Source organism: Vigna umbellata, chromosome 1 (assembly GCF_029865625.1).
Source record: "Vigna umbellata cultivar VRB3 chromosome 1, Vumbellata_1.0, whole genome shotgun sequence".
Lineage (NCBI taxonomy): Eukaryota > Viridiplantae > Streptophyta > Magnoliopsida > Fabales > Fabaceae > Vigna > Vigna umbellata.
This window is the reverse complement of record NC_142165.1, coordinates 20,049,988-20,110,935: the sequence shown is the minus strand read 5'-3', so window position 1 is coordinate 20,110,935 and position 60,948 is coordinate 20,049,988. Positions and strand designations below refer to the sequence as shown.

General features: G+C 32.7%; 4 protein-coding genes, 1 long non-coding RNA gene and 3 pseudogenes across 7 annotated transcripts in view; 6 read left to right on the top strand and 2 right to left on the bottom strand.

Moving 5' to 3' along the window:
* The first annotated feature begins 331 nt into the window (after positions 1–331).
* On the top strand, positions 332–7,110 carry ER (enhancer of rudimentary protein). 2 transcript variants are annotated; one of them, XM_047318309.2, is made up of 4 exons: positions 332–478; positions 629–722; positions 5,983–6,103; positions 6,682–7,110. In XM_047318309.2, the coding sequence occupies exons 1-4, from the start codon at positions 476–478 to the stop codon at positions 6,770–6,772; spliced, it is 309 nt and encodes a 102-aa protein (XP_047174265.1). In that variant the 5' UTR covers positions 332–475; the 3' UTR covers positions 6,773–7,110. The 2 variants fall into 2 exon arrangements, with proteins under 2 accessions (XP_047174265.1, XP_087955854.1); XM_088099728.1 differs by having other exon boundaries at positions 629–734.
* Positions 7,111–8,185: 1,075 nt separating this feature from the next.
* On the bottom strand, positions 8,186–10,274 carry LOC124841899 (L-type lectin-domain containing receptor kinase IX.1 pseudogene; annotated as a pseudogene).
* Positions 10,275–13,938: 3,664 nt separating this feature from the next.
* LOC124841908 (L-type lectin-domain containing receptor kinase IX.1-like) lies at positions 13,939–16,421 on the top strand. Its single transcript, XM_088099716.1, has 2 exons — positions 13,939–15,401; positions 15,495–16,421. The coding sequence occupies exons 1-2, from the start codon at positions 13,987–13,989 to the stop codon at positions 16,147–16,149; spliced, it is 2,070 nt and encodes a 689-aa protein (XP_087955842.1). The 5' UTR covers positions 13,939–13,986; the 3' UTR covers positions 16,150–16,421.
* A 7,539-nt stretch (positions 16,422–23,960) lies between these two features.
* Positions 23,961–26,021, bottom strand: LOC124841915 (L-type lectin-domain containing receptor kinase IX.1 pseudogene; annotated as a pseudogene).
* Positions 26,022–29,171: 3,150 nt separating this feature from the next.
* Positions 29,172–31,852, top strand: LOC148204871 (uncharacterized). The gene is made up of 2 exons (XR_015782366.1): positions 29,172–29,460; positions 31,611–31,852. It is a non-coding gene; the product is annotated as an uncharacterized LOC148204871 (long non-coding RNA).
* Positions 31,853–42,282: 10,430 nt separating this feature from the next.
* LOC124841937 (L-type lectin-domain containing receptor kinase IX.1-like) lies at positions 42,283–44,840 on the top strand. The gene is made up of 2 exons (XM_047318319.2): positions 42,283–43,715; positions 44,009–44,840. The coding sequence occupies exons 1-2, from the start codon at positions 42,370–42,372 to the stop codon at positions 44,658–44,660; spliced, it is 1,998 nt and encodes a 665-aa protein (XP_047174275.1). The 5' UTR covers positions 42,283–42,369; the 3' UTR covers positions 44,661–44,840.
* Positions 44,841–49,105: 4,265 nt separating this feature from the next.
* On the top strand, positions 49,106–51,811 carry LOC124841946 (L-type lectin-domain containing receptor kinase IX.1 pseudogene; annotated as a pseudogene).
* A 7,044-nt stretch (positions 51,812–58,855) lies between these two features.
* Positions 58,856–60,948, top strand: part of LOC124841955 (protein PLASTID MOVEMENT IMPAIRED 1-RELATED 2) — a 4,081-nt gene continuing 1,988 nt past the window's right edge. The window contains exons 1-2 of one of the 2 annotated variants that reach the window (XM_047318343.2): positions 58,856–58,980; positions 59,272–60,948. The exon at positions 59,272–60,948 is cut by the window's right edge and continues 581 nt beyond it. In XM_047318343.2, the coding sequence (XP_047174299.2) occupies positions 59,341–60,948 (1,608 nt within the window). In that variant the 5' untranslated portion in view covers positions 58,856–58,980; positions 59,272–59,340. Of the gene's footprint in view, positions 58,981–59,006 lie in introns of those variants that run through there. The other variant, XM_088099691.1, reaches the window with a different exon arrangement.

Genomic DNA, 60,948 nt, shown 5'->3' with positions numbered 1-60,948 from the left:
TTTTAATAATTATCCATGCCTAGCAATAAATTTATCTAATTAAAAAAAGACTTAATACAAATTACACAAGTGTATATATAAAATAAAAACAAATTATCCTTTATAAATCATGTCATCAATCAGTGGAACATCTTAGGAATATTTTAATTTTACTATTCAATAAATTTCACAAAATATAAAATCATAGATAAAAATATTTAAATAGAAAAATAAAACTCATAACAGTTAAAAAAAATTGCATTATCTTTTATCATGTTCCTCATTGAAATTTCACTTTTCAATAAAGGAGGCTAACACGGATACCCGTGAAATGTCGAAATTGCCCAAAGCGTGGGAGTTGAAGTTGACTGACTCAGCATATTCTGGAAGGAAGTGCAAATTTGAGTTTTCCAATAGCACTGCGTGGTCACAAAACGCAAACTCTCTCATAAAAGAGTGAGAGAATTGTTTCCAGTTTCAATCTCTTCTTCTTCCTATGGTAAGGTTTTCCTTAACCCTACCTATTCCCTTTTCTCAAACTATTAGGGCAATTCCTCTTTGCGCTAACCGATTATGTGATGTTCACGCGATTTTCTGTTTCACTCGATTTATTCACTCACAGGTGCTTTTGTTTTCGTGAATTTTGCAGGCTAATCGGCACACCATTATTCTAATGCAGACATCGCAGAATAGAGCAACAAGGACGTTCATGGATTATGAATCCATCACTCAGGCTATGGATGGTATTGATTTAAGTAATACTTGCATGCACTGTAGCTGTGTACTTTTACTGTCGATTTTTCATTTTTCCGCCTTTTTGTTTCTTGATTTTGTATTTGGTTAACTTAACTTTAGATAGATGTTTGTGTTGTGCCTTGTTTATATGAATTTGTGTGGGAATGTAATTTCCTCAATTGAAAATAAAAGAGTGTAATTCGGTGTTAGGTTTTATTCTTAAGTTGTTTTGTTAAATTAAATTCAGTTTATGTTGGTGTCCAATGTTTTTTGTAGTCTGTCTGGAGTCCATGTCTGGTAGACTTCTTACTCGCCCCTGCTAAGGTCCTCTTATGCACGTGGAAAGTAGAAGAAAATAGAAAGATAAAATGAATTGATATTCTTCTGGTAGCTGAAATAAATTTATATATAGTGTGATTGTTCTTGTTATTCATTTTTTATTCTGTCTTCTGTTACTTCAAAATTTCTGGGTTTAGTTTTCTGTTGTTTAAAATTTCAGATTCACATTCTTTTTCACTTATAGTACAATGTCAAATACCCAAAATCAAATTCCTTTTTAGGTTTTTTGATGTTTTCTTAGATTTTAGTGTATGATTCTGTCATTTGTAAATTATTTTTGATGTTTTAATTTCTAGTTTTCAAAAAGAGTAGATTAGATGGAGTGTATCTGTGTTGTTGGAAGGATGGGGATGTAGAGAAAAACTATTAGAAAAACCAGAAATAAAGATTTAGAGGTTAACAGTTTGTCTACAGCAATGATTAACCATAAGATTATCGTGATGGTTGGTTTGTGTAACATTTCTCCCTGTTTTTTTTTTCCTTGGGTTATTATATTCTGGATGGGATATGTATGCAAGGCACACTTGTTTTGGAAAAAAAACTCTACAAGATGAATTTATCTTTGTATTTTTGTTTACTTTCAATTTTGAATTTGATGTATTCTTCCACAAATTTGTTTAATCTTTTAGGATTGTTTGATATCATTTTACGTGAAATTAGTTGTATTCAAAATATTTATTTTCTTTGGGAAGACAAGGGTCTGACTGTTGTTGGGTTCCAATTTGTTTTCTGTGGATTAGATGCCTTATATTCTTATTTGTTGTTTTACGAAGTATTTCTAAATTTTTGAAGACCTCCGAAATCCTATTGTAATACTGATGATCATAGACAAAGAACAGTAACTCCTTGGGTATGATGTCTAGGTTACTCCTTTTAACCTGTCTTAGTTTTATACTCTTATGAAATTTTTTTACCTTTACAAACAGTAATTTGTACTCATCCCTTTAAAATTCTAACTTGAGTTTGATTTAGAACCCATCGAATGCAAGCATTGTTCTTAGCACCCAGACAAGAACCAAAATTCTAACCCTTTAACCCTTTTCTATCTTTTGTACTTGGAAATACTCCTTCCCATAACTACATAAATTATCCTCAGTCAGCTGCTTTAAATTAAACCTAATGCTGACCCATTATTAAAATCCTAGCCCATTTGTTTCTTAAATGAATGGTGTTTGACTGGTAACATGAAAACAAAATGTCATACTTGTATAATTAAGTCATTGACAGTATTTCCTTTCCTTTTTCCTTTTTCCTTTTAATATTTTTCAGGAGGTGAGAAGAATTTAATATATTGGGATTAAATATTGTTTGTTCTTATAGAATAAATAAATTTAGATCCTTGGTTTTCTCAGTGTTAAAAGTATCTGATGTTTTGTTGGACTATTTGGTGAAGTCTCATCTAGCCTTGGAAATCCATAATTTTTGGGTGCCTTTTGTTGAGCATGGACTGTGGCCCAATCAATAATTGCCTTCCAAAGGCCATGAAGTTGAAACTGTTTAGGCCTCTCCCCAATTTGTTTAAGGCTAGAATCTCTATCAAGTATACTACTTGAACTATGTAAGAAAATAGATAATTCTTTTATTTATAACAGTTATACTAATTACATTCTCATCAACTTTTTTTGTAATGATCAAATTCTTTAAAATAAGGAAAGAAAAATATGTTGAAATGAGTACGAAGATTCTAAATATATTTTTTCTAATCACTATGGAGATATTAAGGATATTTTTATCCTTAATAATAAGTTATTCAATGAACTTTCCTTCAAGTTGGTAAATAAATATCAATCATTCCTAATTTGCTTACAAGATTTTGGAATCTGTTATGAGGAAGTTATTTAGTGAAAATGTTTTGAATCCAAAGTCCTGCATGGGCATGAGTTGTGATCACACGTCCTTTGTCAAGATTATCTTTGATGTAACTATTAATATGTTTTTGGTCATATCATGTTGATTGGATTATGGGCAATGCTCATGACTGACTTGTTATCATAGTCCAACTGCATGGGGATGTCAACCTTTATTTTAAGGTCCTTGAGTATGATTTTCATCCAAAGTCCTTCACATACCTTTGAGCAAGGATTCAGATTTGACTTCTACACTAGAATGAGATACTCTATTCTTTTTTCTTTTGGTTTTCTTAGTTACCAGACTTTTTCAAAGAAATACATGGTACCCAAAGGTAGATTTTCTTTTAATAGAAGAGCCTTATAGTCTAGATCAATATATAATTTCAAGGTCAAAGTGTCTTTTACCTTGAAAAACAACCCCTTTCCTGAGCTTTACTTCAAGTATTGAAGAATTTTGTCAATTGCTTGCATGTGTCTTCTTCTTTGTGATAGAGAAATAAGTTTTTCTTTAACCAATCTCTAAGACTGGATTTTTCTCTAGAGAACTTTCGACTTTTGATTATATTCAATAAGAACAAGGTTTACATCTCAACTTAGTTGTTTCTTTGAGGAGATCAAGTGCATATTTTCTTTGGGGAAATGAAAGTCTCCTTTTTTGGAATAAGGAACGTCTATTTCAACTAGATCTTTCATTTCAAATTAATGCACCAATTTTTCCTTAAAAAACAAATTTTTTATTCATCTCTCACTATAGTTATATCATCCACATATTCCAACAATATAGCGATTTTACCTATAAGAGAGTGTTTTATGAATAAAGTATGATCTCCTTGACTTTGTTTGTATCCAAAGGAAACCATTGCTTTTGTAAGTCTTCCAAACCATGCTTTTGGAGATTGTTTTAGACCATAGAAGATCAGACATACATTATTCCTTCCACTATGGTTTCAAGTCATTGAGGGATCTCCGTGTGCATTTCTTCCTCTAAAGCTTCATGAAGGAAGACATTATTCACGACCAAGTGCTAGAACTTCCAACCAAAATAAGCTGCTAAAGCAAGAACAACTTAAACTGTATTTGTCTTTGCTACTAGAGAAGATGTCCCACACAACCAATTCCATAAGCTTGAGTATATCCCTTTGCAACCAATTTGGCTTTATAGTTGTCTGTCGTTTGTATTTTATTGTAAATATCCATCTGCACTCTTTAACCGATTATCTCTTGGTTTGTCTACAATCTCCCATGTTGAGATTCTTTCTAATGCATTAATATCCTCTGTCATGACATGAGTTCAATGTTCACTATCATGGCTTATTGGACCCCATAACCCTTTTTGTCTCTTGGTTTATCAACAATCTCCCATGTTGAGTTTCTTTCTAACATATTCATCTTCTCTCATTCAATTTTCATGGCTTCTTGGACCCCACAACTATTTCGTCTCTTGGTTTGTCAACAATATCTCATGTTGATTTTCTTTTTAATTCACTCATCTCCTCTCTCATGGTATGAGTCCCTTGTTCATTTTTCATGGTTTGTTGGATTGAGGTGGGAGTTTTTGTAACATCAATAGCAACAATAAAACTTTGATTTTTATAAGATAGATTGTCAATGCATACATATTGAGAAATAGGATGTTTAATACATGATCCATTTCCCTTTCTCAATGTAATTGATAAATTCTAATAACACTTATCTTCTCATTGTTATCTAAAGGGATCTTCACCTTTTGAGTTAGACAACTCTTATTGACCTGGAGTCAAAGAGGACTGTTTCCTTCTTTGATATTCTTTGTCGAAAAAATTGTCTTCTTCTTCCTCATTATGGTTGGTTCAATCCAATTTTTTGTGGCTTCATCACTTATATCTTGAACATCTTGCAAAGATAGTTGTGGTAATGATAGGAAGGAGAGCTTCTTTGCTTCAAATGCTTTCTCCCTTGAATAACATGGTTGAAAAAAATGGATTCTGTTTTGATGAAAGTTGACATCCATGGAGGTAGAGACATGATGATTTAGTGTTGAAGATTCTACGCCAATTACAGATATGAATAAACTTTAGTATATAAATGATTGCGATCCTCACCTTACAAATTGTTTTTTGAAATTGAGTTAGGTTTAAATTTTACTTTCTGAAATGATATTAGAGTCTATCTTAGTGAGGTTATTCAAACCTATCATGTCATTTGCTATCAAACTATCTACAAATATGTAGTCTCATGTTTGAGATTTTTGTCATAAGAGATCCTACATCGACTGAAGATTTCACCAAAATATAGTACGCAAGTGGGTGTAAAATCACCTTACATGCCAATTTTTGAGGTTCAGTAGGACTAGAGTCAACAAAAGCAAAATATCCAAATACTCAACAAGGTAGACTTGAAACTAGTGTAGAAGAAGCAACAAAAGACAATAGAGACTCAATAGGTCCAATGTCATATAAGACATGGGTAACCTATTGATGAGTTATCTAGCAGTAAATGCAACTTATCCCAATATGATTATGATGCGACTGTTGGCATTGTGATTACTGACATGGGGCACATCTTTCTCACCCACCACTGGCCTTAACAATGGTGACAGATCTTTATGTGGCAGTGAGAAAAAGCTCCCTAGATGGGGAGTTTTGGTACCAACTTAAACTATGCATGAAAATAAAGAATTATTTTAGTGATAAGAATCACACCAATTAAATTCTCATCACCTCTTTTTTTATTAATCAAATTCTTTTAAATAAGAAAACAAGCTTGTGTTGAAATGAATATGAATATTCTAAAAATATTCTTTGATCTGAATTCCATTTCGTAGAAAAGGTGTCACATTCTTTTGGCTTTTTAAAGAAATGCCCATAACTTATCAAATGTAGATGAATACATGAAAAATAGTGGGAAGAGTCTTCACTAACATAGAAGTATAGCATGCTAGAAAGGTTATGGATAGGTAACTGATGCTTTCTATGAAAATAATTGCTTTTCTTTTTGGGTACAAGCTGGTATATTTTTTTTAGATACATTCTATTTTTATTTTTTATTTTCTGTATACTTTTTTAGCACTAAATACAGTTTTAATATTGTGCTTGTACAGGCATATGTGCATTGTATGAAAGGAAACTGAAGGAGTTAAATCCGGCCATCAGAAATCTCTCTTATGATATTGCTGATCTCTACAACTTCATAGATGGTCTTGCGGACATGAGCGCCCTAGTGTATGTTTCTCTTTCTCTCACTCAAAAGTCAAGTGCGTGCAAAGTTCATTAATTCAGTCAGATTTTATTAGAAAGGCATTCGGTGACGTAGTTTTACAGCTCCGATAATATTTCTGTATGTCGGTTTAACTGATGTAGAGAATTGACAAGTCAAATGAAAATTGAGATTATGGGGTGATAAATTGGTAGCACTTATGAGTCTTAATAGAGTAGCTTGTGCTCTTATAGATGAAATAAGCGGCCACAAATAAATTTTTAATATTTTTTTGGAGGTCTTATATCCTTGATAACATTGTTGGAGGAAACAATATGATTTGAACACTTCTTCTTCCCCTTCCACCTCCCATCAGCCTTGAGGGTTGGTAAGAACTTAATAAATCATGGAAATCGTTGTATCATATGTTTGCTCTTAACATGTTTTGACCCTCGGAAAAAAGTTACGAAAGATAAGTGGTCTCTTGTGACAGGATATTTCAATTGTCCTATGCATATAGTTGTTGTTTTTTAAATATTGGGTCTTCTCTGCATGTGGCTTGGCTTGGCATTAATTAATATGACGTTTTGATTCTGCTGCATAGGTATGATAGTTCCATTCATGCTTACTTGCCGCATGATCGACAGTGGATTAAGCAAAAAACCTTCCAGCATTTGAAGAAATTGGCACATTGATTAATCCCCTAACTTTTGGCAATTCAATGTAAAAAATCGCAAAGGGTTGAACCTGCTGTTGTGTGGCTATACCTCGCTGGCTATGTAATATGAATACCGAATACTGCAAATGCTGGCACGTAATTATAATTCGACAGATGCTACTGCTGAAGTTTTATAAACACAAATGATTGTAGTGGGCATGGTTGCTCTACCTTCAATTGTCTGAGGATTTGTCTTTTTAAAATACCTTCATCTTGTTGTATTGTCAACCAGTAAGTTGCACTGTTGAGTAACCTCTAAATACACTATAATTCACGATGTCGTATGAAATGCTAGTTTTGAGAGTTCATATTCCACATGGCTAATTTCTTCTGTTGTGGTAGATGCTATGCTCATAAATGGGAGGTAGCAACTGCAACTATTCAGTTATTTACTTTTGTAGAAGAGAATTTCTACTTGAATAAGATATGAATATTTTGAGTAGAATGGATTGGTTAAAAAAAAGAAAAAAAAAAAACGAGATGTGTAGAAATAGTAAGGTGTTTCACTGTTTTTTAAATAATTTATGCTGTATCACTTCCATTGATCTCCCAATATTGATTTCATCATCCTCTAAACCTGAAGGGAGAAGACTCTCTTCATTATTTCTTTCACTTTCTTACTCAAAATTGCCTATCCTGATAATTAGCCAGAATTAATGCTGCTGCCAACAATGTTCTTCTTGCACCTTTATAACTTTCTTCCTGCAATGTCATATTTTTTTCCCCATTTTATCGATTGTACAACAATTTAGAAGTTTTTATTTTTATTTTTTTGGATTGTGTAATCCAAGAGTTTAGGGATGTACAATCCAAAAGTAAAAAATAACTTTTAAATTATAAAATCTAAAAAGATGGCTGAATTATATAATTTAGAAGTCAAACAGTTTTCGACAATATGAAAGATTGAAAGACTTTGGATTATATAATTCAAAACTCAAAAAGGACTTGATTTTAACTTTTGGATTGCATAATTTGAAAATTTAAAAATCACCAGACTTGCAAATTGTATAGTCCGAGAGTTATTTTCGGTTTTGGATGGTATAATTCAAAAATAGTTATATAATTTAAAAATTATTTTTCATTTCCTAGAAATGGTAAAATTAAAAAAAAAAACTTTTTATGAGGGTGCAGGAAGAAAGCTATGGTATTGGTCCCAACAAGTTATGTAACCTAAAAGATGGACAAGATTGATTTGCCCATCACAAGATGGGCCAATAGGAGATTTTTCCCCCCAACTAGCTTAGGACTAGAATAGTTTACCTCAATATAATATAATTCACAAATATTTATATGGATAAGATGATTCATTGTTTATGGTCAGAATCCATTCTCTGAGAAGGAAATTTTGACTTTTGCTTTACCAAAACTAATGTGTCATTGCAGGAAAATTGGTAAGTAGTAGTTTTTCTTTTATTCTCTATAGTCTCTATTTGGTAAGATCATAAGTCTCTAATATATTTATATTCATTTCTATAAAAACACATACAAGCATATAAAATACAAATGACAGACACAAAGACAAAACTAGACCAAATCTTGGTACATCCTATCTTCTGATATACATTGGATGCTGTTGATGAGTGCAACTAAAACAAAATCAGATAGGCCACTGGTGTGTGAAGTTATAGTGAAAGCATTGGCAATGGCGTCTCTTGCTTTAGAGCATTAATAACCTGTTCTGCCTTTGGCCTTTGCCTGTGATCTGGGTGAGTACACCATATTCCAACAGTGAGCAAACATCTCATTTCTTCCACATCATAATCTCCCTTCAATCCCTCATCCACAGCATCCAAAATATCTCCATCCACATACTTTTTCCACACCCAATTTGTCAATGGCACATGGTTATACTCTCCATCCTGGTAAGTCCTCCTTCCACAACCTATCTCCAAAGCCACAACCCCAAAACCATACATGTCAGACTCCTTGCTAGCCCTTCCTTCATTCACATATTCAGGTGCAAGGTACCCATATGTCCCCACCACCCTTGTCTTCTGAGTCCTCAACCTTGGATCCACCAGCTTTGCTATCCCAAAGTCACTAACCTTAGTGTTGAAATCTGTGTCTAACAAAACATTACTTGACTTTATGTCTCTATGAAGAACACACTGCTCCACCTCTTCATGAAGATAACACAGTGCCCTAGCCACACCTAACGCTATATTGTATCTCACACTCCATGTCAAGGTTCTCCTGTTGCCAAATATATGAGTGTCAAGGCTTCCATTACTCATGTACTCAAAAACCAGTAACAACTCTCCTTCCTCATTGCACCACCCCATCAATTGCACCAGGTTTTTATGCACAAGACGACTTATAATCTTCACCTCGTTTGTGAATATTCTCTCCGAATCTTCAACATCAGAAAATATCCTTTTCACTGCAACCACACTCCCTAGATCACTCAGAAACCCTTTGTAAACTTGTCCAGTGCCTCCTTCTCCCAGCCTTCTATCATCTGCAAACCCGTTGGTGGCTGCAACTAACTCTTTATAACCAAACCTTCTGGGCATAGCTGCTCCATTGAAACCAAAACCATCTTCGCTTCTTCTCTTCTTGATGATGATAAAACAAGAAACTGCAGCAACCACGAGCATAAACAAAACAGAACAACTCACTGCAACAGCTACTACTTGGACTGAAAACTTGTATTTAACTATGATGTCATTATTGCCATCTTTTTCTTTATTGTTTAACGGTGTGGAATTCAGAGTTGACGTGAATTCCCAAGAATGAATAACATTCTCCTCATTAGACGCCCCGGTTGCACCCGAAAACCCAACAGTGACCCACTCCGGGAGAATTTCCCCCAGGTCAATCTGGTACGAAAGAGAAGTGTTAGGCATAAAACCAGAACTGGTTCCCTCAAAGAACCATGAAACAGCAAGGAGTTTGGCAGAAGAATTGTAAGTTATCAACGCATGCCCCATGTTCCCTATGTTGCTCTCAATATCAAAAAAGGAAGAATTGAGAGACACCATAGAATTATTGTTTATCCCCACATGCCTCATTTGTGGATCAACATTAGCATTTGGGAAAGTGTCAAATTCAACAGCAATGATGCTATCCTGGTTGGCACCGTAAAGGCCGAGGCCGCCGCCACCTGAATCCGACGGAATCGGGTAGGCAAGGGGTGCGACGTAGAAGGCAAAACCGTCACCGTAGTCGGTTTTGGAGGACACATCGATAGTGAATGAAAAACGAGTAGAAAAATCAGTGACATGTCGGTTAGAAGAGTTTTTGAAGCGTAGAGGGAGGCCATAGATGGCTCTTCCAATTCCATTGTCGATGAGAGAATTTAGCACTATGCTTCTGTTTTCACTCTTGGCCACACCAGCGTATCCAACAAGGCTTGCAGTTTGAGTATCGTTGAAGTTAGTTACGTTGAAGGAGAGTGGTTGAGCTACGGTTATTGGAAGAACGAGGAAGATGTAGAAAAGAAGACAAGTTTTGAAGTTGTGGAAACTTTTCATGGTAGGCAACACGACAGATTCTATGTCTGAGAAAGCTATATTTCGCAATTCTCTTGTCTTATATATTTGTTTGCATTCGATAGGATGATTTATGGACTGCTAACCAAACGTTTTGAAATGGTCTTGACTTGGAATGGTTCATAAGAATTTATTTTTGAACGTCGAGCACAATCCAAAAAGTTTACACCTACCCTAGGAGTTATATAATTAATTTAGAAAGCTAAATAAAAAAAAAATCAATACATATGGGTTTGGAGAATGAGTATACTCATGAAAAAAAAAATTCATAATAAATTATGAATATATAAATTGGCAAATTTTCATAATAAATTGACCAATAAAATCTACTTTTAATGTTGATATAATGTGTATTGGTTTAATTGACATTAACAATAATAATAATAATAATAAAAAAACGTACAATGTTCAAAAAAATATAAATGAAAGAATAGAAAAAGAAAATTATAATGGATAAAGGATGTGAGTGTAGATAAAAGAAACGAGAATAGACGAAGAAAATAAATATGAACGAAAATATTAATAAAGGAGATGAAAACTTATTTTAGTTAGTGTCTACTAAGTTGATTATAACTTATTTATTTTAGTCAGTGGTTTTAAACCTACGCTAACTTATTTATTTTACTAGTGGTCGTGAGTCGATGCTAACTTATATATTATTTATATTTATTTTAATTAGTGGCTGTTAAGCTAATGTTAGTTTTATTTTTTTTAAATATTTTATATTTTATTAACTACACCAATGTTAATATAATATTTATTTGATGAAAACAATTAAAAATTAATTTGAATTTTTTTAAATCTTTTTGTTTTAAAAAATTAAGTTTTGGTCAAATCAACTCCAACACTCATAGCTCTAACTTCATATTTTTAGACTGGGATGTCTGAATATTTATCATCTCCAAGTTGAATGAGGGGTGTGCCGGCAATACTCAATTAAGTCAAGTGTGCTTAGATGATAATAAATAAAATAATAAATAAATATAATTAATTTATTTTGTGTACTGTACTACTTATATTATAGTTATGAGTCCTTTTATCTAGATGGACCTAGTCATGTGGTTGCGTTTTAGTCTTTTTATTAATTTAAACATATTTTATGAAAGTTAATGGTGTGGATTGATATGATTTTGTTATGATAGAAAATGTTTAGGTTGAATATATCTTCATTTGAGGACCAAGATGTACTCATACATGGATAAATTTATTTCACCTTATTTAGAATAGGATAATGATACTTTGACAATATTTTTTTAACAACATTTTAATATCACTATATGTCATTATGTGATTGGTTTATATTGGTGTTTATGATTATTACTATTGATTGTGCAGTAATTTTGGACCAATCACATAATAACACGTAAATTATGTTAACAAGTTATAAAAAAAATGTTGTCAAAATATCATTATTCTTTAAAATATTCGAAAGAAAAATAGGAAATATTTTGCTTGGAAGTATATAATAACATGAACCATAATTCAATTAATTATCTTTAGAAAAATGTCTTAGTTGGAATTATTTTGCATATTGTCGAAAGCATAGTTCCTAAAACATTAAAAATTACAACTATGACTTACAAAACAAATAAATTTAAGCGAGATTAGTATATAGTAGGTTAGTGGAAACTTTCATAGCTTGAAAAAAGAAAACCCTAGCGTGGGCCCCAACTACTATCTCCATTTCTCGTCAAGCGAGTTTGGTTTACACTCCTAAATTAATTGCATCGATCGTTGGCTTATTCTATGCTAACTTCATTCAATTATAATCAAAACCAAATTATCTTACTTATCTATTGTGAAACTTCCTCTGCATTACGTTGCCTCATTTAATTCAGTCAATAACGTTTGAAACCAAAATACTTTATAGGTTGAGAAGAAGACATAAATTAGGTGCCGTGCTATACAAATTTCAATATATAGAATAATAATATTTTAACTTTACCATTATGTATCAATACATAAAATAAAATATGTCTCACTAAACACTAATAGAATTTCTAAATATAATATTTAACTTTATTTTATTTATGATTACATCAACATATTTTTTTATTAAATAATGATAGAATTGTGAAATAAATATTTATTACAAATATTAACAGAAGCTTAATAAAATAAATTTGCTTATTATTATAACTTAAAAATAATGATGATTTATTTGTTAATATCGTATAAAAAAATTAATCTTAGGTAATTTTTCTTTGAATTCAAATATAAGCAAATTCTGACCCTCTCAACCCAATTTATGTTCATTTGAACTTAAGCCTCATCTCAATAGATATATATAGTTCTAGTTATTTAATGAACTTAAGTGTCATAATTACTATTTTTCATTCTAAAGAAATTAACTTTTGATTTATATTTAAATTGGGTGGTTGCAGCTATCAGAATATTAGTTATTTTTAAATCGTGATAATAGATAATAAATAATATAATTATAAAAAACTATCTATAACATGTTAGAATGAAATGATAAAATAAAGATTCATTTAAATTTTAAGAAATTAATTTATTTTTCCAATAAGAAAAATATATTTATTATACACATTTTTTCCATGGGTGATGATATACAAACACCATATTTTCTAGTCTACACACCCATCTAACACTAATAAAAGAGTATTTTTTTTTCTTAAAATATAAAATAAATTAAGATAAATCAAATAGAAAAATAAAAATATTTGTTTTTTTAGTAGATATTGGGAAAGGTGTAGAAAAATTGAAAAGTGTATGTTTATAATTTTCACTTTAACTTCTGTAATTAAATAAATAAACAGTATGTTTTCCGAAAGAAAAAAAAAATCTGATATAAAAGTTGTCTGTAGTGCAAGGGAAAATAAATCAACAAAATGATATCGCATGTTGTTACATTGTACTTTTTTTACAATATATGACATAAAGAGATTGATACCTATATTTGAAACAAATACTTATCAATAAAATTCTATAATATTATAAATAAAATTGTAATTTTTTTCAGAGATTTGCATATATAAAAATATATTTGCTGATAAAAAGAAACCTATTTGTCAAACAAATCTCGCTAATCTAATTATTAAAAATTACAACTCTTCTTAGGATGAACACGTGTAATTATAAATGTTACTAATTAGATTATTTTGATTTGAATACTAAAATATTTTTTAACAACTTTTTTATAACATAATGATTTGTAATTAATTGGTTTCAAAAAAAATTTTAAAAATAAATTTAAACAAATCAATAAAATAACCAACATATCAGAGTGTCTAAATTAAATCACGCTGTCTCACTCCGAACTTTCCCCTTCTTTACGCTTGACTACCAAGTGAACACAAAAATTGAAAATTGAAAGAAGAGTGCAGTACACGACATTCGTAGTATCTGGGATGCAACCTAGGAAGACCAGTCACACACAAAAATGTTTAGACTCAGTCAGTAAAACGTTTTTATCTGATCTTCCTCTTTAGTTTAATCTCTAATAATAAGTACTTATTATTATTATTTTTATATTTTTGTTTTTAGAATTTTAGACTCTGACGATTTTTTCCTTAAAGAAAAAAGAAGTATTTAACCATTGTTAGACTTCCTTCTGACATTACTGTTGTTAAAAAGAAAAATTACTATGTTGAGTTAAACTTTATTTAAGCAGCAACCTGCGTGAACAAATTCAGAACACACTTACTCAACATATCCACTTCGGTTCTTTGGTTTCCAGATGAATTTCTTAGCTCTAGCAAAAGTTGAGACAAAAGAACTGCCATTGAGAATGAGATTTCTAAACATGGTCACCATTTTTGTTCTACTCTTAGCCTTTCCTTCTCCTTTTCTTAAAACTGTAGAATCACTAAATTTCAACATAACAAACTTCGACGACCCTGAGAGTGCAAAAAACATGGCGTACATGGGTGACGGCAGAACAAGGAACGGTTCCGTAGACCTTAACATAGTCTCATATTTTTTCCGTGTCGGGAGAGCCTTGTCTGCACAACCTTTGCACCTTTGGGATTCCTCTTCAAGAGTTGTAACAGACTTTACCACACGCTTCACCTTTTCTATTGAAAAAGGAAACGATCAAACAGGTTCCTACGCTGACGGTTTCGCCTTCTATATAGCCCCTCAAGGCTATCAGATTCCTCCAAACGGCGCAGGTGGCACTTTTGGCCTTTTCAATGGCACTTTCAATAGCTTACTTCCCCAAAATCGCATTCTCGCTGTTGAGTTTGACACATTTAACGGTTCGATTGACCCTCCCATGCAGCACGTTGGCATAGACGATAACTCTCTCAAATCTGCGACTTATGGAAAGTTTGACATCGACGAAAATCTCGGGAAGAAATGTAACGCTTTGGTAACCTACACTGCTTCTAACAAGACCCTTTTTGTGGCTTGGTCCTTCAACGAAACTGCAACGCGATTATCCAAACCTTCACTTTCTTACCCGATTGACCTCTTGGGAATTCTCCCCGAGTGGGTTGATGTTGGGTTCTCTGCTTCCACCGGCGAACTCACCGAACGAAACTTCATTCACTCGTGGGAGTTCAGTTCCACGCTGAATTCTTCCACCGCTTCGAAAGATAACCCCTCCGGTGGAAATGAGAAGAGCGGGAAAGCGTTGAGCATGGCTATGGTGGTTGTTGTGGTGGCGTGTTCAATGATTTTGGTGGCCGTGGCAGCAAATGTTGCAGCTTGGATAGTAATCATGAAGAAGAGAAGGGTTAAGGGGGATTGTGGTTATGATGATAGTGGTAAAGGTCGTTCGGCTAGGTTCGATTTGGACAGGGAAAGTATACCGAGAAGGTTTGATTACACAGAACTAGTTGAAGCCACCAAAGGGTTTGCGGATGAAACAAGGCTTGGAAGAGGAGGGTCGGGACAGGTTTACAAAGGGGTTCTGAGCTATTTAGGAAGGGTTGTTGCTGTGAAAAGAATTTTCACTAACTTTGAAAATTCAGAGAGGGTTTTCATCAACGAGGTTAAGATCATAAGCCGTCTTATACACAGAAACTTGGTGCAGTTCGTAGGGTGGTGCCACGAGCAAGGTGAGTTTCTGTTGGTTTTTGAGTACATGCCTAATGGAAGCCTCGACACTCATCTCTTTGGCGACAAGAAAACTTTGACCTGGGATATTAGGTATAAACTCTTTACCTTCTTCTATGTATTTGATCATGAACAAAACATGGATCTTCAATTACGCACTTCTTGTATTCTCAAATTTTGTAACAGGTACAAGGTAGCGTTGGGCGTGGCTTTGGCCCTTCGTTATCTCCATGAGGATGCGGAGCAGAGTGTTCTTCACAGGGATATTAAGTCGGCGAATGTGTTGTTGGACACGGATTTTAGCACGAAACTTGGAGATTTTGGGATGGCAAAGTTGATGGATCCAAGGTTAAAAACTCAGAGGACAGGGGTGGTGGGGACTTACGGGTACCTTGCCCCAGAATACCTGAACGGAGGTAGGGCTAGCAAGGAATCAGACATGTATAGTTTTGGGGTTGTGGCTCTTGAGCTTGCATGTGGAAGGAGGACTTACCCTGATGGAGAGTTTCATGTGCCTCTGATGAACTGGGTGTGGCAACAGTATGTGGAAGGGAATGTGATGGAGGTTGTTGACGAGAGATTGGAGAAGGAGTTTGATGTGGATAAAATGAGAAGCTTGATCATTGTGGGATTGTGGTGTACTAACCCTAACGACAAGGAAAGGCCAAAGGCTGCACAAGTGATAAAAGTTCTTGAGCTAGAAGCGCCATTGCCAGAGCTTCCACTTGATATGCATGATCGTCCTCCTCTCTCTCTAAGTACTTACACGCATGCACAACCCAATTGTAATTCCTTACAATCTCTACCCTTCACTAACAGCTTTGTCAGTACTGGACGTTAATTTGCTAAGTTGATGATAAGTTATGAATAGTTTATTTTGTTGTAATATTTTATTTTGATCCTGCTTTTGTTACAAAGTATTTGGTGAGCAGGTAGTGGTTGGATGATGATCTGCTTTCTGGTTTGAAAAGTCATCGATGAACATTTAAATAGTAGATGTCACTCACTAAGAAGAGAATGATGTATTGTGGGTGATGTATGATGTACTAGATTGACTATTTTCTGTAATAAAGGCGACATGTAACGCACGTCTTATATTCCATGAAAGAAAAACGTCTTATTCCATAAAGAAAGAAAAAAAAAATAACGAATAAGTCAAGTCAAAACTCATAAAATAAAATTATATAAATCAATATTTTGACAAAAAGTTTCTATTATTATTATATATATAGTTAAATATGTTTTTGTCATTAAACTATAGTTATATTTTTCTTCAAAACTTTGATTTATTTTTATCTTTTTTCTTTCAAAAAGTTATAGATGTAGTCCTTCACAATTAACTAAATTAATCTTTTTCTGACGTGACTAATAGTGTATCACAGAACCTGCTGTATATAATAACATGTAGTCGCCACATCATCTTCTTTCTCACCAAAAACCCTAACACCATGAAACACCGTCAGCCACCACCTATTGACATGAGCGATTACTTTGCAAACCACTGCGAATCCTTAACCATGGCGAATCACAACCACAACCCACTAACACCGACAATGCACTAGATCTTCGCACAAACCTCGCCTCCTCCATTGTTCAACAATCTCCATCGCGAGCAACTAGAACGCGAGCATCCACTTGAGTCTCGCCAGAGCAGCAACAAATGAAAACCCTAAATCACGATAACAACTACAACCATTGAACCCTAAAGGAAAAACAAACACCTCCTGTAGACTACTTCGCGATAGCTTCGTGCCATCACTATAACCATCAATCCAGCATCAATCACAACGTCCACCATAGAATCGCACCACTGTCCACCCACCTACAAAAACCCAACACAGAATATAGACCTGTTCATCCATCACAATGCCATCTTAGACAACTCCCAAATCGAAACCCTAATCGCGAACAATTGTTTCGTGCCTCCATCATCTTCAACATCGCACCATTTACAGACCACCCAAATCGTAAATCATGCAATCCAAGCCAACCTGCAAATCAAATCAGAACCCACACAAAGACGAAAACTCCAAATCACGTCTCCTCAAATCTAAATCAGAATCACAAAACACCACCAACCACTGTTGCTGACGTCAGACCACCCTTAACCACTTTCCTATGCAAGCATGGAAACCCTAACTTGGGTGAATGAGGAAAACTGCAACGTGGTAGTCCTTGGTTGGGCAATCCCTCCTCATCAAAATTTAACCCTATTTAATGTCTAAATATCAAATGAAAAGAAATTCACTTTGTCTTTAAATAATAACATTCTCTTTTACAAATAAAAAATCAATTACTAAAAGAATTTTAAAGAAGAATTCTTTTTTTCCTTTTTAAGTATTAAAGTAGTATAAAGAAATCAAGTGATTTTAGAGTGTCTTAATAAGAAAATACTAAAGTAAATTTTATATGACGTGCGACTTTCTTTTACTAGAAGATTATGGTTAAATTAATAAAGTTTTTATTTTTTTATCCATTTTCATTCATTTTACTTATTTATTCAATCGATATCACACTATTATCAAATCATGTAAACTTATAAAAGTTGTAATAGATAACTATGTGTTTTGTCTTAAATTGAAATATAAGGTTTCTCCTTACACTAGTGATACAATAAACATGTTTGAGTTCCTTGAACTTTAAATTCAGATAGATTCCTTTAGTAACTGTTTTGTACTCAATTTCTATAGCAGACAGATGGACAATATTAATTTGGATAACCATCATATCACTTCTTCTATAAGTATAAATAAACAATTAATAGTAAATCTCATTTTTTTAAGATTACTTACAAAACTTGAATCATCATAATCTCTGACAACTATCCTCCAAAAATAATGTAATACATAATATTATTTTGATGTCTTCAAGAATCCTTTTAATAACATTCAAATGCTTCTAGGATTTGCCATGAATATACTAATTATGATTCCAACTAGTTGTGTAATGTTTGGTCTTGTACAAAACATGACATATAAGGTTTCTTACCACTTATGCATACAATACTTCAAACATTTCCATCATATATACTTCATTTATAGGACTCACACTTGAATATAACTTACAATTGATAAGAATACAGACGATAACGAATCAAGTCAAGTATGAGTAGTGCTTACCTATGAATCTGTTAGGAATGAAAAAATGGGTTGAACCTTAACCTAATAGAAAAGATGTAGGTCAGATTAGATATTTGAACCCACCAATCAGAAGAAGTCTGACCAAAGTATAAAAACATAAACAAATAATGAAAAATAAAAATAAAAATAAAAGGATTAATCTTCAATCCTTTTAATAATCGAAGTTTAATCCCTTTTTGATTTAAAAATTACTTAATTTTAAGGGGATATTAAACTTCAATTCTTTAAATAACCGAAGCGTATTATCCTTGAAATTAAATAATTTTTTAAATCACAAAGAGATTAGAGTTCGATTATTAAAAGAACCAAAATATGATACCTTTAAAATTAAATAATTTTTTAAAATAAAAAAAGGTTAGGCTTCAGACGTAATAATGGAGAAAGATGCAATTTTGGACGTGTTTTGGAAAACTACAAAATCCCACCACAATGTAACAGTACTTGGACACAAATGACAACAATAAAAAATGCAAAATTTACCAACAATGAACTTAAGGAAGACACAAATTCAACAAAAAATGAAAAAAAAATCAAAAGAATCACCACCAATTCAATGTTTAGCTGCAAAAAGTGGAGCATTGGAGAGTAAAGGTCTTATATAAATATGTGAAAGATAGTGACGGACAGTAAGGACCTCTTGGACGTCATTACGACACAAGGACAGAGGTGGAAGAAGGGTGTTTAGTGAAAAAAAAGAAGAAAATTGGTTATAAAAGGTGTGCATAGTGGATGAAAGGAAGGAGATTTGCAAAAATGAATTTGACACCTTTGAAACTTTTGCAACATTAACTCTAGGCAGAGCTTTGAGTTTCGGTTATTAATAAAATTGAAGCCTAAAATGTAATAGGCCTAAAGTTCTACGCTTAGTGGAAACTTTGAAAACCTTTAGGCTTTGGTTCCTTAACAATTGAAGCATGTTGGCTATATAAGCTTCGGTTGCTGAACCAAAGCCTATACCTCTTGCTCAGATAAAGTAGTTAAAATAAAGAATGACAATTTTAAAAATTTTGCAAACTTATAGGTTTCAGTTCCTTAGTAACCGAAGCATAGAAAGGAACGAGCTTCAACTCTTTCAACAACTGAAATTTATAAGTTTGCAATAATTTCAAAACAGTCACCGCGTCTTTATATAAGGTTATTACAAAAGTCAAAATTGCATTAGTGAGTCTAGTCCGCCAGCTCGTAAATATATGGTTGTTTTGTTCACTATCCAAACTATACACACCATACACTATCAGAGGTGGAGCTAGATCTAACAATTTTCTTCCTCCAACGAGGCACCTCCGATCTTGCCGCCTACAAATGAGAAAGTCACCAACTTGAGATGTCATCAAAGCTACCTAGAGTTGCCGACATTAACCCTATTTCCTCCTCGTGTGGGGGTTTCACACTAGAGCCACCGTGACTACACTTGGACCATCAGACGAGTGAACACCATCACGTTGTTTGTCACTATAGCCACCTTCGTTGATTTCTGTGGGTACCCTAACCAAAATGTATTACCGACACTGTTGTTCCCCATATATGTTTTTTTCTCCTCTATGCATGTTGTCCTGTTCTATTATGAGTATGGTTGAGGTAAAGTTTAATGATAAAATTGTTGGTTCAAGTCATGTGAGGCAAAGTCGAAAACTGAAAGAAAAGAAATAAGAAAATTGGTTGGCTAGCCCATCAGCTCGTCAGTCCACCTAGTGATGAAACAAGTTATTATTTTCAACCCATTTTTTACAATTAGACTAACTCAACTCAACCTATTTTTTACATGCCAACAATCAAATCAAACCAAAACAAGTCTAATCGACTCGTTTTGTTACCCTTAATATTTATTACTCGTTATTCGTCTCATCTAAAAAATCAATCTTATTACTTAGTGACTCACTATGTTTTATAATTAAATAATGAATTATCATAAAATAAAAGCCTTTTCTTCATAATATATATTGTAGTTACTAATTTATGTGACTAGCTTATACAATTGAGAAATATAAAAATAGTTGGTATGGTAAACCAAAGTAGATTATTTTAAAAGTTTTTTATAAGCTACTCCAACTAACTTTCATCTTATGTAATTTTCTTTCATTTTTGTGTCTTTTACGTTTTAATATGTTTTCTTAGTATTCTTAAGTGTTTTACCAACTATTACCTATTTTTATAGACAAAAGTCTTTCTTCTCCCCTTTGTCTCCCTACTCTCAATATCTCTAAATTATTGATCAATTTTTATTTTAATATATTGAATATATATTTTAATGAGTATATTTCTAATATTAGCTGGATTAGTTTTTTTAAGAAGTTCAAATTAAAATGATAATATTGAAAATTGAATTAAATGAGATTTCATTACATAATAATATGTGAAAATTAAATACACAATGAAAACTGCCAAAAACAAATCTATGAAATATTAATTAAATTGATGTAACATCCCAAAAATATAGCATAATACTATATCATAAATTAATCACATATAACAATATGTTAGATAAGTTCTTCAAGAGTTAATAAAGTATTTAGCAGTATCCAAAATAACTATAAAACTAAAAACACTTTACAGATTATCATAAGTTTAATACAAAACATAGACATAAGCCGAACGACTATACAATAGCCTATATAAACCGATCGATTTACAAAAGATAAGCTAAGACTAATGATTGAACGGTCCTATCTAAGCTGCAACATCCTCGCCTTCCAACGCTTGTTTCACCGAACAATCATCGCCTTCTGCTCACATCCACAGGATGATCATTGCAAGAGAAAAGGTAACCAGACGGACAATACAAGACAAAACATGAAAGTAGGGTAAGCTAATGTAATTTAATTATAAACATATCTATACATTTCATACAAGTTCAAACCATGCAAACCGAACGCTACCTCATGCCAACACCAAATACAAACAATCGTATACAAAATGAATACAACAATTTATATATAAACCGAACACTATGACTTGACCATCCAGATTGTATGAATATGTAGCTACAATTGTTCTTGCATTTGTGGTAGTGTAACAACTGACACCAATCAACCTACTACCCAAGGTTAATCCCATAATATCTACCTCGGCACACTGAGGTGGTAGGACCTTCTGCTATTCTCACAAATGAAATATCTCTCTATGTGAGAATGATACTCATAGAATTTCAGGATGAACGCTAACTTTGCAATATCCATATTTATACTTTACAATTCAATAACCATCCACGAGACATTCCACCTTGGAATTCTCTTCCACAGTATTTGAAAGCACAATTCTCATAAATTAACATAAAAAATCGTTCATCAGTTATATTTTCACTCATAAGACAAAGAGAACCTGTGAACGTTGGAGACCGAACACCTTCACACTACCCAAAAGATGGAACCAAACGGTCCATAATAGATACAACTGAAGAAATTGTCTAATGTAATTACTGGCTGATCACTAGAGAAAAACCGACCATTAGAAGCATAACTCAACCCTAAGAGTTTTTAAAACGAACGCTTAAAAACTTAAATCGAATGCGTATATTTCAGACTGAGCGCTAGTACAAGACCGAACACTACCGAGAAAGACCAACACACCTAAGATCGAACGTTCACTATCGGTAACATTAAGGAGACTAAACCCGGTTGATGAGCGAGCAGGCCGATCGCTATGACTACCGAATACTACTAAAACCGAACGTTAAACGTAGTACGACTAAGAACGAATGTTAATACCAACCCGAAGACTGCCGAGGTCGAAAACAAGTATTTTTAAAATTGAACGTCAATACTAAACCGAACAACACTAAGTTAAAATATCACTACAAAATCGAATAACGCTAAGCCCGTTTACATGACCTGACCGAGCGTTCAACAACGAGTGCTCTGCTTTCTACATAATTCTACAGAATTTCTCAACTAGTTCACAAGTCTCGACAATACATAGAAATCAATCCAACATCAAATTATCCATACATGCACACGTCCAACCAATAATTTCAAACATAAACAAACATAATTAAATTACTAGTTTCCCTTACCTCGAATAAATGTTGACGAATCGACAACTGTATCGAATCACACAAGTAATATAAAATGGTAAGATCAAGTATTGTATCCCAAAGGACTCTCGGTACTAGACAGTCGTGTGTTAAACTCGATTAATTAAGACTTAAATAAAATGAGATCATTGGTTTCAAATGCAAAGACAGAAAATTAAATATGAATGCAGTTTGATCAATAGCAAAATAACACAATGATAAACGAATTTTGTTTAATATGAGATGAGTATGTCAGTGAAAAGGAACCAACCAAAGGATCAAAGACAGAAAACAAATTCAGAGAAGTAGATGATGAACACATGCAAGCTGAACAATGCTTGCATGTATAAGAAAATACAAAAACTTCAAAAAATGAGTGAATTTAACTTACCAACTCTAACTACAACTTGATTGGTGAAAAGAGAAACTCTTGCCACCAGGAAAAACTAAGGCACAACCTGGTTGATGATCAGAAGAAGGAAAATGTGAGAATTTGTAGAGAGAAGGAGGAGAATTTTAGAGAGAAGGAAGAGAAAATAAAACTCAGAAATTTGGAGAGAAGAGGTGCATGCAGAAAGTGACTTCAAAAATTTGAAAAGTTTACTTATATACTACCGTAAAAAACTGCTCGGTCCAATCATCTACATACACCTGGATTACACCTTTCTCTGAATTTAATGGTCTGACAATATATATATATATATATATATATATATATATATATTATTTTGATAAAAAAAATGGTAGCTACTTGTAATTTTTTTTATTATAAAATAATTTATATACGCTTCTTTTCTTTTTTAAGATAATTAATCTGAAGCTAAATATTCTATTCTTGAATATTCTTTTTCAACTATGGAATAGTTTAAAACCATTTCTATCTTATACGAAATGATATGAAAGTCATGGACACTTGTCAATGGACGGTTACTAGAAACAAACACAAAAATTTCAGCCAAATTAGCAAGACAAATTTAATTAATTAACTTTGATTCTAATATATCTATGATCATTCACTCGTTATTTATTATACTTATAAAAGAAACCATAATTTAAAAGTTTTCATGGAAAAGAGCCAATAGAATAAGCCAAGAAAGACAGACAAGCATTTCACTAAAACTGCTTTGGGCTCCACTTGGCAAGATTAACAAATGTGTGATGAGTATTTTAAAAGTTTAGGAAGAATTCCAAAAAGAAAATGGTAAATTAAATGAAAGCTTACTTATTGATAAAACTGTCGGGTTGATTTTCTTGAACTAAAGGCTTTTGGTAAACTTTAATGTTTATTGTTAAGGAAAAAAATAATTTGACAAATTTTTTACACTCGTACATTATTTTTCATCCTATCATTAAAAAAATATTAAATAAGTGAAAGATATATACAAGAATACCAAAACCATACAGTGGCCAAAATATATTTAAAGAAACTTTACTTTATTATTTTAAAATTTAGTATAGTTAATTCTGATAGCATCGTTAAAACTGATAAATTACAAACGCAAGAGCAAAACGACAGAGAGAGGATGATGATTATTAGGAATCAAATTACACACACATTAGGATAAGAAGGACAATCATCATGCATGTTTAGTAGAAAGCACTGGCAACGACACTTTTTGTTTAAGAACATTAATAACCTGTTCTGCTGTTGGTCTTTCCTTATGGTCTTGTAGGGTACACCATATCCCCACAGTGAGCAAGCATCTCATTTCACTCACATCAAAATCGCTCTTCAATTTCTCATCAGCAGCATTCAAAATCTTCCCGTCAACATAAAGTTTCCACACCCAATTCATCAAAGGCACATGATTATACTCCTCATCCCTGTAACTCCTCCTTCCACATGCTATTTCCAAAGCCAACACCCCAAAACCGTACATGTCTGATTCCTTGCTAGCCCTTCCTTCATTCACATATTCAGGAGCAAGATATCCATATGTCCCCACCACCCTTGTCTTCTGACTCCTCAATCTCGGATCCACCAACTTCGCCATTCCAAAATCACTAAGCTTAGCATTGAAATCGCTGTCTAACAACACATTACCAGGCTTAATATTCCTATGAACAACACACTGCTCCGTGTCTTCATGAAGATAACGAATTGCTCTCACCACACCTAATGCTATGCAGTACCTCACATCCCATTTCAAACTCCTTCTGTTCCCAAACAGATGAGTCTCAAGGCTTCCATTATCTAAGTACTCCATAACTATCAATAACTCCCCTTCCTCCTCGCACCACCCAATCAACTGCACTAGGTTTTTATGTATAAGCCGGCTTATAATCTTCACCTCGTTTCTGAATGTTCTCTCCGAATCTTCCACGTCTGAACAAATCCTTTTCACCGCCACCACACGCCCTAAATCACTCATAAACCCTTTGTAAACTTCTCCATGCCCACCTTCTCCAACTCTTCTATCATCTGCAAACCCGTTCGTGGCTGCAACTAACTCGTTGTAACCAAACCTTCTAGGCGTAGCTTCTCTGTCAAAACCAAATTCACCCTCCTTTCTTCTCTTCTTGATCATCCAACACGTAATACTAACAACCACCGTCGCAAAAATAATAGAGCAAATCACTGCAACAACCACTACTTTTCCCCGACCCTTGTATTTTGTTGTGATGACATTTTCTTCGTTTGGTGGGGAAATTGTTAGATCCAGACTAGAACTGAATTCCCAGTAATGGATAACGTTTTCCTCAATGGACGATCCGGTTGATCCTGAAAAACCAAGAGCGACCCACTCTGGTAGAAGCTCCGCTAGGTCGATCTGGTGGGAAAGATAAGCGTTAGGCGTAGAAGAGGAACTATTTATATCAAAGAACCACGAAACAGCAAGGAGTTTGGCAGAAGCGTTGTACGTTATCAACGCATGCCCCATGTTCCCTCTGTTGTTCTCAATATCAAACTTGGTATAATTGAGAGATACCACAGAGCCATTGTTGATCCCTACGTGCTGAATTGGTGGGTCTAAGTCGTTTATAAAAGTGTCAAATTCGACAGCAACTATGGATATGTTTTCACCGTATAAGCCGAGACCGTAACCAGTTTTGTCGGTTTCCGGAATCTGGTAGGAAAGAGGTGCGACGTAGAAGGCAAAGCCGTCACCGTAAAGGGAATTAGGGGATTGGATAGTGAATGAAAAACGAGTTGAAACATCGGTGACTCGTTCGTTAGAAGAGTTTTTGAGGTGTAGAGGTTGGCCATAGATTGCTCTTCCAACTCCACTGTAGGTGAGTGGGTTGAGTAGTATGCTTCCGTTCTCAATCTTAGCTACGCCTGCGTATCCAACTAGGGCTGCACTTTCAGAGTCTTCAAAGTTAGTTATACTGAAGGAGAATGGTTGAACTATGACTATTGGAAGGATAAGCAGAAGAAAAGTTGTCGAGTGGTGGGAATTTTGTGAGGTAGCTAACATGGTTTTCTCTGACACAGTATACTGGGTACGAGGATGCAAGTTCAGGTTTGTCTTATATGTCTTTGCAGGTTCCAGGGAAGACACGGAAGAAGATGATTCACGCGAAACTTGCATAAATCACGTAGTCACCCCCTAACCACACGTTTTGAAATGGTCATGATTTTTTGGAATGATTCTTGAGAATTTTATTTCAAAACGAAAACTTCCTAAAATATTTGTGGATAAAATATTAAGATGTTATAATGTAATTAAATTTTAAAATAATTTATCAATACTACTAGATTTGAAGAAATAGTTCAGCTACTGACTTGAGTTTCAGAAAAGAATTCCAGGTAATGTAACCGAGGATTGATATTATTTTCACAAATTGGCCATAAAAAATAAATAAATAAAAGAGAATTTTGGAAATAGAATGACATATATTTACATTTATTTGTCACGTACCAAGGATAAAATAATGAATTTTTATAATTTTCTTATAAAAAAATAAAGTAAAAAAAAAAATAACATCAAATAAATGTAAAGAATTTATGTATGCGAAAATATCACTCAGAATACTTGAAATAATGAAACGTGAGTTTCAGAATAAACGCCATTTTTATAGAAATTTGTGTCTATATATAAAATAAAGCCAGAAGTAAAAACAAGTTGATATTGACCATATTAATTAAACTAAACAAACTAGATTGAAATAACTAAATTAAATGGCAGAAAAATATTTATTATTAGTCATCTTGAAAATATGTTTGATGAAGGATGTCTCTGGCAAGATTTTGGTAAAAATAAAAATATCCACAAGTTGATGAAAATTTCTGGTTGAATGAACTTAAGAATTGTTTTGGTAAATAGAATTGTAGATCTCCAAATGTTTAGTTTTCTCATGATAAATAGGATTTAAAGCAATCTCAATGATAGTTTATTATCACATTAAACTTAAAGCAAAAGTATTAGTGATATGGAAGTAAAGTAAGATTCTTCAGACAAGTTATTTCAAACAGCTGCCAGAGCTCGTATTCAACATCAGTAGAAGATTTATATATTGATAATGTTCTGCCTTTTTTATTTTTTATTCCCAGAAAGTTAAAGAATTGCCCAAAAATCTGCAGAATCCCGTAATAGATTTCTTGATATCAGGACAGATATCACTGGTGAGCATGAAGTCTAGTATTAAAATATATTGTCCGGTATTTAAGTATGTTTTATATCAATTTATAATATATAAGTGGGTTTAAATTTTACTTTATTAAATTTAAAGTTCATTTCTTAATGAAGTATTAATAATATTCATATGATAAGTACGAGAGTTATAAATAAATTGATAAAGTTTGTACAGAGAAACATATGTTAGGTCTTGATGTGGTAAAATATAATAGTGTTCTATGTTTTGGTATTGATCAGGGTCAGTTAACTTAGTACCAGAATTAGCAACAAGTATTAAATGGGAAGGATGAAAAAGAAGAAGAAGATAATAATGTAGATGAAATGGCAAGAATAAAATGCAATGTTTTCACAAAGAAAAAATGAAGACTACAGTACAACTTTAACGAATATTAAGAGTAGAAAAAATTTTTAAACCTCAATTATTAATAAAATTGACACATAAAAGGCAATTGGTTTTAGTTATAAAAATAATTAAGACCTAAAACTCGATCCTCAGTAACAAACTCAAAATTTTGGTGAATTTTTTAGTCTTTGTTATTTAGAACTGAAAGCTTAAAAGTCTTCATCTTCTATTTAAATACTTATATATCTTTTCTCAGATAAAATAGTTATTTTTTTTTTTGAAATTTTAAGAACCTTTAGATCTTAGATTTTAAGAATCAAACATAAAAGTTGATAGATTTCAATTTTTCAAAAACTGAAATTTATAAATTCATAAAATTTTCAAAATTACAATATATTTATATGTTTTACTCTGTAACTAAAGCATCTAATGCGATTTTAAAAATAAAAACTATACTAGTATTTTAGCATTATTTTTTTTTCCACGGTTGGATTATTATATTTGTGAGTACCCGAATGTTTGAGAGAAGATTTGTAGACCTAAGGGATTACTCTAAGAGCAGGCTACGAAGAAAAATCGAATTCAAAATATTCTAAATATGAAGCTAGGTAATTCTTAATATTATAAATCTAAGTCTAGACAAAAATTCTTATAAATCAACCTAAGCATACACAAATTGAAATATTTTTATATACCTTTTTTTATTTCTATTTTTAGTAATGTAAAAGTACGAGTGATCGAGAATGGCGTAGCTATCCGAAGCGTGTAATTTATGAGTTTCTTCCCAACATTATGTGATTATTCAATTAAATATTTTTATGTTGTTCTTAATGTTTGTTTGATCTAACTAATCAAAACACAATTTTATAATATTAAATGATAATTGGAAAATTCTTTTATAAATAAAGATGTAGAGAAGATCAAACCCACGACTTGAAACGAGGACAAGAATTACCAAGTCACTTGTAGATATTTTTCTCACCCAAAATAAGTTGAATCCAATTTCTTAGATGTTAATTAAGTAAAGAGAAATTTTGTGCATAATTGAAGGTGAAAAGTTGTTTGAAAATGTGTTTTATGCAGAAGTTATTAGTATGGTTGATGAATGCAATTGGTTAACATAGAGATAAAGTCTCTTGTACCATAGTCAAGTCTATTGCTCATATAAGTGGAGGTTCTTTGGAGGGTTATTTTGGCCTACATATGGACCTTGACAACAACTCTTAGTCTTTCTTTTGGTTTACCTTATGACTATGGACCTTTTTCTTTTGGCCTGTTTCGATTCCTTGTTGATGGAGAGGGAAGGATACAAGAGAAGAAAAAAAAAGTTGTTTAGATGAAAGAATTAAAGAATGAATGTAAGACCCATTTAAAAAAAAAAAAATAATAATAATTTATAATTGTTGTGGTTTTGAATAATTAATTATGGTGTGAAAAATGTATAGTGAAAGTTGTTTGACCCAAAATTATTGTGATAAGATGTGTTATTTCATTTTGTTGCATAATTAAGAATATTTATTGTTATATGATAATAATATGATGTTAAAATATTGAATATATGATTTTAATATTTTATTTTAATCTATTGTATAACTAGAGTATATATATCAATATTTTGTCAAGTTAGAATATACATCTAGTATATGAGTTTTCTATAGTAAAAATACTCATTATTTTGACTAATGAAAATATACCATATTAATTTTCTCTCTTCCATAATGAGACTTTCTTCTTTTTTTCCCATTCACTCATAATGCATTTCTTTTCACCTAACAACTTTGAAATGTTGACTCCACTCAAAACTTCTACCCAATGAAACCAAATAGGACAAACTTACAAAAGTAGAAATAATGGTGTGGTGATCATTAAGCATAGACTAAGGGGTAGTGGTTTCTTTGTGGTAGGAACCACCAAACACTAAGGTAGGCTGCTGATTTCAAGGTTAAATGCATGGTTTCTTACCTTAATAAAACTAAAGAACACAAACTAAAACTTAGGAGAGATTGTTGTTGGAAGTAAGCAAAGGAGGAAGCTTGAGATTTAAAGCATCAAGAGTTGGAAAATCTTCATTGGAAAAGAGGTAGGGGAGCTAATCCTTTCTTGATTATGATCATGAATATGAGTATGCATGTGTTAAAATTGGTAATGGTAGTTATATATTGACTTGTGTAAAATTTGGTTTTCAAGATTATAATCTCTCATTTTCGAGTTACTGTGGTGAAAAATTTCTATTAATTGTTTTCACCGTTGGATTTAGCTAAAATTTTAGTATGTGAATCCTAAGACCTATTACTAAACTTTGACCGTTCGGATTTGAAAATAGAAGTCTGTAATTGGAGAAATAAGTTCTGCAAGATTGAGTAAATTAGTTACCCCTGTAGTTCTGTTACTGAGTTGTCTCGGTATAATATTGATTCTGACCTATTGGACCGTTAGATCAACCTCAAAATTTGATATATGATCCCTAAGACATATTAATACACTTTGACCGTTCGGATTTGCAATTAGTAGTCTGTACTTGGAGATATATATCCTACATGTTTGAGTGAATTAATTACCCCTGCAGTTCTATTACTGAGTTCCCTTGGTAAAATATAGATTCTGACTTATGGGACTGTTAGATCAACTTGAAAATTGGATATATGATTCTTAGAATACATTATTACAGTTTGACCGATCGGATTTGGAATTGAAGGTCTATGTTTAGAGAAAGAAATTTCGAAAGTTTGAAATATTTGATGAACACTGCAATTCTGTTCTTAAGTTATAATGGTAAATATTTTATATATATTCCAAATTACCGTTAGATTGAGTCCAAACTTTAGTATGTAGTTCATAAGACATATTAGGTGATTTTTACCGTTCAGATTTGGAATTGGATATCTGTGCTTAGAGGAATAAATTCCGCATTTTGAGTTAAACCGAGAACCACTTAAATTTCTGTCTCTGAGTTACCTCGGTAAAACCTCCATATCTACTTAGTTAGCCGTTGGATTACCATGCATTTTTAGTATGTTGTTCCTAAGAGATAGTGGAATACTTCGACCGTTCGGATTTTAGATCGGAGTTACAGATTTAGAGATATTAATTTCGTATCTTCTCAGGGATCTCAATACTGCTTAATTTATGTTTTTGGATCATTTATACAAAAATTATGATTTCCGCCTCATTAACCATTGGATTGGACTGAAACTTTTATCATATGAGTTAAACATGCTGATTATTAGTTTGATTGATTCAGATCTGTAATTAATGATATGAGTGAAGAAAAATCTTTTCACGAAATAGTAAATTTATTTTGCATTGAGTAAAAAACTTGGATAATTATATCCTTAGATTGTATGTGTAGTTGTATTTTGGAGATTGGAGGATGAGTAATATAATATATTATATATTATAAAATTTAATTATATTGAACATTCTGAGTTGTCATAATTATTTGAGTTAAATCATGAATTGTAAATAAGTTGATGGTAAATTTGGATGAGTAGTATAGACATTATTGCCATAATTGTAAATCTGAATTTTTATTTATTTTCCTACGACTTTGGTAAGTCGAGAGAGGAAAGGTTTGAAGCCGGAAACTACTTTGGTAAGTAGGTGGGAAAATGAGAGGTGAATTTAACATAAACCGTACTACTTTGGTAAGTAGGCTGAATATTACCTTGTTGTGCTACTTTGGTAAGTAGACAATATCACCTTATTGTGCTACTTTGTTAAGTAGGCAATATCACCTCATTGTACTACTTTGGTAAGTAGACAGTATTACCATGTTGTGCTACTTTGGTAAGTAGACGATATCACCTTATTGTGCTACTTTGGTAAGTAGACAATATCACCTTGTTATACTACTTTGGTAAGTAGATAATAAAAATCACCTTGTTAGATTACTTTGGTAAGTAATCAGTATATCATGGTTATACTACTTTGGTAAGTAGACAGAATGATTGTTGACTGCTGTGCTTTGGTAAGTAGGCAGATTAATAATATGTTGTATTGACTCTAGTGAATCGACTGATGATTTTGACTGGAGAAATATTATAAAGTATCAGTGTAATAGTTGGTTTCTGAGTATGTTTGAGATGTATGTACTTGACTGATTGCCACACTTGTGATGTTAGTAAGATTGTGGATGATGTATATTTCTTGAATCGGTTAGCTCACCCTACTGTTTGTGTTTGTGCATGTGAATGCGATGATCGTATAATGTGTGATATTATACGGGAGCAGAAACTATATCAGATGAATTAGCAGATGGTTCTGGACTTGCTTAGAAGATGAGAGATCTGTGGGAAAAAGGAGACATGGGGAATTTCTAAAATAAATCTGTTTGAATTTCCGAACTGTGGAAAATTTTAAATTTCAGAAGTTTATGAACTGTGTGGGATTTTATTTTCAGAAGACTTGTGCTGTAATAAAGAACTTAATATTTTATGGGTGTTGAAATTTGTTAAAGAAAAATTATATATGTATTTTGTGGAATATAAATTGTAACGCCTAAATCGGGGTGTTACAATGAAAACAAGTCAATATCTTTTTTTAACATTTGATTCATACATAGAAAAATAATTCATTAAGTAATATAAATTTCAAAGATTTCCATGATTTAATTTTAGTAATGATATATTTGAATTAATATTTAAAAATAACTAATTATAAAATAACTAATTTATAAAATTGAAAATAATATCTTTATTTTATTTTTTACAAATTATTCATAAAATTAAATGAATATAAAGAATAATTAAATTCTAAATATAATTTTATGTTTAATTATAACTAATTATGTTTTAACTCTTCTTTAATTCATTCTTTTTTTTCATATTGGGCCATTTTTGGAATTGGGCTGGTTATTTTTCATTTAGGTTGCAACATTTGACAAAAAAAACAAATTCTACATGCTATAAATTTAAAACATTTATAACTTCATGAGTTTGAAGTATTATGATTCCATAATATAATTTGCTAAAAATTTCTTTCCTATTTTCTTGTCTTTAAATAACCAAACTTGACAAATCTATGCTTAAAATTACATCCGTACTTACAATGATGCATTGAAAAAGAAATATGTTTTTTGAGTACAAAATAAAAAGTGAATAAAAGAAAAAATAGTTAGTTCAGTTTATCTTCTTATTTTTCTGTCAAATTTTGTGTTAACGGAAATAAAAATTAAGAAAAAGAGAGAGTGATAGTGAGGGATGGGAGCTTGCTGCTGAGAGTGAGAGTGAGAGTGAGAGTGAGAGTGAAAGTGAGAGGAGATTGGAGTAGGGTTTTAAAAAATAAAAAGTAAAATTGGTAAGAATAAAAAGTAAAAAAGATAAATTTAAAATTTAAAAAAAATTGGAGAGGTGTAGAGAGAAAATCACTCGTGAGCAGAAGTAACCTGGGAAATGGTCCATTCGGGTTGATTGAACTTGTACATTGGGCCACTGGGATTGGGCTGCGATTAATTGGGACGATGCCGTTTTGTGCTGGGTTGTTGCTCCCTTCGGGGTGCTTGAGTAAGGGGTTTCACCCTACACTTCCAACCCTTTCACTTTGCAGCCCGAACTTTGCTAAAAGACTTATTTGGCCCCTAATTAAAAACTGTTTTAATTTTTGTAGGAACCAAAAAAGAATCTGTCAAAGATTCTTCATCAATTTCAGTTCAACTTTTGTGGGTTTCTCTCTCTCGGATCTCACTTGGACTCCTTCCTCATGCACAAAAGCTTGAACTTCCTCTTTTGAATTTCCTTTCCCTTCGCGCAGCACCACGCACACTTGTTCTTCCTCATTTGGATTTTCTTTCTCATTCTTTTTGTAGCACAGGCACGCATACAAGGTTGTTGTTTTCATAGCACAGAAACATTCTCTTTTGCGCACACTAACAACTTCATCTTTGTCATTTTCGGATTTCAGTTTCTCATTTTCTTTGCTCTGTTTCGCAGTCACAGAGGCACAACTTCCTCTTCTTCTTTGTTGAGCTTGTTTTTGTTGGTGCATCCAATCACTGTTCTTCGTCTTCTTCCTCCATTTTGTCCTTCGCGTCTTCGTTCCTCTCTCTCAAAGGTTGGTTCATTGTTTCTTAAATTTATTTTGCATGCTTGTCATGTTTGTTGATTGATATGTAGATTGGATGATTAGAACGTGTTTAAACTACTTTATCTGTAATATGGGTGTTTGATCTGTGTGTGGTTTGACCTGCATCGAATTTGAAACGCGTAAAGGCCGATATCAGATGTGGAAGATAGATGTTAGCTTCATCATCGAACTACCAAAATAATAATTCATAAAACTACCTAGAAAAACTATTTAAAATTTTCATATGAATTTTAAATACCAAACTTTTTTAATAAATTAAAAAAAGTCATACAATTTATTTTATACAATTTTTTTTAAAAACTAATACAATATATTAAACATTTATAATGAAATTATAAAATCATAAACTAATACAATAAATTATACATTTATAAATAATATAATAAACTTAAAATTAATTTAAATAACTATATGCATTTTTTATATTAACAAAATTAAATAATTATAAAAATTAAGTTAACAATGCTGATTTTATTTTAAATAATATTAATTAATTATTGGGATACGAACAAAAACCAATTAAGTTATTACCGTTCTTCATACCAATAAGAGCATTTCAACTTAGTAATTAACTTGTTTATGTTAGCTGAGAGATTCCTGTCCATCTTTTCACCAGAATAATCACTACTAAGGTTCCTAAGGTGGCTTCATCAGTATACAACGTGTCATGCTACTAATATTTAGTAAATTTTCACGTCACCAAACCACATGTTTTGGTGTCACAGAACATAACACAGCATATGCAAACCTTGGTCGTGAATTTAATTTAACATGCATCGGATATGAAAATAAACATACATCAATACATTGAATATCAACACAATTATCAGATATGAAACACAACACAATATAAAAGTATTGGATATGAAAATTCGAATGGAGAGTAGATATTCAATTTTTCTTTTATCGAATATCGACATTCAATATAGGAAAAATTGCATAGATATGATATTCTCCTGATACACACATCTTTATATTAATTTTTATTTTTCTAAAATATATTTATTAAATTTAATAAATTTATACAAATTATTTTTTAAATAATTAATAATTATTTAATTATATATTTATAAATTTATACATAAATTTTAAAAAAATATACAAATTAATACAATAATTAAAAAAACAATATAATTAAACACTTACAAAATAAACTTCAAAAATATGAATCAGATATAGATAATACTCTCAAAATAGGTTGTAACCTACGAGCCAACCCGGCATACCGCAGGTTTGAGCCGGGTTGGGTTTAAAAAAATGTAATTTTTTTATGCGGGCTAGTTTTCAACCCGGCTCACTTAGAACCCGGCTTACCGGATTGAACCCGTGGTGAGTCAATCCGGCTCACCAACTCACCTAATTTAATTTAATTATTTTGTGTTTTAATATTATTAGTTAGTATTTTTTTTATTATATTGTAGATGATGATGATAAAGAAGATGTTTCAAGAGAAAAAAATAAATATTATAGATTTATCTATTCAAGACTCTAAATAGACAAGTGATACAAAAATTATCAATATTAAAAATTTATTTATTCGCTTTTTTTTTATCTGTTACTCTTGAATTGTATAATAGTTTTTTTGAACTGTGTTTGGAGTTTAACTTTATTTTAGTGTGAGTTTATTTAGATTTGAATTAAAAATAATTGTAATTTTTTTATTTTTAAAAAAACTTAACCCACTAAATAACGAATCCGTAACGAGTGAACAAGATGATTCAGTTTTGACATATAAACATTGAAAATCATAACATTATTGAATGTTGTGATTTTCGAATTTCCAGTTATTTTTTTTAAGCTTTACTCTTATATCTAATGTGCTATATATCGCATATCAAAAGCTGATAATATAAAATCATGCACCTGATTCTTTAAAGAAGCATTCCCAGCAATGACAACTACCAACACCAACCACGAGCTATTTCGAAGCACTACCTGCAAGCTGCCTCGAACACCCCAAACTGCCTCAACAAATATCCATCTCAAATCTCTCTTAACTTTGAAGATCAAAGAGGAAAACAATGGGGTGGAGTGCAGGGTGAAACACCCTCGAGTAAGTGCTTTATTTTCCAAATGCCAAACACCATAGAGCTAGACCGTTGACGCGACAGAGGTTCTCTATTTTTTCCCTTTTCGTTTTTCTTCGGTTCTTACCTGTAAAAGTTTTTGTAAATATAAGACATGTATCTACAGTGTAGAGAAAGTAGAATGTACAGTGGTAGATAGCGGAGATGATTAGAGATCGCGAGAGAATAGGTAGCGTAGTTAGGGTTTTCTAGTTTTAATTTCTATTCGATTCAGTCTCTTGGAGTTTTCATAGTAGATAGATTGTCTTTTGCGATTTCTAGTACATTTCTTGATGGAAGAAGGATCCAGCTGATTCTGGTGCAAGATGGAATCAACGGAACTTCTCCTAAGAACTTCTGGAATCTGAACTGGAAAGGAGGATGAACATCATTTTGTTGCAGGGGAAGAAGATGAATTATGATGATTATGACCGGAGGAAGCATAAACTCTGGAACCCACTCTTCAAACAGTGTTCGGTGACTGGATTGAAGGAGAGTAGATGATTCACTGATGAAGATAAGGTTGAGGCAAAGAGGATTGAATCAAACAGTGATGCGGTGAAGGAAACAGATGAATATGTGATGGAGAAAATGGAATGAAGGAAGTGGTTTAGGTGCTGAAATATGATACGGAATGTGTAGAGGAATGCTAGGAATGGAAGCCTAGCTAGGGAGAGAGGCTAGAGGAAACTCTCATGCTCTCTCTCTCGGTGACCTTCAGTAAGAAGAAAGTTCTGGACAGCAATAAAAAACAATTCTTCATTCAAATCAAAGGTAAAGGTTACAAGCAATGGAGCAAACTATTTAAAGGAGAAACAAACCTCCTGGTTCACGCCTATTTAGCTAACGTTAACTATGATGCCATGGAGCAAGTGCCCAGCTATGTAAGTGTGAAGAAAACATGAATAGCCACGTGGAGATCTCTTGAATCTGCTGAAACGTTTCTGAAGCTGCTGGTTACACATGAAAGGTGCTGGATGCACGTGGAAGATCACAGCTGGTGCTGGATGCACGTTAGGCTTCATATGGTGTAAAATTATGCCTTTTACTCCTTTACTTCTCTTGGCTAAACAACTCCTTGGCTGGTTGTTTCATGATTTCCTAGCTTTATTAAACTCTACAAAACACATAAACATATTAAAGAGAATTCTACTACGACTTAGAGAAAGAAAATTAAGAAAGAATCTTTAATAATCCTTCTTCACTTCCCTTTCTTAGCCTTAGTTTAAGTTGATACTCCTTTAAATGGAATGCATTAAATGGGTTTCCATCATTTCTTGTAACCTAGTTCTTCGGTTTCAATACGATTCTGTTCCTTTATCTTTCTTTAACGATATTATGTTTCTGGCTTTCTTTTAAATGCGATTCTGGTAGTTTACTTTGATGACTCTTGCAATTTAGGTTTTACTCCGTATCAATTCTTCATGTATTGTCTTTAGATTTCAGTTATGCGATTCTTTTCCTTGCATTCCTATTTCATTTTTTTGTACAACTTTCATTTGTTGTCGCTGATTCTGTTTTTCCCCAATTTTTTTTCCTTTCTGAGTTGTGAGATATCCCATAGATTAGGATTGATTTTCTGTTGTGTATTGTTGGTGATGATTGTTTCATTTAATAATTGTGATTGGAACATAGGTAGTCATTTCCCTTTGTTTTAGAAATAGGCTCTGATGCTGATTTTAGATCAATGAACAACTCAGTTTTAGATGTTGCTTTGGTTGGTGGTGTGAGTGAAAATTTCCAGTTTTAAGTTTCAGAATTAGGAACTAAAGACCCCAAGGTGGGTTTAATTTTCACAAAATGTCTTTTTGGAAGTGTGATTTAGACTCCCTTCACCAACCTATTGCACGTTTATTTCAGAGTTTTTATTTCTTCTGCCATGTTCTTTGAATTCACTCTTACTTCTGTTGTTTGTGCGCATTCCTTTACTTCATTTGTAGCTATTGTGATAGACTTAGATTATATTAATTTCTATTTTGTTCCTTCCTTGCTTGTGTTTCACATAAATATGTTTTGGTTAGTCAAATTGCTTTCTTGTTCTCTGTTTTTGTAAGAATTTTGGGTGTAGGAATAGTCGTTCTTATTTTTTTTACCTGAATGAGTTGGATTCTATGTCCCTGCATACATATGATTCCCTATGAGAATTAAATGACCCTAAAGTGGACATTCTTTATCAAGATGTCTTCTTGAAGTAGAGATGAGTTCAATACATGAAGTGTAAATCTAATTTCTGGTTTTCTGTTTTGAAAATTCTTGTTGTTCTTTTAATTCTATTATGTGTTGTTTTCATTAATAGCTAATTTTGCACTAGCTTAGTGGTTGATTCAATTCATTTGCATACTCCATTCTGCTGTGTTTTAATTCAAATTTTGTTTTCCTTGCTTTAGCATAGCATAAACCTCTACATACATTCCCGTTCTATTCTTTACATCTTGCATTCATCCATTAGATTTTGTTACTTATGCTTAAGTTTCATTTTTCCATTGCCAAGTAGGAATATTTTATTATCCCGTTAATCATTTAGGATCTTGCTGTTATGTTCATTGCATTAACTTATTCATCACATCTTTCTTTTATTTTCATTACACATGTTTTCTTGAATTAGATATTGTTTTTACACTCATACATCATTCAGTCATCATTTAGATTTAGAAAAGTAGACACATGCATAATTTTTTTAATTTTATTTCTTTTTAGTGTCCCCACCTTGCAATACGTAGTTAATGAATTAGTAAATAAAACAAGATTAAACTTTACATTCTAAATTTAATTACAATGAGTCCTTGGATTGATTCCCTTGTTGCCCTTATACTACATCAGTGAGAACAAGGTTTTGTTCTGTGAACTAGGTTTTGTTATGTTCTGTGAACTAGGTTTTGTTATGTTTTTAGGTGACAAAAAGACAGTTTAATAGTGACCATAGGTCGTGAAAGAGAGCATGAAATGCTCTATGCAAACCATGGTGTACTCATGGATAAAAAAAAGACTTTTACTATAAGAGAGGTGGAGAACCATAGTTCTTTGTTTGATGGGAGAATTGTTAGGATAAAAACTAAAGTCTCTCTTTGAATAAAACAAAAGATGTACATGAGTTTATATACACATAAGATACTTCTACTTCTATTGGTAAGAGACCTTTTGAAATAATACCAAAAATAAATCCGTGAGGACTTTGTCAAAAATAGACAATATCTTACTAATACGAAGACCTATGTGTGTGTTGATCCTCCTTATACCTTCAAATTTGTTGTCTTCAACTCCATCTATGCATGATATTTTATATTTTTTGTGGACCCTAACAACCATTTACCAATTCTTGTGGCTGAATAGTGTTCTAGGATGCAAACTAGTAAAGTGAGTAGTGCTAGTTTCAATTCTCACTATCAACATTACGGGGAAGAAGCAATTCAAAGAATTCAAACAATTATAAAGGAAAGGAGCTTGTTATTCGGAGGCAAGAGATTGGAAAAGGTGATTTGTAACACAAAATTGCAAAAAAGGCTAGAGAATGTAATTTTACAAGCTATCTTAGATAGTATGAAACATGCTTTGCATGAGTGACACTTCGCACTTGAGTAAAATGTTTCAAGATTTAAAAAACAGTTGAAATCTAAGAGGGATCTTAGAGTTGCCTTAAAATTCTCCAATTCACATGACAAGTCGAGATTAAGTTATAGATATCTTTACAAAATCAATACTAGGAATATTTTCAACAACTACAAGAAAGTGATTGAGATGAAGATGAAAGGAGTTAATATTTATTTTAAGAATTAATAGAGTTTAAAACTTGAAATTGAAAATCCAAATTTCAGTTTATAACTTAGAATTGTATTAAGAATATTTACTTGTTAACACTTTATATCTTAATAATTTAAATTTTTTACATTTTTAATTTTTTTCTATAATTTAGACTAATAAAAATATGGGGACTTTTTGAACAAATAAATAGACTAACCGAGTATTTTAACCCTGTATATATATAAAACTATACATATTATTTTAATATTTTTAGTTAGAGATAGTGTCATAAGTTTTTATATAAATTTATTTTTAATTTAATAATATCGAATCTCTGTAAATGTTTTCAAGTGACCAAAAGAAATAGTTAGACTTAAATTTCAAATATATAACATATAATCGATATTTATTTTAAATTCTCATTAATTGTTTTTTTACAAATTAAATATCTAATGAATTAAAATTTCTGGCAAGTATACGATATTAATTCTCTTACTTTTACTTCCCATATGTTTATAAATTGAAGCACGATGTGACACAATTTGACGTGTTATATGCATTAAATATCTTATGATTTGAATACTGAAATGATACAATATCAAATAATAAAAACTTATGCGTTGATATATATGACAGAAAATAAACTGAAGACTAAAAATTATTTTAACATCACTTTAAAAATAATATAATATTAGACATAACATAAAAATAATAATTTTTGAAGAACTTGAAAACCTAAATTTTATAATTTATCAAATATTGAATTTCAAGAAAATTATTATGTACTGATAAAAATTTATTATATCTTAAAAATTTAAAATCGAATAATTTATTATCGTTAAACTAAGTCTTCATCATGGAGAGAGGCAGTACAATAGTCAAATAATGACACAATTTATTTCATAACTTTAAAAAAATATAACCTAAACATGAAGTAATTGAAGCCAATGTAGTTATCTCTATTAGATTTTTGCCGAAAGTGTCTTTCCTATTAGTTCCTTGTGCAAGTCTTCTTCAACATTTAAATTAATTGGTCCATATGTCTAATTAACACTTTTGGTCAAGAGAATTTGTTTAGTGGGTTTACGACTTGAACGAAAACTTTTAGTTTTGTTTTAATTTGATCTATGTTCAGTGACATTATTAACTATGTGATATTATTAAGAATTGTGATCAATTTTAAGTATGTCAAGTAATATTATTAAGATTAATCATCATAAATTTTAGATATTTTTTTAAAGATTGAAACTCAATCATAATTTTATCTTCAAAAACTAAAATAGGAATAAATTCAATTATAATAAATAAATATCATGTAAATTATTTATATATATTTTTATAAAGTGCACGTCTTTATGGATGATGATATTCTAATTAAGATATTTCTATCTCAAAATCATATGCATATAACCTATGGAGAGAGGCAGTAGAATAGTCAAAGAATGACATACTTTATTTCACAACTTAAAAAAATATAAGCTAAACATCAAATAATTGAAGTCAATGTAATTATCTCTACTAAATTATTTTCTAGCCGGAAGTTTCTTTCTTATTGGTTCCTTGATTGTGGAAGTCTTCTTCAACAATTAAATTAATTGGCGCCGTATGTCCAATTAACACTTTTGTTCAAGGGAATTTTTTTAACTACTGAATGAAGACTTTTGTTTCAATTATAATAAATAAATATCATGTGAATTATTTTTATATTATTTTATAAAGTGACATGTTTTTATGGATTATGATATTCTAATTAAGATATTTCCATCTCTACATCATTTGCATCATGTCAAAAATATTATTAAAGATAAAAATAAATAAATAACATTACATAAGAACATTCATTATCATAAAAATCAAGAAAAACATTTATAGTTAGATAAGCCATTCCAACTTCTAGAAAAACTTGACCAAAGGAAATTTGGTATAAGATAACATCAAATCATATATGGCCAAAACATGAGCACTCACGCTTTTCTTTAAGAAATCACAAAAAAATTTGTAATTTCAAAACGACAACTTTCTTACTTTTTCTTCAAATTTATCTGCTCATCTTCATTTGAAAACTTGAATTTTTAACTAAATTAACCTTATACTACACCTAAAACTTTTAATTAACCTTATACTACACCCAATGATTGAAATACTATTTAGTCGTGGCATTAAGCTGATTCAAAAACTAGATTTACTATTAGATCTTACACTACGGGATCATAAAATATGCAAGCATGAATACTAATATCACGTAACAATAAGCTAAAATTCTAAACACTTTTCCAGTTGCCAAAATGTAATGGATATCAACGGCCACTTACCTTCCAATACAACAACATTATTAAACCAATTCCAAATATTCAAAACCTTGAAGTTTTCAATGCATATATTGTCTCATAAACTACAAATCAGAACGACAACACATAAGTAGACTCTCATCAATAAGCATACGTTGACGAAGAACATGCCATAAACTAAATGACGTAGAAGTGAACCAATACCTTTTCAAACCAAACCAATTGCAAAACACTTATACCAGGATTGTTTAGATGACTGATACAATCTTTCCAATTAAGCAAATTGTCCCTTTTTGTTTTTGTCTGACTTGTCTAAGTAGAAATAAGACATGTTATATTTTAAAAGAATATATTCAATATTATTCAATAGACATTTCAAGACAACAAAAAATAAAAATATGTTAATAACTTTTTTTTTTTATACTTTTTTACAAACATGATAGTTTTTCGTTCGTTTCAAATATCCAAACCAATAAACTAATGAAGTATAGTTATTAAAAGAAATTGTTAACGTAGGATAACGGTAAAAAAAATGATAAAAAAAAATTAACGACGAAGTTATTACAACATGTAATGCATACACTGCTCTGGTTGAATTTGGATATTTTATTTATGGTCGAGTTTTAATCTTACGAATGCAGAAGAAACAAAAGAAGTTGATTGAAAGGGAGAAATTGTTAATCATGTGGTACTTTGTATCTATCTATATATATCTTTAAACAAGAAGCTCCATTCATCAATTCCAGCTACAGCTGTTCTTCCCCTTGTCTTTCAAAATTGATATAATATAGGGGAGAAAAAGAACAGCCACTGAGAATGAGAATGAGGTTGCTAGAGATGGTGACAACTTTTGTTCTTCTGCTGCTTCTTCGTCCTCCCTTTCTTAAAACTGTAGAATCACTAAATTTCAACATAACAAACTTCAACGACCCTGAGAGTGCACAAAACATGGCATACATAGGTGATGGCAAAGCCAGCAACGGCAGCGTAGAACTCAACATTGTGGACTATCTTTTCCGCGTTGGAAGAGCCTTGTACGCAAAACCTCTGCACCTGTGGGATCAAGCATCGAATGTTCTCACAGACTTCACCACACACTTCACTTTCTCCATTGACAGAGCCAAAAACGGCACCTATGCCGACGGTTTCGCCTTCTACATCGCCCCTCATGGCTACCCGATTCCTCCCAACTCAGGTGGTGGCACTTTTGCCCTTTTCAACACCACCTCCAACACCTTTATTCGCCACAACCACGTCCTCGCGGTTGAATTTGACACTTTCAATGGCACCATTGACCCTCCCATGCAGCACGTTGGCATAGACGATAACTCTCTCGTCTCCGTGACTTCTGCCAAATTTGACATTGACAAAAACCTGGGAAAGAAATGTAACGTTTTGATAACCTACACTTCTTCCAGCAAGACCCTCTTTGTGGCTTGGTCCTTCAACGGAACAGCAACGTCACACTCCAATTCTTCACTTTCTTACACGATTGACCTCATGGAAATTCTACCAGAGTGGGTGGATGTGGGGTTCTCCGCTTCAACAGGCGAATTCACCGAACACAATGTTATTTACACCTGGGACTTTAGTTCAACGTTGAATTCGGATGCTTCGGATAATTCCTCCGGTGGCGGGAACGGAAAACGAAACGTTTGGGTGATTGCTGTGGCGACTTCTTCGGCGGTCTTGGTGGCCGTGGTTGTGAGTGTTGCAGTCTGGGCAATGATGAGGAAGAAAAGAAGGGATAAGGTTGATAAGAGTAATGATGGTGAAGGTGGAGCCAACTTGGTTAAGTTTGATTTGGATAGAGCAACTATACCAAGAAGATTTGATTACAGAGAACTACTTGCAGCCACCAACGGATTCGCAGATGATAGAAAGCTTGGACGAGGAGCTTCGGGACAGGTTTTCAAAGGGGTTCTGAGTGATTTGGGGAGGGTTGTTGCGGTGAAAAGGATTTTCGCTAAGTTTGCAAATTCAGAGAGAGTTTTCATCAATGAGGTTAGGGTCATAAGCCGTCTTATACACAGAAACTTGGTGCAGTTCGTAGGGTGGTGCCACGAGCAAGGTGAGTTTCTGTTGCTTTTTGAGTACATGCCTAATGGAAGCCTCGACACTCATCTCTTTGGGGACAAAAAACCTTTGACCTGGGATGTTAGGTGAGTTCGATAACATAGATGCTATTTTCTTCAATATATTTTATTACCTTGCTGTTCGGAATATAATATATTTCAAGCTAAAATATATTACCTGTTTGGAACATTTCAAATAATTACCATGTGTGTTTTGCATCACATCTGACACCACTTAAAAGAATAAATTCTCCATCTTTTGTTATGAACATGAAAATAAGAAAATATATAATTAAATAAACATAGGCAAACAAGCATTGATTTTCTTGCATTACAAGTACATGCTTCTTTCTCTCGTTTAATCCCAATTCTCCCGACAGGTACAAGGTAGCATTAGGAGTGGCTTCAGCAGTTCGTTATCTTCATGAAGATGCGGAGCAGTGTGTTCTTCACAGGGATATTAAGTCAGCAAATGTGTTGTTGGACACAGATTTTAGCACCAAGCTTGGAGATTTTGGAATGGCAAAGTTTGTGGATCCAGGGTTGAGGACTCAAATGACAGGGGTGGTGGGGACTTTCGGGTACCTTGCCCCAGAATACATCAACGGACGTAAGGCTAGCAAGGAATCAGACATTTACAGTTTTGGGGTTGTGGCTCTTGAGATCGCATGTGGAAGGAGGACTTACCATGATGGAGAGTTTCATGTGCCTCTGATGAACTGGGTGTGGCAAGAGTATGTGAAAGGGAATGTGATGGATGTTGTTGATGAGAGACTGAACAAAGAGTTTAATGTGGATGAAATGAGAAGCTTGATCATTGTGGGATTGTGGTGTACTAACCCTAACGACAAGGAAAGGCCAAAGGCTGCACAAGTGATAAAAGTTCTTGAGTTAGAAGCACCATTGCCAGAGCTTCCACTTGATATGCATGACCGTCTTCCTCCTTCTCTAGTTAAATATTCAGAACAACCTAATTTTCAGTCCGTTCAGACACTACCTTTCACCGACAGCTTTATAAGTGTTGGACGTTAATTTGGTAACGCAACCTTTGAATTCATGTCGGAAGGAATTAAGTTGTGTACTTTTTCATGCAGATTTTCGTTTCGTTTTGTGATTTCTTTTACTTTTGTGAGAAGTTGTTAAATGGCTGTCAAATATAAGCAATTAGCTGTGTAAGATAATTTCCTTTAAATAAAGTTTGTTCGTGATTAATGATCTGTTATATACATGTAAATGGGTTGAAGATAATTTCATTTTGAAAGTTTGTCTCACGTTGTTCTTAAGACTTATACTAATTGATTAACTCAATTAGAATTGATATCTTATTTTGTTCTTTTTCTTTAAAGGACAGAGTTTACACAGAGGATTGTTTTTCGTTAAGAATTGAGAAATTTTAATACATTTTTAAATTTAGATACTCTTTATCTATAACCTATTGTTATATATTTTTCTCTATTAATTTTTTTTTCTCTCACTTTGCACTCCAAATATTCTATACCTACAACAAATTGCATATCACAATCGATGATATGCTATTTTTAGGTTTAATAGCCAATTTAGTCCTCACTTTGGTTGAAAAATCTCAATTTAGTCCCTCGTTATAAAAGTGTTTTGAATTAGTCCTAACTTTTAAAATAGTGGGTCAGATTGGTCCTTTCTGTTAAATATAAGTTAACAAAATTAATGGATGATGATGTGACACAACTTAAAGCTAACGAGGGACCAATCTAACACATCAGCTTTAAGCTGTGTCACATCATCATCCATTAATTTCGTTAACTTATATTTAACGAAAGGGACCAATCTGACCCACTATTTTAAAAGTTAGGACTAATGTAAAACACTTTTATAACGAGGGACTAAATTGAGATTTTTCAATCAAAGTGGGGACTAAATTGGCTATTAAACCCTATTTTTACTTAGAATATCACATGACTAACGACGAGGAAATGGATAAAAAATAAATCACTCAAAAATATTCCTGGAGTATTAGAGCCATAATAACTAAGGAATATATGAAGAGTGGGAAAAAATACTTTACAATTTAAAAAAAAAAAATATTGGTAGGAAGATGATTAAAGACTTTAAGAAAAAAAATTAAAACTAATTGATTTTTCCGTACAGAGAATCTTATTTCATATACAAAATTAAACAATTTTCAACTTATAGAAACTAAAACCTTTGTTTGGTTTTAATGATAGAATTAAAGTCACTAGGTCTAAACTTTTAATCATAAAATATAAAACTTGGAAAGAAACATTTATTCACTTGCACTAAAATGTCTATTAACATAAGCTAAACTTATTCAAAGATATGTTACATTGTAAATTGATTCATGGAAAAAAGAATAATAAATTTGAAATTGTTGTTATAGGACTAAATATATCCTTTAAAGACTCCAACAAACACTCGCTCAAAGCCTCTTAGCTTAGGATTGTGTTTATAGAAGACACCTCTGACGTTCAAGTCAGTCATGTGCATTAGCAAGTAGTAAATGTTAATGAAAAATATAATCAATTATCTCGTAAACTATGCTATTTATATTATTATTTATGGAATTTTTACTTTGATGGGTCTGACCTAGTTCATGTGGATAATTACCCAGATTAGTATTTAGTTAATCAATTTTGCTAATGATGTAGTCAATGTTTGCAATAAAGGTTGCCTTGGGGTTGACCATGCCGTCATGGTATGTTTTTATACCATAAGGGTCAAGTACATCTAGGCATGGGTGGTCGAAATGTACTCGGACACATGTGGTATACTAGTCTTCCAGACTCGATATGTATATACTCGAATCTTGATGTTGTTGTCACGGTGTCAGAATCCATTGTCGTTGTGTGCAAAAAAAATTGTATTTCTTTAGTTACCTGACCTTATGAGTATAGTAGCCTCCAATCTCGAGAAACATAAAGACAAAGAGGTTGTAATGATGAAGTGGCATGCTTGATTTGATGTAGAGATGAATGGTTTATAAGTAGTATAGGCATCGAAACAACGTTGAGAAGTTGAAGAGTTATGACCCCATGCCCCTTAGATATAAGAGATCCAAGGGTTGACATAAGGGGTGGAAAGACAAAAAGGTACACATATTTTACAATAAAGTGTTCAATTGTGTTAGTTGAGCACCTTGAACGTTGAGAGATTACTTTGCTACCGAGTGAGAGAAGATTTATACCTTAAGAGCCGACTACTAACTAGTATCACTAGTGTAAAATGTCCCTTCAACGTATACCATTCAATGTCAGACTGTCAAGCAGCCAACGTAAAAAATGTCTGGTGACATTGTTGTAAATAAAATCAGCAATTAGACATTGGTTACCTAATAAAGAAATGTCATAAATCACTTAGACGTCGGCTAAGTTCTATTTGACATCATATGTTAGGCTTTTAGACGTTAGTAATCAATGGATCCAACGTTTAAAGGCTTTTAAACATCTGTCAATCAAACAACATATGTCTAACTATGTCGAGTCATTAAAGTTCTAAACCAAAAATACATTTAATTGCATTTCTGCACCAATTAGATGTGAGTGGGTCAGAGATGATCGACGTTTATTGGTGTTCAAATTAATAAAAAAATTATGCTAATAAGAGAAGGAGAGCATTGGAGTTTACAGTTGGAGATCATGTCTTCTTGTGAGTCACTCCTACCACCGGTGTAGGAAAATCTATTTGATCTAGGAAGTTGTCTCCTAGGTTTGTTGGTCCATATCAGATCCTACGACGTGTTGAACCAGTAGCTTATGAGATAACTATGCCTCCTTAACTGTCCAATCTCTATCTTGTGTTTCAGGTCTCACAAATTAGAAAGTATGTGTTTGATCTTTCTCATGTGCTAGAAGTAGAAGATGTGCAAGTTAGAGAAGACTTATTTGTGGAGGTGCAACCTGTTAGAATAGTGGAGAGACAAACAAAGCAACTTAGAGGAAAGACCATCAATTTAGTCAAGGTTGTCTAGGATAGCTGAACATGTGACTCTACGTGGAAGTTAGAGGGAGTTGTGAGAGAGTCTTATCCTCACCTGTTCTTTAGCAAGTCTGATTTTTGAGGTAAAAAATTTTTGTTGTTGGAAAAAATTTAAGAACCTAGAACATATAACAGACTAACCTTGTGAGTGTGGTTGGGTGAAACCCATTTGGCAATGACTTTGTAGAGTAGTAGAGACCACCACAAGTGCATGACTCGCTATAATTCGACATTCATACTTATATTCGGATGGTCAAGTCTAGCTCAATGATATGCTTAGGATATTTGCTTGATTGTAAATTAAATGTAATATATAATGTTTTATGAAACTTCATTTTTAATTCTTTTAACATTAACTTACCCTTTCTATGTTTTTTGTTGTATGCTCTTATTGTATGAATTTGAATGATTACGTGATGGGTGTGAACAGAGAGATATGAGATATAAGTACAACACAGAATTTAACACCGAGCGACGAGGGTATAAATGTATAGTTTGTCTTTGTTTAATTAAAATTTCATTTTGAGTTGAAATTGTAAAGATTCCTTTGTAGTTAAATAAATAGTCTTGATTAGAGTCATGTACATGAGGTTGAAATATAGTTATTTTGGATAATTACGCATATTTTATATAGATATTTGTTCTAGTTTATTAATTTTGGGATATTTTTTTAATAGTGTTTTATACTATTTGAATGATATGCTACATAAACTATAATAAATTTAAGTATTTCTATTAAAAAAATTAATTTATTAATTATTTAAAAATGTTATATTAATTTTTAGTTGATTGTTGGGTATATATATATATATATATATATATATATATATATATATATATATATATATATATATATATATATTCGTCGTTATATTTGCTAATATTGTTAATAGATATGAAATTTTATAATAATATAAAAATAATAATGGTTACGGGATTTTTTATTAGTCGTATTAAACGATGATATCAAAAATATTAAAAAGTATAATAATCTAACAATCTAACATGTTTGTAATAAAAACAATAAAATTTATTTATCATTTTACTTTTAATATAATTTTATTATTTTATATTAATAAGTTAATCTTATATAACACGTAATAAAAGTAAATAAAAGACTCAATTAATAAAAAAAATTGAACAGAAAATATTTAATTGTAAAATATAAATTTTTTGAATACTCTATAAATAAAACAAATTTAATATATGCTTAATTAAAAATACCTAAATCAAGAGACTTAAAAAAATGGATGACATCATGATGTGGTTAGTTGTATAGTATCCTTTCTCATATGTTATTATGTATGTATGGATACAAACAAGTTGCTCCCTTCCTTGGCGTTTTTTTTACATTATATTTGTCTAAGGATTAGTAAACGCCAGGCAAGCCATGTTCTGAGAAATACAATATTTAAAGCAAGCAATTATGAGCATAGACATTTGACAAGAACTTCTATACTATTAGCCCACGCAACTCCTGAATGTTAATTCCATATCAGTTACGCCAACAGATACACACATCATTTCTTTGTTTTCCTTCATCTGCATTTCATTATCAAAAACATAATGCTGTCCAGTTCAAATTAATCAAAAAGAGAAAAGAAAAAACTTGCTCTTCAATTCTCAAGATCTCAAAGCATCCAAATATCCTATCTTCCCTTTCCTTCTTTACCTTATTGTTCTTTCTTCTCTAACTAACTACAGATCTGTGACAGCCCTGCAAATAAAATTAAAAAACAAAAAATCTGACATAATGAATGAGCTATGGATGCACATGATTTTAAGAGTGAGAGAAAGAAAAACATACACGGTCATGCCTGCAAGAGCATCTATGAAACTGAGTGATCAGTAATATAATATCATATATTGTCAAGAAGAAAGTTCCATGATTAGGATAATATTATTCTTGATTTCACTGCAACAACACCTGCAATTTTTTTTTCTGAATAACTTCAAGCAACGCCACTAATTAAATTTTTGATCCTGTCACATTAAGATGATAATAAAAAGTCTTCGTTGAGGGATTCGTAAATCATGCTATTATAATTTATGGTACGGGCATATAAACTATCCAATGTTATGTCTTGCCATTATCTCAAGCTTAGACTCAGTGGTAATAAACCATGTTGCCAACCATTGAAAATTTCCACCACTCGAAAGCTTTTCTTCTGTTCCTCATCCTCTGTATCCTTCCAATAAACTTGGCTCAACCACTTTCCTTCACCATAGCTAACTTTAACGACACTAAAAATGCAAGCATCGTTGGATACGCCGGCGTGGCCAAGGTTGAGGACGGATCTGTTGTGCTCAACCCAATCATCGAGAATGGAAAGGGAAGAGTCATTTATGGCCAACCTTTACGCCTAAAAAACTCTTCTGATGGACTTGCCACTGACTTTTCAACTCGTTTTTCATTCACTATCGACGCAACAGTAGCCAAATACGGTGATGGCTTTGCCTTCTTCTTGGCACCCCTTTTATACCAGATTCCGACCGCCACTTCTAATGGCTCCCTTCTCGGCCTATACGATGCCACCCAAAGTAACATCATTGCTGTCGAATTTGACACTTATTTAAACGAGTTAGACCCACCAGTGCAACACGTAGGGATCAACAATAACTCTGTGGCATCTCTCAATTATAGCAAGTTTGATATTGAAAACAACTTAGGGAAGATGGTGCATGCTTTGATAACTTACAATGCTTCTTCCCAACTCCTGGCTGTTTCGTGGTCCTTCGATGGAACTAAATCTTCTTCTACTCCTAGCGGTTATCTTTCGTACAAGATCGACCTGTGGGAAGTCTTGCCGGAGTGGGTCAATGTTGGGTTTTCGGGTTCAACTGGATCGTCCACTGAGAAAAACGTGATCCATACCTGGGAGTTCAGTTCAAACCTAGATCTTAATTCTACGCATGGAGTGGAAGGTGACATCGCAACCAAATGCAAGGTTCAGGTCAAGATAGTAGTTATTACAGTAATTTGTTCTGTTGTTTTTGTGCTTGTGGTTATTAGTATTTCTTGGTTGATTATCAAAAGGAGAAGAACAGAGGATGGTTTTGGTTTAGATAGAGATGTCATGCCTAGAAGGTTTGGTTATGAGGAAATAGTTGCAGCCACGAACGGGTTTGCAGATGATAGAAGGCTGGGAGAAGGAGGCTCTGGACAAGTTTACAAAGGGTTTCTGGGAGATTCAGGGCGCGTGGTTGCTGTGAAAAGGATTTTTTCTGATGTCGAAGATTCTGAGAGAATATTTAGAAACGAGGTGAACATTATAAGTCGTCTTATACATAGAAACCTTGTGCAATTCATGGGGTGGTGCCAAGAGAAAGAAGAGTTATTACTGGTTTTTGAGTACATGAGTAATGGAAGCCTTGACAATCATCTGTTTGGCAACAGAAGAAGTTTGACATGGGATGTGAGATACAAGATAGCATTAGGTGTGGCTAGAGCACTTCGCTATCTTCATGAAGACGCGGAGCAGAGTGTTCTTCATAGGGACATAAAATCAGCTAATGTTTTGTTGGACACAGATTTCAACACAAAGATTAGTGACTTTGGGATAGCAAGGTTGGTGGATCCAAGATTGAGGACTCAGAGGACAAAGGTGGTGGGGACATATGGGTACCTAGCTCCAGAATATATAAACGAAGGGAGGCTTAGCAAAGAATCAGACATGTACAGTTTTGGGGTTTTGGCTTTGGAGATAGCATGTGGAAGGAGGACTTACCAGGATGGCGAAGATAATCATGTGCCTTTGGCGAAATGGGTATGGAAACATTATGTGGATGGGAATATTTTGAATGCTGCTGATGAGGAATTGAAGATGGATTTTGACATATATGAAATGAAATGCTTGCTCAATGTAGGAATATGGTGTACCCTTCAAGATCACAAGGAAAGGCCAACCTCAGAACAGGTTATAAATGTTCTTAAACAAGCAGTGCCCTTGCCGATGTTTTCTGCAAAATTCTCTAATAATGGGCAACCGGATCCCTTTGAATCGTCATCCAGAAAAGCATAAATCCTCCCATTTCAAATTTTCAGATACTCAAGAATCACTCCTCCTAAGGAGAATGTCATCGAGAAGAGTTAGTTCAGAGGAGCAAGTTGTAAATTCAAATGCTCATATAATAAAACTTTTGTTGTAAATTTACAAAGTGTACAAAATCTAAATGCAAAATTAAAACATGAAGAAACAATTTTGTTTTTCTCTTCTACCGTTTTATGTTTTATGGTGACTTTTTAAATTTGACTATCTCATCTATATTTTTATAGTTACGTATATGAAATTTTTATCTAATTCTTATCTCCATCTTTACATTCATCTTTACAATTTTATCTATTCTTTTACTATTCTCTTTAAATTAAAAAATTTCCGAAACTCCATCAAACACCATAATAGACTGCACAGATTATCCTCGACCTCTCATCATCAGACACCAGAAACTCCATCACCGTGACCAGGATCCACCGATTCACAGCGCACCTGCACAGTAGCAGATCCACCTCTCCACCGAATAGCGACAACCACTGCTGTAGAAGCGACATAGTTATGTGATTGGTATTTTAAATGTTTGAAAACTGTTTTGGTTGATATTAATTGATTCTAATGTGCACATTTGAATGTATGATTGAATTGGTCTATGAATAGCAATTGTTTTTACTTCAGACCACTAGAAATTTTAAATATGTTAGTATCTAGTTCAGTAGGTTATCAAGTTGATTTCATTATGGTACATTTGACCTCATATTTGGTGTAGTGAAATTGATAATGACTTTATGATCTTTATTATTTGATATCTTCAAATTGATAAACTTCATTCTTGATTGAAAGAATAAACTGATGTACAACATTCTACTATTGAATACTAGCACCATATGGTATGGTGAATATGTTTTTGGAGGTTTAAATCTAAGAGAAAAAGAGTTTGATAACAACATACTTTGCATAATTTTAATCGATTATGTAACTAATGTAATCTATTATAACAGAGTATTTTTCCTTATTTTGCATTTTAAGTGTGTTGATTTAATCTAATGGATTATATCATTAATGTAATCAATTATTTCTACCAGAATCCTAGATATTCAATCTGTTTAGGCCTATTTCACTAATCATTTTATGATTAATACATCTAGCACTAACATGTTAATGATTTAAACACTTATTATGCCATTTTGTTGTGCAAGGATGAAATCATTTCTTAATCATTTTAAACCATTCATCATCAAAAACTAATGTATGTGGAGTCTAGGCTCTCCCTATCAACAGTTCAGTTTCCCAACAAACTTAAATTTATTTTTTAACTTTCCCAATTCATTTACATTCACGGTGCCACCCATAGATTGTAACTTTCTCCCTTAACAATGGGTTCTTCTTCTTCATCTCATCTTAAAACAGACTCCATTTTCTCCCACATGTGAATAATTTCTTCCTCCCTCCATTCTTAATCACCTAGGAAAACAAGATGTCACTCAGTTCCAACCTCAATGAGCTCATATCCATGTCGTTACTTGTTGTTGCACGACGTCTCTGGCACCGACACAACCATATATATTCAACTGCTGATTTGGAATTTATTTTTGTTGAGAAACTGTATATATTCATCTTCCTAAAGAATATGAATATATTAGATTCTCAATGTGAAGTATCCAAAGATATATTCATCTCTTGAAGTCTTATGAATTTTAACTTGTTAGCATCATTAAATAGTTATGTTGAGAATAAACATAGGATAACTTGTTTGGTAGGAAAAGATTGTACATGAAGTTGTCACCACTGCTACCCTCACATGTGTCAAATAAAAGAAGGTAAATAAATCACAACACTTAGCTTTACCTCACTAACTTTTGTTTCTTTATGTTAGATATATTATCTTTATCTTTTCTTTATCTTTATATTTAATTAATTTATTATTATTTCTATTGTATTTTGGGCTTAGCACATATTTCTTCTATAATAAATATATGACTCTATTTGTATATTCAACACAAGGAAGATTAATCTCATACATGGTTTTCATTATATTCAACATGGTATCTAAAGTCTAAGGTTCTTTTGAGGAAAATTTTCTTATTTCCTCTGCCACTACACCCACCGCTAGGCGGCATCGTCTACCGCGATCATCTACCGCTACCACTATCGTAGTTTCAATTTCGATTGAACAATCACATATTTTTTATCATCTCAACCAGGCGACCACTGTGCCATCAACAATGTTGTCATCAGATCTCCTAGGCACTCTCAGTGCCTTTTGAAATTGTGGATTTGCTCTCTTTTTCATCATGTGTGGTGACACGTCTCGTCTCCTCTTAGACAACAATTCAGAGCATCGAGGTTGTTCTTTTTCCTCTTTTAGGTTTGTCATGTGTCTCACATCCCGTCTTCTTTCAAGTAGTTATTTAGTGTAGAGCATCGAGGTTGCTCTTTTTCCTTTTTCAGGTGTCTTGGTTGAATAATCTTGGATTTTTAAGGTTTCTCTCTCTTATTCATCCATGGCTTCTTCCGCAGTTGTCTCTTCTGACCTCCCTTTTGTCATCATTGCGTTTGACTTGTCCATATATGTTTTTTCTCCCGTGGCAAAGATGAGTTTTGTTAGTTTATTTATAGTCATGGTGCTTCTTCAACAATGACTTCTTTATCTCATGGATGTCAACAATGCATTCTTCAATGACGATTTGCTAGAAGAGATTTACATGGAGCAACCTCCCAGATTTATTGCTTAGGGGAATTCTTCTGGGTTGGTATTTGTCTTCTCTGTCGTCTTCACAAATGATTAACAATTTGGTGTCATTCAAGTGCAGAAACAAATATTTTCACTAATTCTTTATGGATTATATTTGCAAGAATTTTGGTACATACGTTCTGTACGTACTAGCTTGAGAAGAGTGTTATATATATTATCTTTATCTCTATTTTTAGTTAGTTTGTTATTATTTCTTATCTGTATTTTGAGCTTAACACATATTTCTTCTATTATAAATAAAGAACCATATATGTAAGTTCAATATAAGGGAGATTAATCTCATACATAGTTTTCATTATATTCAACACTTTCGAACTCAATCTCTCTACATGAGAGCATGAAATTGGGATCAGGATTCCATTTATTTTTAATTGAGGTGTAAACAATCAAAATCATGTGCTTAATTGTTTATGTTGTGGTTTAGTGGTAGGGCTGATTTTGGTTTATATGTACAACATGGATTGGAGTTGAATAAATTTTACACGCACAAGAATTTGCAATGATTAATGTTTCGGACAATAATGAAATATTATATTATCCATGTATTAATTGTGTGAATGAGTGAAAAAAAAAACTAACTGAAGTTATTTGAAAATATTTTCTTTAAATCTTAAAGAATTATACATGTATGTATGAATCACAAAATTAGAACTGAAAATTAACATAATATTGACAAAATATGAATAAAAACGAAAACAATAATGTGTAAAATCGAAAAAAAAAATAATCAGCAACAAAAACAATATCCACAATAAAAATCGAAATCGGCAAAAATGAAGATGAAAAAAGACCACGAATAAAGAGATCGAAAAAGACCACGACTAGAGAAATCAAGAACTCCATGCAATGAGCAATAGATAGAGATTCAACACGAAGAGGAAATGACATTTCAATCTTACCACCCAGAGAGAGCGAGAGAATAGGCTGATAGGAAGAGACGGAGAAGAGATTTGGGTGGATGAGAAAGGTGAGATGAGAGTACAATCAAAATGAGAACTTAGGGTGTGTTTATTTTGGAGGAAGGATTTGGAGGAGAGTGGGTGGATGAATTTGAGAAGATTTGAGGGTGAACTAATGATTGTTTATTTGAGTGGATTTGGAGGTAAGTGAAAGTGATTTTGAAAGTAAAATTTGTGAGAATTAGTGTAGGATTTGATTGATGTGACCGATGAAAAAATTGTTTAATTGATAAAAATTGAATATTACCACAATGACCCTAGTTATTAAAGTAATATAGAATGATAATTGTTAATGATATATTTAATTGTAAAAATGTTTATAAAGAGTACAAAATTAATATTAACAAATAATTTTGGCTAGAATAATTATTTATGAATCTCTTTTAGAACTATTTAATTAATGGGTCTAAATTAGCTTTAATGGAATTAAATTGAATTTGATTCAAAAACATATTTTAATTAATTGGCATTGATGATGGTAGAGTGGTACGTGGTTTGATTCAGATATGCGCATGGAGGAACAAGACTCAAAGAAGGAGGTGGAGATCGTCCTCAAAACTATTGATCATGCACGCTCCCTCTCGCCTCCTGCTTCCTTCTTCCATCAAGGTTTGTCTTCTAACTCTTCCCCCCTTCAATTCTCAATTTCTGCATTTTTCATTTTCAATTCCAGCATCTCAATTCACACCGTTTCAATCCACAGTTGTTCTTATCTTTTCTCTGGGGCATGCATTTCTTTGGGAAGAATGGTTATCGTTTTAACTAGAATATAGAAGTTTGTGGTGAAAGGCTCAAAGGAGCAACTTTTCAAGTATGAAGTAGGGTATTCGGTTACACCCACCCTCGTAACTAAATATGAGGTGTTGAAGCAATTCTCAAGGCCATGGAACTAAATTCCAATAACTGGAATCGAATATGCTACAATACAAAACATGATGGAATCAAATCGATCCATACGAAACCAAATACAGTCTTCACTTCTACATCTTCTACGAGTTGGAACCGAATACCCTTTGGTGGAACCAAATAAACCAAAGTTGAAACCGATCTAGAAAGATTCTTCAACGGTTCATCTTCATCTTCTTATCGTGCTCGTGAAATAATAGTGTCAAACATTGTTACCATTCCGGTGCATCAACTATTCATCTTCATCTTCTTATCATGCTCGTGAAATAACAGTGTCAAACATTGTTACCATTCCGACGCAAAAACATGGTATCCAAATATTCTCTTGGTATTTTAGATATAACTGAGGATAGATATAACATTTACATATAAATCACTGCATCGTAATATAACGAGATCGTTTATGTTTATCTCGCAAATCTCTACATTTTTGTCTACATAACTCAACACAAACGAACATAAAAAATCTCACAGATCGCAATTTCTCTTCCACATTAATTTCACCTCAATTGAACACAAGAGTTTTGAATGGTGGGTTTCGACAAGGGTTTATAGAATAAAAAATGAAGTTATTTTAAGAGAGAAAGAAAAGAGAGTATTTGAAATGAGAGAAGTTAGAGATTCTAACGGTGTCCATTTTTTAAGTTAACATCACTCTTTTAAAAATGATTTATTTAAATAGAACGATTTTGTTTTTCAATTTTGAAATGTATTTTTAGATGTGTTATTAAAATGTTGACCGGTACCCGTGCTATTTGTGTCTTATGTTTTGCATTTTTCATATATTCATTAACATGTGTATTTTTTGAGATAAAACCAAATAAAATTATTCTTATATGTATTCATAATAATGAACAATAACCTTTAGAATTTTACGCTAAAGTTATATATTTTCTATCTAATGTGGAGTATTATATGTAAATATTTATATGGAATGAGAGAGTTAAATAGAAAGAGACATATCGAATGATTGAGTGCTAGTGTTAAAAAATAAGAGAAAGTAAATGTCATTTGACAAAACAGAGAAAGAGAATGATAGAAATCATATTATCATGAATAAGAAAGTTGATAAAGATAGTACACAAGTTGGATCGATTATTTTTAAGGTGGGCTGATGATTTTAGTAACGAATTCGTTTTTTTATTTTTATTTTTATTTTAAGAAAAAGATAGTTAGATTTGTGTTGTTTTAAGAAAAAAAAAAGTTGAGAAGAAGTCAAAACCACTAACATATCTTTTAAAGAAAAAATATTATTTACTTTCATATTATATATGTTATATAAGTATATCATTAATGTTTATTTAATTTTAAATTATTTATTATTCAAAAAATTTATATAAATATTTAATTTGCTAGTATATATTTATTAAATATAAAGCTAACTTTTAAAAATTTAACCAGTTAACTTCAAACCCACTTTTTTGTTTTTGTTTTTTTTTTGTTATATATTGTTCCTTATATACGTCTTTTTGGTGAAGCAATGAGGATAGGTCAACTTATTTTACCACTCATAAAGTCTAATAAAAGAATTCTCTATGTATTTACTGTTTTTTCATACCGTCGTATCAAATTAATTATATTAAATTATTCAAAGATAGAAATTGATATATAAAAAGTCAAATAAATACTTTCTAAAAGGCTTAATTACCTACTTAGTCCCCATGTTCGGAGGTAATTTGCTGTTTAGTACCCGGTTTTAAAAATGTAGGCATTTGATACCTATGTTTTGAAATTTGTATCAATTGAATCCTACCCACTTAACGCCGTTATAAATCTAACGTTTTTCTGACTTTGTATGTGATTTGTGGATGAGCGTTTGTGGACGAGCAATTGATAACGCTCGCCCTGTGGACGCAAGTACGTTCAGTGGACGCTCGTCCAGCGAAGCGAACACCCAGTCAGGCAGAAGAGGACGCTCGTCCAGCGGAGCGAACGCCCAGTCAGGCAGAAGAGGACGCTCGTCCAGCGAAGCGAACGCCTAGTCAGGCAGAAGAGGACGCTCGTCCAACGAAGCGAACGCCCAGTCAGGCAGAAGACGACGCTCGTCCAGCGAAGCCAACGCCCAGGCAGAAGAGGAGGCTCGTTCAACGAACTAAGAGGACGCTCGTCCACAACCGCTCGTCCACAAATCACATACACAGTCAGAAAAACGTTAGATTTATAACTGCGTTAAGTGGGTAGGATTCAATTGATACAAATTTCAAAACATAGGTATCAAATGCCTACATTTTTAAAACCGGGTACTAAACAGCAAATTACCTCCGAACATGGAGACTAAGTAGGTAATTAAGTCTTTCTAAAACAATAAAAGAATATGAACAATAAAGTATACAGTAGTGATAAAATAGTAAACAACGAGATAAAAAAGTAAACCTAAAAAGGAAAAGGTAAGGATAACTAATTTAATAATGAAAATTTAGAATGTAATGACTACTTGTATTTGTAAGATATAAAATATATTTTTACTAAAATTATGAAATTATATATAAAAATTATTCAAATAAAATATTGTTTTATTTTTTCTTAATATATATGTAAAAAAACCTTAATATATAGCAGTCATTTTGGAATAGAATATGAAAATGTTCACCTACCCCACCGGCTGAGCTGGTAGATATGAAACAAGCGAAACTAAACTAACGACAAGTCAAATCATATTTCTCCTTTCATTAACTACGTTTTCACCTTCATTTTCCTCTGATTACAGACAAAGCCCGCATTCGAAGACACACAATCTTCTTCACTGCAACGCCTCTGTATTCTCTTTACATGTGAGTCTTTTCCTTTCCAAGTGCTTTTTTCCCTATGCTTTTCTTCTTTGCTTGGAAGCCCATCTTCCAATCATGTGATCTTTGTAAGCTATTTTACGGAATAGCAATTGGGGTTTCTTCAAAATTCTTGTTTTCTGTATTTTAATCTACTTGTTGAAGAACTTAACTTTTGAAAGGAGCTGTATGAAGATGAATAGGATGATGTTTTTTGTTCTCCCTTTTTACCTGTGATGTTTTTTTCTTTCCTTTCTCACTAACGAGCTTATGTTTTTATTTTATCTGCTTTGTTAGAGATAAGAGATATGATGCAATGTTCAGAATTGCTTGGTTTTACTGCTGTTCAATTGTAATGCCAGCATAATGATGAAATCTATGTTTGAGTGTGGAAACCAAGATGCTAATGTTGATGATGGAGACCTTAATTGGAATAATGGTCATCTCCTACTGCAAGACATTCAAGAAATAAGCAAAGCCCTCTATGCTCCTTCTAGGCCTTCCTTTTCCTCTGTTCATAATCGATCCAAATCTGCGGGAAAAACCCGGTTGTCGAAATCTCAAGTTTCCTTAACCCCGGGATTTCTGAAGGATGATCTGTTGTCAAAGGACAAGAAGCTGTCTTCCGCGTGGAATTGGAAGAAGCCCTTGAAAGCTTTGACCCATATTGGTGATCAAAAGATCAAATGTTGCTTTAACCTTCATGTTCACTCAATTGAGGGTCTGCCTTTGAGTTTTGATAGCATTAGGCTGTGTGTGGTTTGGAAAAGAAAGAACAACATTTTGCAGACTCGCCCCTCAAGGGTTATCCAGGGTGTTGTGGAGTTCAATGAAACTATGAGTCATGGATGTTCTGTTTATGTTAGCCGCGCTGTCTCTGGTCATTCTCTCAAGTATGAGTCTAAGCGGTTCTTGATCTATGCCTTCATTGTGGGGGCACCAGAACATGAAATAGGGAGCCATCAGGTGGATCTCACTAGACTTTTACCTCTGACTTTGGCAGAGTTAGGGGGTGATAGAAGTTCAGGGAAATGGAGCACAAGTTTTAGGTTGGCAGGAAAAGCTGTGGGAGCTAGCCTAAATGTTAGTTTCAGCTATCAAATAGTGAAGGATGAGTTAACGCAATTTGGTGGTGATAATTTGAATGTTCTCAACCTTATTAATATGAAGCCAGGCAGGCCAAGCAGCACAAGTATGAATTTTGGTCCAGGCCCTTTTCATTCTGATGATGCGATTTTATCCCGGGAAGCATTGATGAATTCTGGCTCAAGTCTTTCCAAATCAATCAGTTTCCTTTATCAAAAACTTGATGAGGAGAACATCCATGATTCAGTACAGGCAGACTCGGAACATTTTGAACCACTTAAATCTCATGTCCTAGAATCAAAGTCACCTCAAGAATCAAATTTTGAAGCTGATGACACTGAATTTTCCATTATAGAACAAGTAGAAACATTGGAAGGGGATCCCTTGAAAACTGATCAGGCAGGAAATCAAACAGTTGATTTGTCAACAGTTGAAATCATTAATGTAGATGATATTATTAAGGATGATGACATATCTGTTGACAAGAACACAAGTTTTGATTCAATGGATGACATATACGCTAGTTGTGTAAATGGAACTGTGGCAGGTGACAGCAAACATAAATGCAGTAGTTCGTGTCTCAGTTTAACTTGCATCAAGGATGTAGATATACTTCCTGAGACATCAGAGTTTCTTGTCCAAGAGCACTACCCTAATGTTAAATCAAATTATAAATCACATAGAATGGCAAAAAAATCAAGTAGCTTGGATTCTATCACCGAATCTATTGCAAATGATTTCTTGAACATGCTGGCCATAGAGAGTGGTTCATTTGGCTCAAGTCGTGACGGGGATCCACATTCTCCCAGAGAGAAGCTTTTAATACAGTTTGAAAAGGAGGCTCTAGCTTCAGGTAACTTCACTTTTGATTTCAATGCAGACGAAGAG

Excerpts from the sequence above, each read along its gene's own strand:
- LOC124841937 (XM_047318319.2), top strand. The coding sequence starts at position 42,370 with ATGAGAATGAGGTTGCTAGAGATGGTGACAACTTTTGTTCTTCTGCTG. Across the intron at positions 43,716-44,008 it reads CCTTTGACCTGGGATGTTAG|GTACAAGGTAGCATTAGGAG; the intron begins GTGAGTTCGATA and ends TTCTCCCGACAG.
- LOC124841908 (XM_088099716.1), top strand. The coding sequence starts at position 13,987 with ATGAATTTCTTAGCTCTAGCAAAAGTTGAGACAAAAGAACTGCCATTG. Across the intron at positions 15,402-15,494 it reads ACTTTGACCTGGGATATTAG|GTACAAGGTAGCGTTGGGCG; the intron begins GTATAAACTCTT and ends ATTTTGTAACAG.
- ER (XM_088099728.1), top strand. Across the intron at positions 735-5,982 it reads TATGGATGGTATTGATTTAA|GCATATGTGCATTGTATGAA; the intron begins GTAATACTTGCA and ends GTGCTTGTACAG. Across the intron at positions 6,104-6,681 it reads GCGGACATGAGCGCCCTAGT|GTATGATAGTTCCATTCATG; the intron begins GTATGTTTCTCT and ends TCTGCTGCATAG.